Here is a 71,764-nt window from a genome sequence, read left to right as displayed (position 1 = left end):
CTGCCACCCCCTGCTACGCTTGCCTTCTCTTGGAATCCACTCCGTTACCCTTAAGGACTAGCGGTTATCTTGCCTTCGCTAAGGAGGCATACTACAACTATATTGAACTGCGTGCTCTAGTGTCAATTGCGTAAATGCGCGTCGAGCAGTTGAGAACCAAGTTTTGCGAACACTATTCGTTATCTCAATACATGCCATAAATTGGGGCACTGTTAAGCTTCTTTTCACGGCACTCTCTCCTTTTTTTGTACCTAGACCTTAATTTCTCAGGGAGGAAATTAGGCATAAAGGCTTAAAAATTTGCAAAAGATTAGGTAATACTCAGCGTGTAAGATAAAAAGTTTTTGTTTTTCTTATTATTCCCAGTCCTACCTTTTTTACAGCCTAAAGGCATCATAGAAAAAGGCAGTTTTACTAGAGGAAGAAACAGCAGACCTGGATTGCATCTGAAATCCTCTTCAGGCACTTAGAACAGCTTGTAACAACTATATGCGTTTAAGTAGCTATTGTCGCAATGCTTATTGTGATAATGACCCTGATTGCTTGAATCGCACTCAGTTATCACAATGTTTTAGATTACAATATTTTTCTGATCCCCCAAAACAAACAATGCACAGCAGGTGTAAAAAATACGAATAGGAGCGTTATAAACTCATCGTATGCTTAACGTCATGGAATAAATTATGGGTTCTTGGCCGTATTTTATCTCTTATGTGTACTCATGTTTCGTGGAGCTTAAAACACGCTGGACCTTTCTGCTGGAGAAAATTGATATTCAAATGCTGCAGTCTGCAATAAACGCAATGCATCACGCCCATAAGGCCTATATAAAGTTGTTGTTGTTGTTTTTTTTTGCCGAGGGTCAGTCAACGGCATTTGTATCAATTTATAGAAGCAAGTACCACTTGTAGAACGTTCACAAACTTTAAACACGAATGTGCCCATGTGGAAGTAAGAAGGGGGTAAGCTGTTTTCTAGCGCGCTGCCTTTTTTTATAAAAGGCAGCGCGCTAGATTACAGCTTAATTTCTTTTTAGTCTCTTCTGTCTACAATGTAATTTCTTCCTCCCACTAGCTGGCGCAGTCTTGATAAAATTCGCTATTATTCATTTGCCTGAGAGGAAGCCGAAAAGTATGGGAATTTATGCATTCCCTCCCCTCCGAGAAATTTCCTTCTGCTGTGTGACAACGGTGCCATAGACAAGGATAGGGACAGACGGGCAGTCTGCGGCCACGAGAGTGCTAAGCTAGCGTGCACGTGGATAGTCAGGGCATTTGCACGTGTTCCGTGACGTGCGATTACGCCATCTTCGCGAGATACTGTGTCGCCTGGCGATAGCAAGCTACCCACAAGCAGAAGGCGTCCGCGCGGTGGAGTTTGATGGCGATTGAAACGTGGGAAAAGCAAATTCCAACCTGAGCAGGAAGGTTCATTCCGACGACAGTGCTTCGACAACGTGTCGGCTTACGTACTATTTATTTATTTATTTAAAATAAACATCAAAGGCCCCATGTACGGGGTATTACATGAGGGGTAAATTAGTTGCATGAAGAAAACAAACAGAAAAAAAGACATACATCACTTATTACATGAACAAAATAATTTTTCGATTGATGGCTTGAAATATTGTGGCTTGTAGTGGTGCACGGCGTCAACGGGAAGATCATTCCAGTCCTTTGCAGTCTGGACGAAGAATGAAAAAAGATGCGCAGAAGTATGGGCAGATTTTTCTGATGCGTTAAATCGTCTACTTACCTGCTAATATTGATTTTATGTAAGTTTTGTATCCGTGTGCTGCTGATATTGTATAAGTTTATTCTTTTGGTTTTATTGTTTTGGTTTCCGTGTGCTGCTAATATTGAATAACTTTATTCTTTTGGTTATGTAACATTGTATGTTCACTCCTGCTTGGGCAAAGCAGTGGCCTGCAGTATTACGAAATAAATAAATAAAATGACGGGTAAACACTTCTGGTGTGGCTGCCACGTTGCGAGGTCCGATGAGAAGGCTGGATGACGGAGTTGGATGGCTGTGAATGATAAAATTTGTGGAAGAGGCAAAGTCGAGAGATTCTACGTCGAGTAACATGAGCTGGCAGGTTAGCTTGAAACTTTAGATTAGAGACAATAGTGAAATAGCTGTAGATAGAATAGATAAAGCCAGCAGCTCAATTCTGCACTGATTCGAGAGTGTTAATAAGAAATTATTGATGTGGGTCCCAAATAGCGCACGCGTACTCTAATTTTGGTCGGATAAGGGTTAGATAGGCCCTAAGTTTTACAGACGGGGAGGCGAGTCTTAGGTGACAGAGGAATAAAACCAAGACATCGGTTAGCATCGTTAGTGACTGCTGATATGTGATCGGACCAGGATAGATAGTAGGTTATGTTAATACCTAAGTGCTTGTAAGAAGGGACACAGCTGATTGCCGAATCAAAAATCCGAAAGAAACTCAAGAGTACCAGAGAAGGAACTTTAATGACCGGAAATGTGGTGAGGTCGGAAGGTATCAAAACTCGTGGCCTTAGTCTGCTTCTACACACTTGGGAAAAAGGGAAGGGGAGGAAATAAATAGGTAGAGGAGGTTGGTGGTGACGTCATAACAAAAGGAGTTGCATGGAGTATCCCAGACACTGAATCCCAAAAGGGGAGATTAATACAGAAGAAAGCTGGAAACACACGCACAAAAAATATGGCAATACTGGCGAAGCCCGATGTCATGTTGGTATGCAACCACGGTGCGCCGTCACTCTGCCGCGATTCGCGGAGCTGAAACGAAGTACGAAGCCCGAGCTGGAGCTGGAGCTCTAAATGTGAGAAAAGCAAAAAAAAAAGACAACCCGCTGAGAACAAGACGAGCCGCCGAAGCACTTGGCACCTTCAGGTAGCTTTCAACACCAGGGGCGTAGCCAGGGCGGGTGCTTATGGGGCTTCAGCCCAGCCCCCCCCCCCCCCCCCCCCCGATATTTTTCGCACTGTCACCGACTGCAGCATGGCCCACGCACATATCGCGACTTCTGCTATCACAGTTTTTTCCTTGCTTGGATCGTCTGTCTTTCCGCGTGTAAAGTTTACTATCTGTGATTGCGCAAGGTGTTTATTTGCCTTCTTTGACGCAATATATAGATTAACTTTTGCTTAGACACGTAGATTTAATGGACACATATATACGTGTATTTAAATATCTTGTTGCGAGGTTTTCTGTATACATACAGTGAATGTCTTCAGCGACGCTTTTGTGTCCTTTATCAAGTTGTATCTTCGCATTTCTTATACTACGTTTCATGTTCGCACTTCTAATGTATATTTTGCAGAACTCCCCGTTTGTTCATGCGCTCGCTGATGCGACTAAAATTTCGATGAAATTACTCGCAATACAAGACTCGTGGCAGCTGCTGCTGCGCAGGACACAGGAACGAAGGACAACGTCATTGAGAAGTTTTTCCTGGCCATTGCATACGTGCAAAAATGTAACGGTTCTTGAACGACAAAGATTCATTAAAATATCTGTCCTCTATAGTTGCTAATGTCATGGCCTTTACGTTTTTCATACCAGCGGCGTGCTCTACTTTGCTAGTTTCAGACGGATATAGTTCTAGATTTCGTGTGATATTTTCTGTACTTACTAAATACGCAAGAACATGGAAGCATCGGTATCAGTTATGTCTGCCACGATTTTTAAGACATAGGAATGTATTCTTTTATTTAAAAAAATACATATTTCACTTGTCTAGACATGTGTAGCGTTATCTAATACACAATGACATTGTCAATATGGCAATGCAGTTATCATTATTGCGTTTCATCCCTCCACAAATTCTATGAGGAGGCCGCGCTGCAACATGAGCGCCCCCCCCCCCCCCCCCGAGCATTATTTCTGGCTACGCCACTGTTCAACACGTATTTCTTCAGCCAATATTCATATGGCGTTGCTGTACAGCGAATTCATTTCATGTGGACGACAAGCACGGCGTCTCGGGGGTAAGGGGACGCTAGGATTACCACCTGACGCATGACCTCGCCACGATGATGTGACACCTCGGTTCGTTTGCTTGATGCACTGCTCGTTTTAGAGTTATTGTTTACTGGTTTGTCACTTCGCGCGGCACAGCTTTAATGCGCACCCCGGACCTTCTTTTTTATTTTGTTCCGCGCCTGGCGTCGAGCGAGAGGAGTCGTCCCTCTCTGCCCGATAAAAAAGCAATGACCGCGATTAACAAAACGAAGCAAACAGCCGGCTGCTCGGACGACGGAGTTCCGCCGAAAACGCTCCTCAGGTCGCCACTTGTCGCTTGCAACACCGGCAGAGCAGCAACAGCAGCAGCGTCGTCGAGCTTCTGCGAACGACTCGCTATCGCGGTTGTTTGCGCTGCCCCGTGGCACTGCGTGTTACCGAGCACGTATACTTATATAATCGCCGCCGCGGTGGCTAAGCGGTTATGGTGCTCGGCTGCTAACCCGAAAGACGCGGGTTCGATCCCGGCCGCGGCGGCTAGAATTTCTTTGGAGGAGAAATTCTAGAGGCCCGTGTACTGTGCGTTGTCAGTGCACGTTAAAGAACCCCAGGTGGTCGAAATTTCCGGAGCCCTCCACTACGGCGTCTCTCATAGCCTTAGTTGCTTTGGGACGTTAAACCCCATAAACCAAACCTATACTTATATAATCCTGGGGGCGGCCAAGCCCTTACACCCCCCCCCCTACCCTCCCCCTCAAGGAACCTCTCGTCTTGCGGGTTCGGGAGCATTCTGGTAGGGTACAGACTGCGGCATTTCCCTCTTTACGCTTCATCATCATCACCATCATCATCATTTATTTTCCCTTAAAGGCCCTAATGGGGCATTACACAAGGGGGGAGGGTTACAAATGGTAATAACGGGTCACAAAGGTAGAACACAAATATATGTGGCAAGCACAAATAAACACAGTAAACACATTGAAATTAACAAGGCAGTAAATAAGCGAATAAAAAGGATTTCTACAGGAATTGAGTAGAAAAATGAGCGACCAATAAGCGTTTAAATTTTACTGGGTTGATTTCATTGACAATACCGTCTGGAAGTACATTCCACTCGGATATAACAGTTGGCAGAAATGAATTATTGAAAGCGTTAGTGGTACCGCGAATGCGCTGAGCACTACTGCAATTAAACACACGTCGGGAGGATCTCCAGGGAGGGGGGGGGGGGCAGTATAAGGCTTTTATACGTAAATGCGGGAAATTATAATAAAGTTTGTGAAATAGGCAAAGTCTTGCTATCTTACGTCGTGATGACAGGGCAGTTAGACCAATGGAAGATTTGATACTAGTAACGCTCAGCCGAGAATCATATTTGGATGTTATGAAACGAGCAGCTCGGTTTTGGATTCCTTCTAACGCCTGAACTCAATACAGTATTGCTTCTTTTTTCTCCCTGAGTGCGTTTATTGGGCTCGAAAGTCCACATAGGCAGCGAGTTATTGGAAATGGTGAGGGAATATATTTGCGAGCAAGGTTGTAGATCCGGAGAGAGAAATAGCTAGATTAGAAATGCGGAGGAACGCTCTGAAGAGTTGCAGCGATGGCGTAGACGTAGGGCCTCCGCCTCGCGTGCAAGAGGACCGGGATTCAAATCTCGGTGCCGCGGAATTTTCCACCGGGTTAAAGAAAAAAACTAACTCCGCATGTCGATGGAATTGCATAACCAGGCCTGGGGTGCGGCCTGAACTCGGTGACCAGAACCGACAACGCACTCCCCCATCGGAGCAGGACTTTGCCACCTTGGTGTAGTACTTGGCCACAACCTTCTGTGAACATCGATGAAACTTCGGTTGGGCCTAGTTGGTACATGCTGTTGTGACGAAGAGACACAGAGACTTGTGTGCGTCTCTTCGTTGTGGTTCGTCCCGTCTTCGCGCAACCGTCACCTTCACAGCTTCTGTGAACAAACCAATTAACCCTCGGCGGGAATACGGTGACCGCAACTGGCGAAGTACTGGGTTAATTGGAGAGACATGGGAGAGGCCTTTGCCCTGCAGTGAACGTAGTCAGGATGATGATGATGATGCTTAGTCCCCAGAGGCTGCGGAGCAACTGACCAACTAAAGTAGCTGTTTGAACTTGTTGGTCAGTTGTCATGGTTAAAGAATGCTGCGCGAAAAGACAGGGACAAACGAAGAAGTGTACAGGACTGGGGCTCTTTCTTTTTTCAGGACAGCGCCAGTCCTGTCCACTTCTTCGTTTGTCCCTGTGTTTTCGCGCTGCATTCTTTAACCATGACAACTGACCAAAGCGGATGGGCTTGGTCAGGGCATGTAATGCGGAGGCAAGATAACCGCTGGTGCTTAACGGTAACGGAGTGGATTCCAAGAGAAGGCTATAGGCTCCGTGCGCTGCAGTTTGGGGAGAGTGCGTGGCGCCATCTGGTTAACAGAGGGGGCGAAAGGTGGCGGCAAACAACCCCGCCGCGCGCTCGATCCAGGTGGCCGTGGAGCAAAAGGTGGATGCAACTCGTTCAGTTTGCAGACAGCGATATTGAGTGGTAGCGATAGCGTGAAAGGACAGGGGAGCTTTGCACATTATTTACAAAATGCCGTTGGGCATTCATTTAATCAGTGCTTTGAGGAAATAGCTGAAATAAAAGTCATCTAACCTTGGTACGTTCGGCAAGGTTCCCATTCCCTCCCAGAGTCATCTTGCAGTCTACTGGAAACATTCCTGAGTTAACATAAAAGGAGGAACTTGCCTTTTCTCGTTTCTTAGAATAATACGAGAGTGTCTTCGGGGAACGAGACCTTTCGGTTGGGAAAAAAAGACTTGTAAAGAAGCTGACAAGGATTACAACAAGTGGTCAGTTTAAACCGCTGTACAGCACATTTTCAGCGGCCAAATACATTCAGCAGGCCACGAAGCTTACCGTAAGAAGTTGCAGCACTACAGAACATCCTTGGGGACGAAAGGACGTGGCTATATACTGCAAGTCGGCAGTTATTGTTTTTAAGCGGTGTGCTGTCGAACTGCTCACGCGCACTTTTCGTTCTTTGTGCCACCTTCATCAACGATTCATAACTTCTGCTCAGGAACGTAAATAAAAGCAATCCAAACAAAAACAAACCGTTGAACTGCTGCCAGGCCTTTTGTAATGAAGGCAATTTCGATTATCTTAACAAGATCTTTTTCGACGACCTTTTTGTAGAAGAACATCTCTTTTGTCCAATGTATGCTCCATTTCCTGCCTTCTCATTGTCAGCGGGGAAATGTCTGTAATTTCGAACATTACGCAAATCCGCATAAAAGCAGCTCTCCCACCGAGGTGCCATTCTCACAACGATGTCACTGCGCGGCTGCTATGCGGACGGGTTGACTGAAACACATTGGGCATCCAGTTAACGCGGGGAGTGCCGTGCGGGGGCGCTGGCGATGCGATCGCTGGTGGCTCCACCATACCAGCGCACGCAGCCTATACCGTAGCAGGGGGCGGCAGAAAGTTAGGTGGGCGGATGAGATTAAGAAATTTGCGGGGGATACGGTGGCCGCAACTGACAATGGATAGGGTTAATCGGAGAGACATGGGAGAGGCCTTTGCCATGCAGTGGGCGCAGTCAGGCTGATGATTTATTTATTTATTTATTTATTTATTTATTTCAAAATACTGCAGGCCAGCGTTGGCCCAAGCAGGAGGGGCATAAGATAACACAAATTACAACACCACGTGAAAACATTTCATGTGACACACAGCAAAAATGGAACTTAAAAGATGAACATAGCAACGGCAAAGAGAAATACATGCTTAAAATTGAATACGGAAGAGTCACTTCCTTTTTACTGAAGCAAAAATGTTTTTAGTGCCTGTTCTACGTCAGGAGAGTTAAAAATCGATTCAGGGAGTGCGTTCCAATCTGCTATTGTTTGAGGGAAGAATGATGCACTGAGGGATGATGCACTTCCCATATTACACTCCACCCAAGAGGAAAGTATGTAACAGTTGTGCCTGGCCTGTATTCGCCTATTGGTTTTTTTCACGAATTCGACGCCACTTTGCGGCGGCCTTGCGAAGGAGAATCGACGCACGCCGAACTACGATTTGCTTCGTGCCTTCTTTTGTCCCGTCGTCTTCGCGCAGTTCTATTTCGCTCTAACCATGAACCGACTAGCCCTACATCATGTCTTACTTGCATAAGCTGTTGGCCGGCACGTTAAACATTGTTGTCAACGTTTTGTTGTAAAATATATCTTGCGAGAGCTGTAACATGCGGAACGATGCGGTTGACGTCAGGCACCTAGCCTGGAAAACATTATTTCATTGGGCTGGAACTGTCTATATAAACACGAGGCTCTATTTGTTAACAAACATCGCTGAACACTCATGGCTAAGGCGTTATTCCAATGGCGAATAGAATTGTTCGTCAGTCTGTGTGTATTTGCAGCTTTATTGCTATTGTAGCTGTGGCATGGTGCTTCGTTATCCACGGAGCGTGAGGGGTGATATGGCGATTTCATTTCAATTCACCTTCTGTTATTATTATTTTTTCTTTCAATTCGGTTTTGCCCTATGCCCTCGCTAGATCTCACTAGTAACAGACAGTCACACGAAATGGTAACAACCGAACAGTATCGGATGAATGAAATTGCATTATGGTAATGTTAGAATTAATTCGTGCCTTTATTTCACTGAGTGCTCACCAACAAACTGAGAGCGCAAGGCGCAAAAAATAAGCGCAATTAATTAATTAATTTACCACAACGCCATGTCTGGCATTACAGGGAGGGGGGTGGGGAGAGTAAAAAGTACAAGAAGGGAATGCAGCAAAACTCCATGGCTAACATACAATCCAAGAAAGAATGGTATCACAAAATTGCAACAAAAGCCTGATATTAAATCCACTCCGGTCGAAAGCCGTAGTGTCAGTAATTTTGCCTGTCATAGCGAAATACTGAATGGCCTCGCCTCCCTGGGATTATGTCATGACCATAGTAACGACGTGCTTGCTAATGTCACTGTTTCATGCCGTCGTTAGCACATGGCATATTGGGTCCATCCCATCAGTCGAGCAGCCGCCGCGGTGGATCAGTGGTTATGGTGCTCGGCCGCTGACTCGAAAGACGTCGGTTCGATCCCAGCCGCGGCGATTGAATTTCATTGAAGGCGAAATTCTAGAGTACCATGTGCTGTGCGATGTCAGCGCACGTTAAAGAACCCCAGGTGGTCGAAATTTCCGGAGCCCTTCACTACGGCGTCTCTCATAGCCTGAGTCGCTTTGGTACGTTAAACCCCATAAACCAAACCAAATCATTAGTCGAGCTCAAGCAGCCGACACAGTGGTCTGGTGCCATTCGCTATGCTGGTGGCGCTGTGCGGTGAGGCATATTTTCTGGAGTCCGTTTTGTTCTAATTCACGCATCGTTTAAATTGGAATTGTAGATGCTCCTTATGAATGGGTTAATAACAGAACACATTCTGCTCGCTAAATGCAGGAGCATAAGTAGCGACACAAAAACCTTGATAAATACATGGCATTACCTTGCCCGAACCTTTTGTAAAGACTACATGCCTTGAGCCAATCGAGCTCATCGCCTTCAACTTTGTCCGCAGGATTTGTGTTAATGCAAATCGGCGGGACAGGAGAAACTTTATTTGGTCAGGAGGATACAGTATTCGTCGAGAATAGCTCCTTGGTCCAGAACCGGCGATTCAGTTCAGAGGAAGCATATATGGTTTGGTTTGGTTTCATCATCATCAGCCTGACTACACCCACTGCAGGGCAAAGGCCTCTCCCATGTCTCCCCAATTAACCCTGTCCTTTGCAAGCTGCAACCACCGTATCCGCGCAAACTTCTTAATTTCATCCGCCCACCAAACTTTCTGCCGCCCCCTGCTACGCTTGCCATTTCTCTTGGAATCCACTCCGTTACCCTTAAGGACCAGCGGTTATCTTGCCTTCGCATTACATGCCCTGCCCGATCCCGTTTCTTCCTCTGATTTCGACTAGGATGTCATTAAACCGCGTTTGTTCCCTCACCCACTCCGCCCTCTTCCGATCTCTTAACGTTACACCTATCATTTTCCTTTCCATAGCTCGCTGCGTTGTCCTTGACTTTAGGTTTGGTTTTAGGTTTAACGTCCCAAAGCGACTCAGGCTAAGAGGGACGCCGCAGTGATGGGCTTCGGAAATTTCGACCACCTTGTACCCTTTAACGTGCACTGACATCGCACAGTACACGGGCCTCTTCGCTTCCAAAGAAATTCGGCTGCCGCGGCCGGGATGGAACCCGCGTCTTTCGGGTCAGCAGCCGAGCGCCGTAACCACTGAGCCACAGCGGCGGGGCGGAAGCATATGTGTGCAGTGCTGTGAACATTTCTGTCGCACGTCGTTAAGTCGTGGCTTAGTATGCTCTTCCTGTTTTCGCGCCGAAACGAGCGGTGGATCCGAGCCAGCCCACCGTGCCTACGGAGTTCCTCTTTGTACTTCTTCTCCTAGGGGCGTAATAAGACCGCGGTCGTAATAACCAAAACAAGCAAAGTAGGCCCCAACGTCCAGGTTCCGGCTTTGCTTCACCAAGAAAGAAGGCATTCTGCTCGGCCAGCCACGCTTGCATGCTGCTGCTGCTGCTACTACTACTACTGCTAGTACGCTATATGAGATAAGACGGAGATAAGAAAGATGGGGGGTTCAACGTGGCCCACTCATCCGTCGTGAGCCTGGAGAGGCCCGTGTAGAAAGGGCAAACCGAGGATTGCCCGCACCTCGCAGACGTGTCTCGCCCGTCACGTAAACGGGATTGCTCCCCCCTCCCAAGGAGCAAAGAAAAAGGCGATAGAGGTCAGGCGGGCGGTAAACAGCGTGACGGTGCTGTTTCCGTCTGCACGAGCCGTTTGATTAGTTCTAAATGGGGACTCTGTCTAGGGCTCTGCACTTATTGGATGGGAAGCATGTCGTGAATGGTGCAGACGTATAGGACTGCTAATTATTTGGCGACATATTTAGGAAGCTCTTTGAGAACTGCACAGTTTGATTCAGAGCCGATTTAGTGCTGCCGATTTAGTGCCCCCATTGAAGGCATGTTGCCATTATTCGTGGCAATATGCCAGGAATAATGGAGACCCTGTAAATATTTTTCATAGTAGCACATTCCTCTTCACGCCTCCAGTCGTTAATGACTATGGCTGCCACTTCGTAACATTCTGAGCGGCATAGTCATTTTCGCGGTGGTGTCCTGGGTGTCTCTAGTAGCAATGCCTTATTTTGAGGGGCTGAAATCTATGCGTAGTTGACACAGCCAACTTCGACGGCACAGTGAACACTCAGAAGAGCCAGAAAGAAAAGAATTGTCGCAACACGTTTAGGCAGCACCATGGGCACCTATACACCCTTACAAAAAAATTTTAGATAGTCTATACAGTGTCTATAGACTTCTGTCTATAAGGTCTGTAGACTGTCTATAACAAGTCTATGGACAATACAAATGCCATAGACAGTCTATAGACAATCTATAGGTTTATGGCCATACACTTTTAGTAGACATTTGTATATAGACAGTCTGTAGACTATAAATAGACAAAAAGCAATATCTATATGAAGTCAATAGAGTCAATAAGAACTCTATAGACTGTCTATAGACCATTTTTATAAGGGCTGCAGGCCCTACAAGGACTGCGCAGAGCCTTTGGAAGGGCTCCGCCGTTGGAAAATTCCCTGCAAGTTCTGGTGCTCGCCGCTCTGGCAACACTGGGCAGCGTCAGGCTCATACCTTCCATGCCCGGCGGCGCGGGGTGAGCGAACGCAGTGCTCTGAAAACTTTTGCGTGTACTTAGTTCTAGTGCTTCAATACAAACGGGCCTAAGCCTCATTAGGCGCTTGAAACAACATCAAAATGACGTCGCCAAAGGCCACACGAAAGAAAATGCCTTGGCTGAACACTATAAAGCTGCATCACATACCATCGATTGGCAGAACGCCTCAGTCATCACGACGGAGAAGTACGAGTATTTATCTTCCCGCCTACTTTTAGAATCACATCACATCCAAACGATACCATATGTTTTAAACCGAACGCGGCGAAATCTTCCTGAGATTTACGCATGCTCATTATGCCACCTGCACCGCACACAAGTCACCACCTTCGTCCATCCGCTGCATTGTGAACAAGGGACCCGTACGGGCCCCGAAACGTCAATTGTTTTTCCTCTTTTCTTTTTTGGCGAGTGTTCCTCTTTTCTGCTGTTAAGCCTCTAGAGAGGGCTGCGTTTTCGCAACCACTGTGCGTCAGTGCGCGCACGCAGAGTTTAAGCAAATCAAAAGTAATCAGCGGAAGGCAAATTGAGCGCGATGCGAGCGAAAGCAATTTGCCGCCGCGGTTAGCTGAAAATTTCCGCCATCGTGATTTGGCCATCGGGCGCTCGCGGTTCCACGAATAGGGTCACGCGCGATAGGGGTGGAATCCGCAAGCATGACGTCAACCCCATCTGGCCTTGGCCGGCTGCTCGAGACAAGTGGTCGCCATCAAATGATTCTCCCTTTACAGGGCGGGGGGGATTGGAGAGCCCCGACAATGACGTCTGGTGGTTGAAAGATACTAGCAGGACGCGTAAGATGCTGTCTTGCTCAACGCGCTGGTACGCGGGCAGAGAGGCGAGAAATTATAAGCACTAATACCCGTGCCACACGCGCACAATAAATGGCAGTAAATGCTGAAGGCCTTAAGTTTGTTAATATCATTATCTTCGGAGTTGGTGCCACACGTCCACATTTAATGCCATTATCGAAAGTGAGGATGGCGATAACGCTTGCAAGGCAGTCAAAAGTTTCAGCTGAATGTAAACAGTGCTAATGAGCGCAATATACCGGTGCCACGTATCATTGTAGCGTCCGTTCGTTAGCGCAAGGCCGCAGAAAAGGGGTGTTATCATTTTTGTTCGTGACGCGAGAAGCGACCGTACTTATCTCGATTGTTCACAGCCATTAACAGCTGCATCTACGTGTTTCTAGATTACTCTAGATGATATCGACCTATTATCTCGAAGTTTCCTTGCCGGCTTTAAATTGAACGATGCCGCGAGCAGCGGGCATTCGTAGTTCGATGACCGACGAGCACGTTTGTTGCTTACGCCGCCGCCGAGTCATTCAGTTATTTTGCGGGCGCAAGTCAGCCCAAATAAAGAGCTTCGTTTCCAAGACTGGCTGGTGTCTTCCTGATCACTGGACTGCCGTCACTAAAACGTGACACCGGGAATGTTGTTCAAATGTAAAGTAAAAATGATTTTACATAAAATACGGCTGTTCTTGATTTACAAGTCGAAAAAGTAAGCATAACTCGCGTGTCAGCACTCAAGTCGAGAGTACCTCTCAAAAAAGGCTGGTTAAAATGGCACTCTTCGCTGTGAAAATGCGGTACAGATGCCACATCTGACTGAAAGCTAAAAATTAACCATTTCCTACTTGTTAGGAAGTTCTTACTAACAAAGAAGAATGCTTTTCTGTGTGTGGAATAGGAACGAGAGTACTCATTGCACGGGCGAATGAGTTGTGGTGAACTCAGTAGGTCGCGAATGGCAGTAAGGCTAATGCCATTAAATTTTGCGTATGGCACCGCATGATCGAATGCCATTAAAACTTAAGGTAGGGAGCACTTAATGACATTGAATCTGTCCATGTGGCACGGGTATAAAACTAAATGCCTCGTGTGTCTCAGGGCCAACGACTTCGCACAGTTTCCGTACATGGAGACAATGGCTGGAGGTACAGCCTTTGTCAGATATTATCAGTTCTGGTTCGCTTTGGTCCACGTAACGCAGCTCGTTTTGCATCGTCAGTGTTCGAAGTCTAAGATCGCGATCAATCATTTAAAGTTTACTTCCAAGGTAGCTGGAAAGCCAAACTGTACACGGCTTCGAAGATATTTGGGACAAAAGCTACACAACATATAATTCAAGGATTTTATGCCATTAACTGACTGTGAATTGACTGTGTGAGAGAAGTGACTGTGAGCGGCACGGTAGTGCCCTTAGAAAAAGTTTTAGACAGTCAATAGAGTGTCTATAGACTTCTCTCTATAAATTCTATAGACTGCCTATACATTAATCCTAGAGAACAGTCTATAGGCAATAAAAATGCCATATGCAGTCTGTAGACAATGGCCAAAGATTTATGGCCATACACTTTTAGTACACTTTTGTCTATAGACAGTTTTTAGAGTATTAATAGACAAAAAAGCAATGTTTATAGGAAGTCAATGCAGTCAATAAGAAGTCTATAGACTGTATATAGACCATTTTTATAAGAGTGGATGCCTCCGGATTAATTCCGACCGTCGGAGCGCTACTGCATAATGAAATTTTCCCGGACATAATATAATTGGGGACCTTTATTAGGTGCGGCTTTGACATTGGAAGCGGTGACTGACGCGGCTTGCTAACTGCCAACCGTGACGCCACAGACTCCGTCACCAATGAGAAAAGGCAGAAAACAATTAATTGAGGAATTGACACCTACAAACCATCGCTTTTCTTGCTTTTAACGCTCCAAGAGGTCACCACAGGAGGGCTTTTGCATTTTTGCTGCATTCCAGTGGCGTGTCGCCATGGGCGTCGATCCAGCGACTTCCGGCTCTACAGACAAATGCCGCAGGGAATAAGTAATCCTAGCCAGAAGATGGTGGCTGAGAGAGGGTTTCTTATCTTTCTAACGCCGCTATATTGTAAATGTGCTAAGAACAGAACAACAAAACTGTTTCGTCGATTCGAATCAATATTTCAAGCGTTTCGTGAAGCTAATACTTACACTTCATACCCACGATTGTTTGCTTCGGCGTAGTGATAGGTCCCGAAGATTACACGACTCAAAATTTTCGAAGCCAGTAATAGATTCATTTATTTAAGGTGTCACAGAATTGTTATTGAACGTGACGCGTCGACAACACATAGCCGCTATATGGGGCGACGAAGAATATAAATCGACGCGTGCATTCGAATTCAGTGTCGCAGTGAACTTGACGCTTTACTTGGCCTGAACAACAAATTGGTTAAAATTGTAGTAGCTGCATGCCTTTTCCGTTTTTTTAAGGCGAAAGCCTTTTAATGCCTCATCGTCGTCAACAGAAGGTTGCCAGCAGAAGGTTGTCAACACAGGTGTCACGCTTTTCTAGTCAGACCACAAAAAGAAATCATTGTGCACGATGGAATTCGAACCACCACCCTTCCGTTACTCAGCCGAGTGTGCTAATGGCTACGCAACTTCCTGCCAACGCATATGCAGTTCTGGTTGTATAGGACGCTGGAGAGTGTTTGCAGAAAGGCGCCGAATCAGACGGATGCCTCCAAATTAAACGCCCTCCAGTGTCTCCAGCATTTAAGATTCACAAACAACTGTGTACTTAATTAACATCTTAACCACACATAAGTGACAAAAGAAGCAACACCGCGCTTAGGGCTTTCGTCTCACCGCACTTTAGGTCAACAAAGTTTCCCCCTGAATTTTTGCTTGTTTGTTTGTTTGTAAGCTTATTTTTGCGCGCTCGCGATTACCTGCTACGCACGGGTTGCATCCTTCCGTCGCCTCGCAAGGCAATATGCGCATGGAGGATCTGTGCCAACATTTGTGAAAAATTTGAATGCAGGGGAGCCAGAACTTTCAGCGTTCTCGACTCTTCGGACAAGTCGTTTTTCACCAGGAATTTATTTCCATTTTATCTTCACCTGCAATCAACGCATCCGCGTCGAGCGCAGTGTGTGCTTTAAGTATGACATTTTAGCAGCAAGTAAGCAGAGAAAATTGTCACGAGCAGAACGGTGTGAGCACTTTTTTAAGGCGGAAGCCTTTAATGCCTCATCGTTGTCGACAGAAGGTTGTCAGCAGAGGTGTCACGCTTTTCGGTTGGTCGAAACGGTTATGACGTCAGGTTGCGCGGATTCGAAGTAATGAGGTCATGGATGGATGGACGGACGGACGGACGGGTGGGTGGGTGGGTGGATGGATGGGTGGGGGGTGGGTGGGTGGGTGGGTTTGGGTGGATGGATGGATGGATGGATGGATAGGAGCGCCCCCTTTGAAACGGGGTGGTGGCAATTGCCACCATGTTCAGCTTTTCTTTATTTATTATTTTTTGTTTACTGTGTTGGCAATTCTCATTAAGATTCTCCATCACCTTTGCCTACGGTTTCCTACAATTCTAACCTTATGCCACATCTCTGCTTTTCAGCCACTAATCCTCCAATCGCTTTTTGCTGACTTCCACTGCAGATTTATTTACATGACCATTGTTATCTTGAAACCCTAGGGCCTCGGAAAGAGTGACTGTGTCTGCATCAACATCCGGATGGATACCATCACATTTGATTATGAGGTCAGGCATAATCAAGGGGGCGTCAGGCATCCACGGATGCCTGAAGCCCCCTTTTGGAGCAAACGACAATAACAAATAGTTCTCGTCCGCTCCGACAGGGGGCGTAAGGCGGCTGTGGGTAACCCCATTGCAGACCTCATTGCTGCAAACAGAGCCATGGATACAACCGAACTCATCGAAGCAGAGAGAGAGTCGTGCTAAATAAGCAGACAAAGTCAGCAGTCAAAGTCAGCAGTCAAAGTGTGTAGTTGTCATGTGTCGTCAAAGTGTGTAGTCAAATAAAGCACTAGTACAGACCAAACAGTCTCGCAGTCAGTGCCACACAGTGCGCCAGGAAAGGCTTCCGCCTTGCAGCACTTTAGAGAGCCAAAGTGCCCCCTGAATTTTTCTTTGTACTTCATGGATTTGCACAAGACAGTTCTCCTCCATAGGCGGTGGGAGCGAGCGTCCAAAGAGTTGTTCAGCGCCCCGTCGGCTGGTTCGTTCGGCCGCCTACAACGCCCACCCCTTTCCTGCTGTCGCCGCCTCAATGAAGCGCCGCACCACTGCCGCACGTGCCGCACTGTATCTCCTCGTCGTTTCCGCCGCATCGTGGAAGTTGCGAAAGACCGTACGCCAACGGCGGCCGCGTCCGTTCCCTGGCCAGTGAAGATTGCGGGGACCGGTCTTCCGCGTGGCTCATATATGCCGCTCGTGGCGGAGCCTCATTTACGCCGGGAATGGATCATACGTATCGTGCATTGCATGGCTTAGGCCGGATGATCGACATCCTTTCTGGATAAGGCGGCTTGGGTATGCTTGAGATGACATAACAGTAGCGCTAAAAAACAGGGAGGACAGGGTAGAAGAAGACACAGCAAAACAATTGCAATGACTTAGGTCAAAACAAACACCTACCGTTCATCAGTCTTTCCTCGAACCATAGCCGAGTGGAACGCCTTACCCTATGAGGTCGCTGACATGCCCTCTGTTGAATATTTTGTTACGGCCGCGTCACCTTATCTATGATGCAGCAAGTATTTCTTTACAACTGTTCTTGCTTTGCCGTCCGCCTTTCTAAGTGTATTGCTTCTTTCTATTTTTTTTTTGGTTGTGCGCATTCTTTCGTGGCTGATTGTCAATAGCACGTTTTCTTTCTTTGCCGTTGTTAAACTCAACTTAGCAATTGTTCAAGAACAATGTGTCCACTCCTGCTTTGACTGCCAAGAGGCAGTTGGCAGTATTTGATAAGTAAAAAAAAATAAAATACAATAAACACAGGTGCTAGCCCTACTCTGTCGTGCTTGTTTTTTTAGCGCTACTACTATGTCCTCTCAGTCCAAACACCAACTAGCCCAGCTTTCTTCCTTAAACTGGGCACGCTTACTTTGAGAGCACGCAACTAACGATATTCGCACTGGTGCCGTGCAGACGCCACATGAACGCCATGGGTTGAGGCATTCGAAACAGAGCCAAACAAGGCACTCAGTGATGCCCTCTCACGAACTCTGGATTGCCCCGTTTGATTATTGAAGACTGTGTCTGCAAAAACGCTGACTTGACCGGGGAAGAGTAGATGGCCTTAAAACCAAGCCGTGAAGCCTGATCCATCTCCCACCTACCTCCTGTTTGGTTTCTGCTCCGCTCCACTCTTCTCGTTGTTTTCTTTAAGGAAGAGTACACATGCCCTGATTCCCCCATGTACTTTCCCCCTTCCACATAACTTTACGAAACTCGAGGAAGTGTAGCAGGTTTAAGCGTGTAGGTTTACCGGAGTAATCCAGCTAAACAAGGAGTTCCTTTACGCGATGAGAAAATCATGGTGTTGAAAAATAAGGCGACAAAATGTGGACAGAGACAGATATTCGCTTTGTTTCTCCGTACTGTGCCTGTACAAAGGATCTCATTAAACTTGCGAAAAAAAAAGCTCCTTCCATATGTTCAAAGCTTAGTTGAAAATACCAGGATCAACCATAAGTATCGAAAAGCGAATAAGTTCAAAATTTATTCGGCAGTCAATCATCAAATACAGAACAAATGGATACCCAGTAAAGAAAAGAAAGAAACAGCGGCAGAAGAGCGTCAAAAATAGGACAAAACGTTTTGTCGCTTTGTCAAGCTGACAAATGCAACTACACAAATTATTTAATTTTGAATGTTAGAATGTTTATTGTTTCACGGATTCTCTCTATGTAGGGGGCAGAGGTAAAGATGTCTTACAGAGCCTCTGCGCCCCCACAGTTCAAGGCAGTATGACGTATCATTCACACATATTTGCCAAACATATCTTTAACACACAGCAGACAGCAACGAAAAATTCAGTTACTTAGATCGCATGTCTTGAAAGCATTGCTTTTTCTTGAACATGGTAAATTAACAACAAAATTGGCTTACATCAGAAGTCAACAAAGAGAAGAAAAACCACAGAATTCATTGGTCCGAAAAATAAATAGCATATGCAGTAAATAGATCAGTACATCGACATATTTCAGAAAAAAAAAGAAGGTTTAGACTGATGGGCAGTGTTAATGCTGAAACAATGGCAAATATATTTTACGAACGCTGAGAGAAATAACATAACATAATATAACATATAACAAATAATAACATTGAAATAACTTATCATAATGCAACATAGTTGAGGTTACATGTGTCGTCAAGGATGAGCGCAAGTTAACAAAATGAGAATGCAATGTCACTGCCCACTAATAGCTTTTCACACTCTTTTTTGAAGTTGTGGAAGGGCTGTTTGTATTGTACTTTAAAGTAATCACTGTTTAATATATTAATTGAGTGTTTGCCTTCCATAATTATTTCTTGTGGCGGGCTTAAGACTTCCTACTTGAAACTTCCTACTATTACACTTCCTACTAGAAAAATTTCTGTTGGTACTGCAAGTTCTTGTGCAACCAACAATTCAGAAAATCTTTTCTGTCGACAAAAAATGAATTGCTGTGTTTTTCGGCTGGGCATCATTCAATGCCAGGTATATTTCGCTACTGCGCTTCGTACGCTAGCTCGCTCAGTGCCTCCAAATCTGCAGACCTTCTGAACACTGTCCCGCCAGTGCAGGCCAGGGAGAACCTCGTCGCTATCAAAAAGAGGGCAGTGTCACTAGGACATTCTCGCTTGCGGCCCGACCCGCCTGCCCTTCCTGTGGATCGGAGAGGCGATAACCCCGTTAAGCAGTGGTGTGCGTATGCGCCGCTCTCTTTCCCTCTTCCGACATCCTCCCTTTCCTTTGAAACCGATCTGTCCGCCGAAGGGGCCGTTTTGCCACTGCAGTCACTCTACTCCATTCCATACATAGCAGGCAACGCTGCCAAAGCTAGCGCGCCGGTTCGCGCAGGCTAAGTACGCGTGCAAAAAGTAGTTTGCCATACAACCAAAGCGAACACAAGCATATATAGTAGCGGCAAATCTTAAGTGCCGTGACTGGCACCTCCCGGGCTTCGTTTCACCTCCTGTCACATTTTCGTCCTGCGACTCGTCGAGATGTTGAGAAGCAAAGAGTACACGTGGCGGTATGATCCGCGGTTGGTAGGGAGAATCGCTTCTACTAAATCCGCGCCCAAAAAAGTAGCTTACACTCCGCGAAAATTATGGCTAGAGAGCCCGAACACTGAGCGCCTCACAGCTTCGACCGTGATTTTCAATGCTACCACATATTTTTATAGCTATTTCTATTAGTCAAAACAATGACCGGAATTTCGAGAAGAACGAATGATGCGTGGCGGAGTAGTTTCGCTTCAGCAACCTCCGCCTCGTTGCCGGCTATGTATGAAACGGAGTAGGGGCACGTCAAAGCGAACGCAACCTCGCTCCATTCGTTACGTGTCTCGTGCGAGGAGTACTCTGACCTGCTGACGGTGCCGGGACTGGGTTCCCGTGCGCTTAGCAACACCGCAATCTTGCCCTTCACGTCTCTCGAACCCCTGCTTTCAGCTTTTTGTGCGCCGAGGTCTCTTTCTGTGTGCTATTTTTTTTTTTGTCGTTCAGCTTCTCCTGTGGACGGGATGACAGAGGCCGTCTGTCTCTGTCACCGCAGAAAGAGGTCTCTTGGAATTCTCAGACACACCGATGTGTTCTTGTTGTTCCCCTTATTTTTATTCTGTCGCCATAACACGCAGTTCATTGACAGTATATGTGTCTGCAAATTTTTCTTGTCAAAAGCAAGAATTTTTAAGAATTTTTTACACAACAAGAGTGATGGTTATGAATTGTACAATGATGCTTTTTTCTTTTTCAAGTGTATTATGCTAATCTTGATATGATGAAGATATCTTATTGTTGTGCAAAATAAGACTTCAACGTAGAATGCGACCAACTAATTTTTCTTTTCAGCCAGGAAAATCTTGGTTCACTTGCTATGTGTGTATGTTGTCTTAATTATGCTGCAATATATGTAAATGTGCAACTGCTCAATGTCTTGTAAATGGGGGCTCGAATCACGTCAAGTGATATGTTTTCACTTTTGTTCGAGTCACTTTCCGACTCGACGGAATAAAGTTCAATTTCAATTTCGAAGTCCTCACCCAGATTAAACAGCAGCGAGAAAGGATATTCGCGGGCGGAAAAAAAGAAATAAAAGAAGCTGCAGGTCAGGTTAGCATAGTCTCGAAGCAGCCCGTAGTGAGGTGTGATGTGGCCGAGAGAAATGCGCGGAGGAACAAGGATCGTGACGTCTCGTGTAATATACACCACGGCCATTTACCCCGTAGAAGTGACGTCACGGTGAAGCCCGAGTAGCAGGTTTCACAGTTACGTAAAAGAAAGAATCCACAAATAGAGAAAAGCGAACACACTGGCATACCCAAGGGCGAATAAGTACGCCTCTGCTCAAAAGTATTAAGGCCAAAGGGATGGTTTTTGAGCTGCTTTGTACAGCCCTTATGGTCCCACTGAAGGATAAAAGAACCCCCCCCCCCCATTTGGAACTGCACGTTTACCATAAATGTTTAGCTATGCAGCTCAAAACAAAACCTACTACTACTACTACTACTACTACTACTACTACTACTACTACTACTACTACTACTACTACTACTACTACTACTACTACTACTAAATGACTGATTGCTGTGTTCGGCGCAGTTTCTCTTGCTTTAGCCCCCAAAACTGAGGTCCCTCTTGTGGCATTTTCCGTGTTCGCAGATTCGCACGAGTGCGCCTCCCGAGGCCCGCATCCGGGCAGCTGCTTCGTCTTCCACCTGAGCTCCGAGCTGACGAGCCGAAGCGTAGCCCAGGCCGAGCTGTGGGTCTTCAAGGACCTCGGCCCAGCGGCGGCGTCCTCCTCCGCAGTGAACCACACCTTCGTCGTGTCCGAACTGTCCGTGGTGGAGTCGCACCGGAGCAACCGCCACCACCCCCACCAACCGATGCTGCGCAAGCGAGTGGTCGCCTTCGAGAGCAGCTCCTCCAAGCCAGAGTGGCTGCGCTTCGACCTGACCACCTTGGTCGCCCAGTGGGCAGGTCGCCGGAACAGGCCCAGGGGACTCGATATCAGCTGCAAGACCTGCGGCAACCTGAGGAACGCAGCACCTTCGTCGTCTTCATCCGGGACGCCCATAGGGTCTACGGGAGACAAGCAGCCCTTCCTGGTGGTTCGCACGGACCCTAACGCCTCGGGCCCGTCCCGGTCCCGTAGGAGCGTCGACTGCAACGCGTCCATATCTCGGTGCTGCCGCGAGTCCTTCTACGTGCCCTTCAAAGAGATCGGCTGGGACAGTTGGATCATCCAGCCGGCAGGATACTCGGCCAATTTCTGCCGCGGGTCGTGCTTGCACGACATCAGCGTCAATAAGTACCACCACACTACGGTGGTTCAGGGGTTCCTGCACAGCGCGGCGGGCGCCGGTATCAACAGCACGCTCAAGCTGAGCCTGTGCTGTACGCCTTCGCGCCTCTCCTCCATATCGCTCATCTTCATCGACGAAGACCAAGTGCTCAAGCAGAAGAGCCTGCCCAACATGGTGGTCGAGGCGTGCGAGTGTGCGTGACAGCCCCTTCTCACAGAGTGTGGTTTAGGTTAAACAATTCTCCCTTTCCCAACAAGAGACATTGGACTCGTGACTCAGTCGGTGCTCTTCCATAACCTGTGCGTGGGAGGCAAGGGACACACATGCTCTGCGGAAGACCGCTTAAAAACAGTATTCCATGAATGTATGAAAGTGTGTATTCAAAATGTGTTCTCAAATGGCCGGATAGTTTTGCCGAGCTGCATTGTGTTGAGGTTCTTGATAGTGTAGCCTCTTGGAATGAACGCTACCATAGAACCTCGAGAAATCGTCACGTGAAAGTCAGCATGTGCTTTTGGAAGGTAACACACTTGTAGTCTCTGATGGCCACTTTCCGTGTCGATTGGAATTCTCCGGCTTTGGGCAGAAGGTCAGTATTCTCTTCATGAAGTTGGAAATTTACTTTTGTGGATAATTCACTTTCATGTGCCTTTTCTTCAGTCTTTAGAACAGGATTTAGCTTATTTAGGGATTAATTTTTTCTCTGCTGTAGTAATCCTCAGCTTAGGCACGAGTTGGGAGGAAAGAAAAAACTATTTTCTAGGACTATTAAACAACCTACAGCAGGACAGTTAAGTTCATAACATTCCGGGAGGCAAGACCTTCTTTGTTTATCCTGAAAAAACGTGGTTTTATTGAGAGATCACACGAACTTCCACATTTAAAAAATAGCAGTCTTCTGTATTAAGCTCCTATTGCCCGGTCAGTGACAAAGAAGAGGTCTTTCAACTTCTTCTCGCACTTAATATCTGCTTTCCAGGATTGCGCACACGGTTCGTTACCTGAGACACGAGCAGGGCACGTCGCAACTGATGCTAGGGACATAAAAATACTAAACAACAAGGAACACAACACGTAAGCGACGCGGTTATTTGAGACGCAACACTGAGAAAAACACCGACAACGCGATGCTGCATTTTCGCTGCGCCACCACTCCAAAAAATTCTTGTTTTCAATCACGATGACCGGGTCGTCAAGCCTGGCGAGGACACAGTCGCACGTAGACACATTCAAGCACGCGACACATGCTTGTCCACGTGCACACGGCTGGGCACAACTCATATACGCGGGCATGCGATGAGCAGACGACGGAAAGCCTAGAGCCCCGGGATTATCAGGATCTGGAAATGTGTTGTGCTCGCTCGTAACTAGATCCCTGGAATGAGACGGAGAGCAGAGAAAGACTGTATCTCGATCCCTCCTCCTCCCTCGACGACACCCCCCCTACTTCCCTCTCTCGTTCTTTTTGAGCCTCAGGGATCTTGAGCTCGTCTGTCCCTCTCAGCCATTCTGCAAAGACGTTCGTGCTTTTTCCCTTATGGCACGTTTCCTATACAAGACTCGCACGATGGAACCTTTCCGTCTGATTCGTCTGCCCCTTCTGCAGACGCTTTTTCTTGGCGGACGCGAGGACGTACATGGGTCTTTGCAATCGCCGCCATCTTTCCCTCTCGCTCATGGCGAGACGCTGTATCGGAGAAAGGATGACTTCCCGACTGCTCAGCAACAAGATTTCATTCGCCCTTAGAGCATACCCGATGCCGAGACGACGGAAATAGCACGCAGCAGTGAAGGAAGGTGGAGAGAGCGACTTTACGCTCAATACCAAGAGAAGTTCAAGTGATCTTCCGAACCTCTCTCTCAGTCCGTTGGTTCGGTCTTCTTCGAGGGCATTTCACGCAAGCTGACCTTATTTCTCATGCTCTAGTCCTCTTAAACATTGTGATGTCCCAAACTTCATTTGTTTTTTCACATACTATTCATCTTTTACCAACATATTTTTAGGCCATCTTTTAATAATTACTTTGCCTAAGAAGGCAAGTTTCATCGATTGCGCATGTCCTTTGTCTGATAAAACCTTTCAATTGTTTAGTTATCAAACCTCTGCCCAGGTCACACTGAGACCGATATTTGAGAAGGGCTTGAGACTGACTCATACAAAGCAGAAACTACTCGCACCATCACTAAGTTTTTCTTATTTTGGTTTGGAAACTCAACTAACGCTCCAGTTCAGCGTTCCAACCGGCATACCTTTTGTCTGAACTGCGTTTGTAGTCATTAACCACTTTATTCTGCTCTCAAAAATGTTTGTGACACGCAAGTTTCTTCGTTTTCGTAGCCCTAAGGAACATTTCCTTTATAGATGCGCTCCCCATATTTCTTCACTTATAGAATATTATATTTTTCCTCTTAGCATATTTTCGTCTCATTTTCTGTGCGATTGATGAGAAAGCGCGAAATATTATTTATCTGGTGTGCGAAGAATGTATTTATACAGCGAATGACTTTTTCTTCCGTTTGTCTTTCGTAGTTTTTGTATGCCTGACAGAGAACATGCGCAAAAAGAGTGCTTCTGTGTGTGCTCGCGTGTGTGCCTTTCTTTATAGGTTGTTCGTTCATCGCACGTCGAAAAACAAGAAAAATAAAAACAATATTATTACCTTCCACCTTTGGACTTGTTCATTTGTAACCCTTGACCACGGCTGCCGAGCTGGTGGCCTATTACATTTTAAGGCGAAAGCCTTTAATGTCTCATCGTTGTCGACAGAAGGTTGTCAGCAGAAGGCTGTCAGCAGAGGTGTCACGCTTTTCTAGTCAGACCAGAAAAAAACAACAACCTTTTTTTTGCACTATGGTATTCGAACCAGCATCCTTCCGTTCCTCAGTAGTAACACATATGTAGTTCTTCTTGTCTAGGACCCTGGAGAGTGCTTGCAGGAAGGCGTCGAATCAGGCGCATGCCTCCCAAACGCCCTCCAGTGTCTCCAGCATTTAAGATTCACAAACAATTTGGTACTTAACATCTTAACCACACAACCGCAAGCAGCAACAACACTGCGCTTAAGGCTTTCGCCTCACCGAAATTTAGGTCAACAAAGTGCCCCCCTGAATTTTCCAATTTTATTGTATGGAATGGAAGTGCTCACCGATTCCGCCCTGAGCTCATCGAAAAAGAACATGCAACTCAGTTGTGAAATAGCGGCTCATTTTCTAACCGGTTCTGCTGTATTGAGCATACTGCCATGTACTGCGTACTTTTTCTTTGTAAAGATGTAAGGATTTGTGATGGCCCTTACAAGATATAGTGAAGGTTGGCATTAACATGACACCAGTCAAGAACGATATAGAAGATGGTTTATGAGAGTTTAACATCTAAAAGAGACTCAGGCTCTGAGGGACATGTATATGAAGATACATGTATCTTCAGTACTATCTTCCGATACATTCGGTACACCAACACCTTAGATGCAGCACGTATACAACAGCTACATAAGCCTTGCATGTTACACAGGCATGACGATGAAACATGCACGCCGCTTTGGGCTAAACAGAGATCGTGTGTAGTAAGAGGGACATAAATGAGTGTGAAATTCTTGAAGCCTTGCAGCTAACGAGATTTGGCCCTGACAAATCTGCAAGTTAGACTTCCATCCTCTTGTACAGAGAGGTGCTGGATTTTGTTGGCTTGAGAAGGTAATTGTGCGTCTGATGGAATTTTGTGTTCGGTGCGCACGCGTTTTGTCGTTGTAGGAGAAATAAGACGCTGACGCAATAAACAAGTTGTTAGTCTGCGTTCATACCGCGTGCGTCTTTCACCCATAGTGCTGGGGATATAACTTCTCCGCTCTACTTCCTTATTCCCAAGTAACTTGCATCTTTTAACGCAGGGCAAAGGAAACCGGTAAATACTGCATAACAAACGAAGAGCATCGTTTCAAGTTTATTCAGATGTGGTTAAGTGCTTAGAGACCGGTTCGCATGAGGAGCGTCAGCATTAAAAAACAATTTGCTAGGCTGTTTATGGAAGTGGTCGTTTCAACGTCACCACGGCTTCATTCCAGTGCTGAAGTTTTGACGAGACTAGCTGTGACCACTGTAGAGTTTAAAAGAATCCCTGCGGCAGGATTAAGCATTTAAAATATAGTACGCCTTATAAATGCACAAAAATTTCAGAAACTACAAAGAAATTTCTTAGCATAGTGAACAGTAATATCAGCTTTATTAACATTGCCGATTTCAGTGGTGTACCCCAGTAATGGCTATAATGTATCCAGTTTCTGCATCGGAAATCAATTTTGGTTCGGTATCTTTCATTCGTGCTGGAAAATACACTTTTTGAGAGAATCGGGCATCAGTATCGAAGATACTTTTTTCAAGTATCGTGCAGCCGCTGCGGTGGCTCAGTGGTTATCGTAGTGGTTACGGACCCGAAAGAAGCGGGTTCGATTCCGGCCGCGGCGGTCGAATTTCAATGGAGGCGAAATTCTAGAGGCCCGTGTACTGTGCGATGCCAGTGCAGAAGAGGTGGCATGGCGAACTTTGTTTCCATGTCGTGTTCTCTATGACTGACTACCCCAGTCACAGGCTTGTAACTGCCGCGCCGACGGGAAAGCACTGATTGTAATGTCACATAATCGCTCTGCGGCTGGAAGAACGTCGTGTCCAAGTGACAATTTAAGAATGTTAAATGCTCCTTTAAGCAGGGATTTGAACTGCTGCGAAGGTTACACTTCTTCATATGATGGTACATTGCCCGAATTGTATACTGCTTTTTAAATGCGAAAAAAAGTTTTAACTCAGCAGTGAGCAGATCATACCGAATTCTCAACTTTTTTCTCCTGCCCTCGTAACATGGTCTTAGTTCCTGGAATCAGCTTATCCAACCAAACAAAGAGAAATGGAAGAAACTGGCCACCGCTATAAGTTTTGGTGAAGTTCTTTGCCGCCACGATTTCTGAAGGTCGCTCTCAATACCTTACTTTGTCCCGAAAATAGGTGTTACTGTGTCGCCTTCTGACTGAGTCCATTCCAAAAGAAGCACCACCCCCTGATTCCTGCAGAAGGAAGGAAACTACCCATTTCTTTGAGCGGATGCAGTGATTTGATATTGTGAAGTGGTGGTGCCTGCAGTCCGGCGAACAAGAAAACAGCGAGAATAGCTTCTAAACGGAACTCTTTATTGGAACTAATTGCGCCCGCAAAGAACTGAATGACTCGGTAGCGGCGTTTCTAGAAACAGGAGAGCTCGGCGGTCGCCGAACCGATCGAATGCCCGCCGCTCTCGGCCGTGCTCAACTTATAGCTGATAGCGAACTATCGAGATAAAGCGTGAAAAGGTACAAGGACCTTCTCTAACAACGTAGAAGCGGCTCCGCATATATGCGATTAACCGAGATAAATCTGGTCGCGCCTTGCATCACAAACAAAGCGATAAAGCGGCGTGCCGGCAGCTTTGGAGAATGAACAAACAAATATATTACAAAAATTCGCGACATCACTCCCCTCTCAAAGGAGCATCGACCCGATGCTTTAAAACATAAGGTGCATTAATTAGTAAGGCTTTTTGACGAGCTAGTTGGTACATATTCATATTTGAAAGGCTGTGCGCTAAAAAGACGTTCACAGGAAAAAGGATAGAGAAGACAGGAAAGAAGCGCGCTTCTTTCCTGTCTTCTCTGTCTTTTTTCCTGTGAACGTCTTTTTAGCGCACAGCGTCAGGGACGACTTCATAGGCCAGTTGTTCACCTAGCCAACAAAGAACCTTGTACGGGCCGAAATACCGGCGCAAAAGTTTTTCATTCAATCCGCGGCAGCGAATCTGTCTCCAAACCCAGACTCGGTCTCCTGGTTTGTATTCCGCGTTGCGTCTTCGTAGGTTGTAGCGTCTGGTGTCGGTGCACTGCTGGTCTTTGATCCGTAATCAGGCAAGTCTTCGGGCTTCTTCAGCGCGTTGAAGGTAGGCGGCGACGTCGAAGTTGTCTTCTTTGGTAACGTTGGGCAGCATGGCGTCTCGCGTGGTCGTGGCCATGGACGAGCCTAAAAGGCGTCATATGGGTAGTCTTCTGCACTGCGCTGTTGTAGGCGAAGACGATGTAAGGCAGAACGACGCCCCACGTCTTGTATTCGGCATCGACATACGCGGCGAGCATATCGGGGATGGTTTTGTTCAGGCGCACGGTCAGTACGTTGGTCTGCGGATAGCGTGCAGTTGTACTTCGGTGACTGGTTTGGCTGTAACGCAGGACGGCTTGCGTCAGTTCCGCCATGAATGCTGTTCCTCTGTCAGTGATGAGCACATCGGGGGCGCCGTGTCGCAGAATAATGTGCTCCACGAAAAATTTGGCGACTTCTGCGGCTGTTCTGTTCGGTTGGCCTTTGGCCTCGTCGTAGCGGGTCAGGCAGTCGGTCGCTATGAATATCCACTTATTTCCAGACGTTGACTTCGGGAAAGGGCCAAGCAAGTCGATGCCGATCTGCTTAAAGGGCCTTGAGGGGGGTTCAATGGGGTTCAGAAATCCTGCTGGTTGGGTGGGAGAGGTCTTTCGTCGCTGACAATCTCGGCAGGTTTTCACATAACATGCGACATCCAAAGACAATCGGGGCCAGTAATAATTGTCTTGAATGCGGTGGAGTGTATGTCTAGCTTTCGGCTCGTCGTGTGAAGCCTGAAGAACTTCTTCGTGCAGTCTTGCAGGCAGAACAAAGAGGTAACTTGTTTTGTCCGCTGCGAAGTTCTTCTTCACGAGGGCATCAATCTGTAAAAAGAACGCGGACAATCCTCTCTTGAACGAGGCGGGGAGTGAACAGACGTTGCCTTCCGAGTATGCGATGAGGCGTTTTAGGTCGGGGTCCGAGTGTTATTGCTAAGCAGAATAGCTGGAGCTGATGGGTCCCAGGAAGGCGTCCTCATCGTCATCCGACGGCGGTGCATCTACAGGGGCTCTTGACAGGCAGTCGGCGTCAGAGGGCTTGCGTCTGGACTTGTAAACGACGGTGACGTCAAACTCTTGGAGGCGCAGGCTCCACCTAGCGAGGCGATAGGCAGACTACTTCAAACTGGAAAGCCAGCACCGTGCCTGGTGATCGTTGACTACCTTGAATGGTCGTCCGTACAGGTAGGGGCGGAATTGCGACGTAGCCCAGACGATGGCAAGGCATACCTCCTCAGTTGTCGAATAGTTAGCCTCGGCCTTAGACAAGGAATGCGGTTACTTTCTCCAGTCAGTCGGCGTTCTGAACGAGCATGGCGCCTACACCAACGCTGCTTGCGTCGGTATGAATTTCAGACTCTGCGTTATCATCAAAGTGTGCGAGGATCGGTGGGGACTGTAAACGCTGCTGAAGTTTCTGAAGGCTTCAACTTGCGGCGCTTCCCATTTAAATAGAACGTCTGCCTTTGTGAGGTGGGTCAGAGGCTCGGCGACGCGCGAAAGTTCTTGACGAATCGTCGTTAATATGCGCGCAGTCCTAGGAATCTGCGCACATCTTTCTTATCGGTCGGCGGTGGAAATAGTGCGATAGCAGATGTTTTCTGCGGGTTTGGGCGTACTCCCTCCTTGCTAACAGTGTGGCCCAGAAACAGGAGCTCTTCATAGGCAAAGTGATAAACAGCCCATGGAAAAAACTGCATGGCGACAAAACAGCACAGGGAAAAACCAGCGCGCCGGACAAACCGGCGCACAAACCGGCGCAGCGGCAGAACAGCACAGCGACAAAACAGCACATCGGAGTACGGGGCAACGCTGCTGGAGTGAAGAACTATCACAGCCATAACCGCAGACGGTAAACAACACATGCGGCGGCGACCTTTGGAGTTAGCGAACGCTCCTTTCACAGAAAATGAGGAATTGGGTAGGGTAATATTCGCGATCTCAGATATCCACTTTTTTTCTGGGTGGTAATGGAATGTATAACGCTGAGGAAGTTGATCTGTAAGCATCGATTCTGCGGGTTGACCATCAGGGGGCTGAATTCTGGCAAATAGGCCCGACGTATGGCTCTGGGTGTACCACAGGTTCTTATCCTTCAAAACTCTCGCGGTCGGCAACTGAATCTTCAGCAGTTTTGTTTGGAACGAGCTACAGGGTCTTCATACACTGGAAATATCCGGTATATCAGTATATACGATGCTTACTTCTAAATAGGGCAGGACTGCCCGAGCAGACATTTTAAGGCGAGAGCCTTTAATGTCTCATCGTTGTAAGCAGCAGTTGTCGACAGAAATGTCACGGTTTTCAATTGGTCGAAACGGTCGTCACGTCACAGTGCGCGAATTTCAAACGGGGCCAATTGTACTTTGGGTAGTAACCATGCAACCAATTGAAGGCATCGTATAGTGATGCTCCAAGTGGGACTGAGCTTAGTTAATTACTTAATTACCCAATTAGCCTAATTAACTTTTCTAGTCAGGCCATATAAATAAATAAAAACGAGTAAGAAATTCGTCGAGCTCGGGAATCGAACCCCGGTCTTCGGCGTGCGAGACGAGCATGCTATCCACTCCGCCGTGCCAGCACGATGGTTTGGCATGAACAAAGGCGCGTCTAGTGAATACGGTGTCTTCGCTCACTCTGATCCTCCTCCCTTCCCTTCCGACGATGTTTAGGTGTCCACCGAGGTATGAACGACAGATACATTTCCTTTCCTCAAAAACCAATTTACCGACGAGCGAGGCGTAGAACCGAATGGGCGATGCCGTTCTGTGGACTCCCGGGCAGCGTTGCAAGATGCTGTCGCGTTCCACTCAGAGGCGAAGCTTAACATCTTAACCACACATCAGTGACCACACTTTAGGCCAAAAAAGTGCCCCCCTGAATTTTGACGGGTGTCCACCGAGATATGTGAGACAGTTACTGCGTAATTTGCTTTCCTCAAATACAATTTTCATTTTCTTCGTTACGGGCCCTCTTTGTCTTCTTTCTCTCCCACTTCCTCCCTTCCGCTATGGTGCGGTTCAGGTGTCCCCCGAAATGACTGAGAATGACTGCGCCATTTCCTTTCCTCAAAAAGCGTTGCATTCAAAGGCCAAGGCATCGCGCCCGAGCGGGTGGTGGCGTTCCGTGGACTCCCTGGCAGCGCTACAACACGCTGTCGCGTACCACTCCTAAAGGCGAAGCTTAAGCGTCATTAATAGCAGTAAAATTAGTATTCAGGAAGTAATCAGTAATTAACCACTAATCAGTTATTTGTAATCACTTGGTAATTAGTACTCAATTATATGTGACATCACCAGTGCCACAGAACCAGCGAAAGTGGTGCGGAAAACGCTTTCGCCTCTACGCACTTTAGAAAGTCAAAGTGCCCCCTGATTTTTTCGGGTTGTTTTTTGTTTAACCAGCACGCTGCACAGTGATTTTCTCAGGGTTACTGGCAGTTGCTTTGCTTTGCGAAATGGGCTACACAGCTTACCTGAAAATTGATGCGCCAGAGTGGAGACGAGGAAGAGGTGATTAGTGTCCTGTCTCTGGGCGGAGCCACTGATTTCAGTTTCTTTGTGTTTTTTGCTCTACACGAGTAAATCTGTGTCGTCCATCCATCGTGCGACGATCTGGGGGAACTGGCCCACCACGAGAAGCGCGTCGGGCGGCCTCCGGACCGCTCTGCTCCGTACCCGCCCACGCTCGTCCCTTCAACGGCCGCATCCCATTCTGCCCTCATGGTGTGACGTTCCCGCTTGTCGGGGGTCAGTCACAATGCAACAAAATATTTGTTGCTATCTACGGGTTCTCCTGAAGCGAGGAGAACTGAGCCAACACACAACGCCTCCGAGTCAACCTTATTTATTCACACTCTGCCTGAAGGTAAAACTGGGAGTTCCGCTCACCGCTGTCTTGTATGAAGAGTCGGTCCAGTCCGGCCAACAGGTGCCTCGCCCTCGGCTGCTCAAGCGGGGTGGCGCTCAGCCTGGTGACGGTCCCACGGTTCGGCAAATTCGCTCGGCGACCGCTAACTGGGGCTTCCATCTTGACTCTGTCGGATCTTCCCAAGCGTCTCGGCTAGCGGTACTATGACGGGTTCAGGCGTCAGGCTTCTTCGGCGTCTCGGCTGGCGGTACTATGACGGGTTGAGGCGTCAGGCTTCTTGGGCGTCTCGGCTGGTGGTCAGTTTGCTGCGGATCCCCTCAGGTCCGGCCTCGCCGACTACAGACCAGCGCGATCTGCTTCCGTTCACCTCGCCCGACTCTGCTGGTTCTGTCCTTTGTCTCTTCTGTCTCCAACGCGTCTCTCTGAGGACTCTCTTTCTTTCCTTCTGTGTCCTCCTCGCCCAACGGTTTTTCGCCGTCGCTGCTCATGCAGCCGACCCAGGGCGCCCGCCGATTTTTCCACGAAGCCGCGGCCGTTACGACGCGAAGGCCGGCGGCCCCGTTGGGGATGTGTCGAAGGGGATCAGGTTTCCCTCGGGGGGCAACGGTTCCTCTAAACCAGCGTCGCGCCTCCTCTGCTGGGAGCCCTCCTGGTGCTAGCCACCGGCCTCCCCCGCCCCCTCAAGCCGTTAGTAAGGCTGTCGCGTTGCAAGACACTGCTGGCCTGTGGGTCCGCGAACTCCGGGAAACTGTTTGTGCCTCGAGCGTTCCGGCCTACCCTCGGCGTCGCAGGGTGCCGGCCTCGTCGCGGACGCGGGGCTCATGTTCAGCCGAAGACGCACCCCTCCCGAACTTGACATGTTTATGAGGGTCACGGCTGTCCTCTCTCCTCTAGCATCGGAACTCGGGGCGGTCTGGACTCGACCCCCAAAGACGCTTTCCTCCAAGAACCACGGCGGCTTTGTCACGTGACCACGGCATTCGAAAACTCGGCCGTCAACGGACAAAGGGAGTCTTCCTACAGCAGCGGAAGAGAGCAGCCGCTCGGGGAGCCAGTCTGTATTTTCCAAGGGCCTGGGGCCCTCTTTTCTTTTGGGTTAAATTCCCTTAATAAAGACCCAACTCCTAGCCTTCACCGAGTCCACAGCCCGTACCTCGCAACAAGGCCGTCTGCAGGCGCGCATGCGCGCACACACAAACACACAAACGTGCCTGTCTCCGCGCCAAAGGGGGCGAAGTTGGGGGCGCACCGCAAAACGGGCCGCAGGGATGTGTGTGGTTGCACTGGGCTCCCCGCGCGGCCTCTCCTCTTTAGCCCTGTGGCTACTTTGCACGTCTTTCTGTTGCGCCCGCCGCATTCCGCACAACCGCCTTCGCTGACGGGGCAGGGCGATAATTTTGAAGCCAGTCACAGTGGTTCTGGTGCTGGTCGGTGGAGTGAGTTCTTTTGGGCCATGCCTAGGCTTCCCGTACACAGTCCTTCACAATGGCACCTCTGGCAAATAACACAGCGTCTACAGCAGCAGTGGCAGCAGCAGCAGAGGCCACTGCAGCCCGGTGTTAGGTTCTCCTGTCTCCGGCGGTCGGAACCCGCTGCGTATGGTGAGTGGTCGGGCATTCCGTGAGCGGGGCCGCACCATTGGGCAATCTCGATGCTCGCCCTGCCCTGGCCAGGCAGGCCAGCAACGGAGTCGAGATAATCGAAGGATCAGAGCAAACACCTCGCTGTCCCCGTTCCCATCCACAATTCCTAACCCATTCCTGACAACCATTCAACAAGTTTATTCTTTTGGTTTTATTCTTTTGGTATCCGTGCGCTGCTAACATTGTATAAGTTTATTCATTTGGTTTTATTCTTTTGGTTTCCGTGTGCTGCTAATACTGAATAACTTTATTCTTTTGGTTATGTAACATTGTATGTTCACTCCTGCTTGGGCCAAGCAGTGGCCTGCAGTACTATGAAATAAATAAATAAATAAATAAATAAATAAATAAATAAACCCATCCCATTTTACCCATCCTTCCCACTACTTCCCAGAGGAGATCAGGGGAGTCTCCCCGGGCCCTCTACCCCGGCTGTGGGTCGCTACAGTAGCCTTTCGCTTTTCTTTTTACTTTTCACCTACGGGTGCTAAAATTACCATTTGCCCTCGGGCCTATTCTTTTATTTTAGAATTGGGTTAAGCCTGCTGTAAGTATGTGGTGCAGGCAGGGGTTTATTATTTTTATTTCCCTTTAGGTCACCCCAACCCATTCATTGTAGCCGCGGCGCTGGGGGGGGGGGGGGGGGGATGAACCCGACTGTGCGGCCTGCTCGTGCCCTCCCCCCCCCCCCCCGCTACCGGATACTGGCAGGCGTAGTTTCGGCTACTAGGCTTTGTTCTGATGCAACGCCAGCGGTGGGGATGGGATGGGCGGGACTAATCCTCTGAGGAAGCGAACCCCATGAGAGTGGCAGCGACTCCCAGGCAACTGTGAAAGCCAGTCGCGCGCGTGAGGTCCGATGCCTGAGTGGAGGCAGGCCTGGGTTTATACTCAGGTTAGACCCACGAAATCCGCCATGGAAGACATGTCCAAAACGAAAAGGTTTTCATATACATGCTACTTCCCTCCGCACGCAGGGCGTGCAAGTCTGGCTACCGACGCGCCGGTTTCTGGTTCCGGAGAAACCAGGTCCGCGCGGGGATTCCCAGTGGCCAGGCTCTAAAAGGACACCTCGGGGTAGCGGCCTCACGGCCGGTCGCAGCTGTAATGGTCATTGCGGGATGCCGATGTAGAGAGCGCGGACTACGACCTTGAAACGTCCAGTGAAAACCATCGATGTTGTGGAGTACGAGTGGAGTAGGCCCGGGCCATCTCACCCTAAGCCACGTTCTTGGTTTGTGGCCCGGTCGCTCGGCCTTGAACATTCCCTCCTCAGTAGGAGAATAGCAAGCTAGGGGAGGAAATAAGTACATGGTTGCTTGGTTGGAAGTATAGGTGGGTCCCCCCGGAGGTGTTAGGTCATGATGCCGAGGGCCGGTGGGCCGATAGGTTGACGACCTAACCCTCTACTGTCCGGATTACATCATACACACTTCCAGTGTCCGAAAAACCGCGCAAAGCACTCGATGGCTATTAGTTGGCTGGTCGGAAACAAACCCCGTTGTGGAGAGGCCCCAGGTAGCTGACCCCGTGTTAGGTTTTCCTTTCTCCGGCGGTCGGAGCCCGTTGCGTTTGGTGGGTAGTCGGGCACCCCGTGAGCGGGGCCGCACCATTGGGCAATCTCGATGCTCTCCCTGTCTTGGCCAGGCAGGCCAGATATGGAGTCGATATAAATGAAGGACCAGATCAAACAACTCGGTGTCCCCATTTCCGTCCTAATTCCCATAACCCATTTCCTGACGACCATTCACCCCATCCATTTTTCACATCCTTTCCGCTACTTCCCAGGGGAAATCAGGGGAGTGTCCCCAGGCCCGCTCCGCGGCTGTGGGTCACTACAGTAGCTTTCCCTCCTCCATTTTTTTTCCTTTTTTCCCACCTACGGGTGGTAAAATTATCATTGCCCAAGTGCCTTTTCTTTTTTCTTCAAGTTCGCTCGAAAGTGGAATGCGCCTCTTTGATATGGAATCCAAATCAGACATACTTGGCGGTGAACCTGGAGTCCTTACAAAATAAAGCCGCCCGGTTTATATCCCAGGACTATTGGCGAACATCGAGTGCAACAGAAATAAAGAAGGACCTGCACTTGCCTTTGCTCGAAAGATGGAGAATGTTTTCACTTCTATCCTTTTTTCACAAATTATGTGATAGTCATTCTTCCTTTGCTATGTGCCATATCACACCGGCCCGTCACATTTTTCCACGAATCGATCACGAAATAAAAGTCGAAACTATCTTTGCTCGACCCAGTCTCTTTTTTCACTCGCCTCCCCTCCTCGCCATCCGTCAGTGGAATCAGCCCCCTCGCACTGTTGCATCTCTCAATGATCACGACAAATTTGAAGTATTTCTGACACGCTACCTCGAGTAGTAGTGTTTACCCTTCCATTATTTTGTATGTATTGTGAAAAACCGCACTCAGATGAACATGTATGTTTGCAGTGGTTTATGTGTATTTCGTTATGTTGTACGCAGCTGCGACCTTTGTAGTCATTGCAGTTTTATACTGTTTCATTTTTTTCACTGTTATTATCCCTTCCCCCCCCCCCTACGTAATGCCCACACGGGCCCTTAGGGTATTTGAATAAATAAAATAAATAAATAGATTAAGCCTGTTGCCCAAATGTGGTGCAGGCAGGGGCTTATTATTTTTGTTTCTTTTTAGGTTGCCCCAACCTAATATATGTAGCCGTGGCTACGGATCACGAAAATGCAAACATGAGACCACGAGAAGATCACGCAACTAGCGAGCCTTCGTGCAAAAATGCAGATGAAATGGACCAGACCGCACTTAGCGTCACGCCTTACAAGAAAAAAACGTTTTGCCGGAGTTCCTGTCGTCTTCAGGCCTAAATAAAAAGGAGGAAATTTATGAAACGCCAACCGTGACGTCATAGCAAAGGCGGTTATAATGTCGGCCCAAGAAAAGGTGCTTAGACATCCTCTCAACAATGATGGAAGCTTGATGGTTTCGGTATCTACGCTGTCCACCGCGAACCGTCGGCTTGCAAGGACAGAACTGGCTAAAGTTGCTGAAGCGCCCGCGTACCATACTCGTACACGCTAAACTATGGAAAAATTGAGGACGTACCTCTGAATTATTCAAATGAAAACCTGTATGAGTACCTCTGTGAGCAAGGCGTTGTCGCAGCTAGGATACTCGCCGCTTACATTCGTGAAGACGGTGGTAGCATCAAAGAGATACGTCGCCGCACCGTAATATCTGAATTCGCCAAAGATTCCCCGCTGCCTGAACGGATTACACTGGGCTGTTGCACTTACCCTGTAACAAGATAGTCTGTTCCAGCAACGCAGTCTTTCAAATGCCAGAGACATGGACACATCTGAAGACATTCCACCGTCTTCCTTCGCTACAAAGTATGAGCTGGCCCTCACACAAGGAATGTACGTCGAGAGCGTAACCAAAATGCGCAAACTGCAACGGCCCACACCCCACATCATCCGGAGCGTGTTCCAAAAAATAAAGCCGCTAAATTTGCACGCATAGTGGAACAAGTATAAGGAAAACCGTCCAAACGACATGACCCGTCACCTAATCCTGAATTTGTCTTTGCATCTATCCAAGACCACAATCAACAAACTCAACAAGACAAGACAGCTGGAAACCCCTACACAGCTGCTGCTAAGAAAAAGCGTGGCAAGCCCTCGATCTCTTTCCGCTATTTTGAAGTCAATCCCCATCTTTCACACAAGACGCGATAAATGCCAACCAAAACAGAACACGACAAACTCGGCACAAACACGATAGATCAATTGTAGTTCCCAAATGCAGAACCACTGCATACAAGCTGTGGTTCTCTCCAAGTACGATAGCTGATTGGAATGCATTACCTCGTGAACTGGTCACCTTATCGTCAGCCGAAACATTTTTATCTGCAATCAACACCAGCCGGTCAAGTTAGGGTATTTGGTTCGATTCTGGAGTGTTGCCCTTGTCGCGTGTTGTTTTGTATTTTAATGTAAAGTATTTGTTACTCGACTATTATTTGTGTTGTTGGGCAGAAATTTTGTTGCCTACCTGCAGGCCTTCTTTTTTTTCGTTGTTTGCTGTTGACAAAGCACTGTGCAATTGTATCCCCACTCCTGCCTTGGCCACCAAAGGCGGCTGCCACTATTGAATAAAATAAAAATAACTCCCGCCCTCAACCTAGGACACCGCAACGCGACAGGATGACCCACCAAAGGCAACAAATGGCACAGAACAAGATATTTCGGTATTACTGATACCTACGCTGTTTGCAGCCATCAAGGCTATTGTCGGCGCAAGCCCTTTGTCCAGAAGTCTCCCTGAAGTAGAAGCTGTGCTGGCGATCGAGCCGATGGACTGTTATCACGCAGATTCATTGCGGCAGCTTGTGCATGGTTGTTAAATGACATTGCATGCTTAATGCACATGCAAGTGCAAGAACAGTGCGACAAGTGGGGCTAGTTGGTGTTTCATTTTTAAATCTGCAGTAGAAATGTGCTGCGTATAAATGGAACAAGACGATACAGGACTGGACGAATCGCAACTATCAACTGAATTTTAATATGCAAAATGGTACATATAAAGGAAAAGGAAGACCATCAAGGAGCATGCGTAAGAACCATATCTTAAGTAAACGGCATGAGCTCTCTTCGAAGAAAAGCCATCTCCCTGGCCGATAGCAGTACTGAATGCGTGCTGACGCAACCTTCGCTACAATTAGCTATAAGGAAAGCCTCAATTATCTCTCTGCTCGTTCTGTCTGAACGCGTGGCTAGCAGACGTGTTTTTTCCAGACGTAATTTTCTTTGCGCTTCCTCCAGCCCTGTGTCGCCTTGTTCTTTTTATACTCAGCGCATTTCTACTACAGATCTGAAAACAGAACCCATTCAATGTTGATGGCTTATTTTGTAGAAGTTTATAGGAAATCATGGTAGTGACAATACATTCATAGCGTGTTTAAGGAGCTCATTTCTATGTGACTGTTCTGAGCTAATATATCTATTTGTTGGTTCACAAGCCTAGTTTCTGAAGCTTGTGAACATTTTGTATACTGCCTGAGGTCTCCTGCTATTGCCCACAGGAAAAATAATGTAGCTGAAAGAATTATGTGCAATACAGCTGCATACAGCTGTATTGCGCACAGCATACAGCTGCATGGTTCATTGGCCTAACTTTTGCTTCATTACTATCGAAAGTTCTAGCAACAAAATGATCTGACTGAAAGTCAGCTTTTGATATTTTATTATGTTGATTATTCTCCTGGCCTAAGTAGTGTTGCAATGGTGCTGCAAAGTGGTGGATGAACAAATGAATGGCGGCGCAACAAGGACACTAACAAGAAAGCGACACTACATGCGTGTCCCTTTCTTGTTAGTGCCCTTGTTGCGCACGCGTTCGTTTATCATGCACCAACTGGCCCCTTAGGCCGTTATTCTGATGTCCTGTGTATATTGTGTTTATTCACATGCATGCAATGAGACCTAAGTATTGAGTACTGAACATTGACATTAGTTTTTATGTTTGCCCAGTAACCATGACCTTTCTTCATGCCCTCTTTGGAGTGCAACTACAAGCAACATTTGTGTGGGAGTCTTCGTGGGAAACATTCACCTGGTGCCTACCATGAGTAGCAGACGGACACGAAATGTTCCTTCCAAGTGACACTTTTTATTGTCTTGAGGCAATTTGTCACGTATTTTGTTCAGCGATTCACGTTTGCGGCAATAGAAAGCACAAGATATGTTTTATTGAGGCAACAAATGTTTAATTCTTAAGCGAAGCCCTTTCTTGCTTCTATTTTGCATTGAGAACAGTGCCTGCATTGAGAACTAACCACATAGGTTCTTTTTATTTCTTTAGTTTGATTATTACTTGAGGTTCTACTATGATTACATTTAACTGACGCAATGTGCCCTCCAAAAGCTTTCATCCCACACAGTTGGCATTGCAGGAATATGTGACAGGCGCACGATTCAATTACAGATACGTCGCGGGAAAAGTGAAGAGCACTTTACGAAGAGCCCATCTTGATATCTCACGAGCAATAAGAACTCAATTTGGAGGAAATACAGATTTCTTGCATGCTTGCGAAAAAAAAATGTGTGTATTTATTGTGTGTGAGAAAACTTACTGCCGTGCTGTGTTGCCCCTCTTGCCAGTTGTTTGGCCTGTTGTCTACAGATTAACGACGGGTTTGCGCTAAGCAGAGGCCTAGGTATCAAGCAATTGTTGAATGAGATGCCACAGCATTTTTCTTTTGCACTCTTGATATGCAAACTTTCTTGCAGAACAAACTGCTATGTGATGCACCAATTACCTGGCACCTGACCTCTTCTCAGACCGAATACACCTTTAATCTGCAGACAAAAGCCCAAATATTACATAAGAAGGGCAAGAGAGATCACAACAATAAGTTCTCTCACACTTCCTTATTACATATTTTGTTTCAAACCATGCAAGACATTTTATTTTCCTCGCCGTTCTTATTGCTTGTGAGACACCAAGCTTGGGCTCTTCGTAAAGTGCCTTTCATTTAACAGCTTTCCATTGCCACAGATACAAAACGGCTAAAATACATTTCCACAGCTAGATAAGATCACCCTTAGCCAACTGTTAGCATTATATTCTACAGCTACAAAACAGCTAGAACACTTCATTATATCTAATAAAGGTATCACCTAGAAGTTTACAAGACGTCAGGGTAACGACAGATAGCGTTGCATTAGACTAGGCTACAGAATGTTTTCAGGACATCGGACGGCTATATAAAATTTTATCTATATACTTTAATACGTCAAAACGCGTTGCTGTAGATGTATTTTATATTTATACTAGCACTTTTTGTGCTTCGCGGGTGGGGTTTAGCGTCCCAAAGTGACTCAGGCCTTGAGGGACACTGCATTGGAGGGCTCCGGAAATTTCGACCACCTGGGGTTCTTTAACGTGCACTGACATCGCACAGTATACGGGCCTCTAAGATTTCGCCTCCATAGAAATGCGCCAGAAGCGGCTGGGACTGAATCCACGTCCATCGGATCAGCAGCCGATCACTATAACCACTGAGCCACCACGGCGGGGCTATTCAACTTATTTCATTTCGCTTACCTCTGTCAGATCGAAAATCGCGTAAAAAATCATGTCAGATCGCGTCCTAGGTAATCTCTCTCTCTACCTCTTTCTCTCTCATCGTCTTCCCAGTCACTCCAGTCGACCGTGGCGTCATTATCGCTTTGTGTGGCGGACATATTGTTTTGTAGCGTGGTGCTTCTTTCGTTCTTTGTTTCCTGTGTTATAATGCGGGGTTTTGCGTTACGGCTGTGCAGATATGCAACCGAAGTGATGTGGGACTTTTTCAGTTCGACGCGCCTAAGGTTCGTCTTGAGAGCTCGTTCATCGTACTGCACCGAACCCTAAGTCGCTGGCTTGCATAGGATGGGTGTACAGCCGTTATGTGATTGCTTTGTTTGATCTAGAGAGCTCTAACATGCCGTGAGTGTACCGAGCGAGGATGTCCGGGGCTCCCGCTCTCGTCGTGCTTCTGCAAGTGAGCCGTCCTTTTTCCCTTCTAAGGTGGCAGCACCTCCCAGCCTCCCTGTCTTACTTGCCCATCTCTCCGAAAGATGGGAGCTGCTGCCTGACGTGGCGAACATACAGGAACAACGATAACAGAAAAATTGAAAAGAACAAAGAAATATGACACGCACTTTATCGCAGGAGGATTTACCGGTTAGTGCCACGGTTTCTCCTGAACAGAGAGAGTGGGAAAGGCAGGAGAAGAGGGTCCCTAGTTGCTCATCGACAGGAACAGATAGTATTTCATTTATGTTATTAAAGAAATTGGGCGCAAAATCTAAGCAAACATTAGCAGAGGTAGTGAGGAAAATGATAACAGATGGTAATGACCATGATACGTGGAGATTAAGTGGTATGAGCAGCATATTCAAGGGAAAAGGTGACGGAGTAAACATAAAGAACTACGGTCCGATAACAGTGACGTCAGTGGTTTACTGGCTTGCGATGCAGATGATAAAGGAGAAGCTGCGGGCATGGGTGGAAAACGATGGGTTACCAGGGACGATACACAATATGTTCCGGAAAACGAGGGAGCTTAGAGTACAATCTGTCTGCAGTGACGTAGTTTATAAAATGCCAGAAAAGGAACATAGGCGCAAATGTAAAGCATCTCTGCTTATCAAGGGAGCTATGGCAGTGTAATTCAAGAGGATTTAAAGGTTTATAAAAAGGTTAAAGAAACAGAAATCGGGCTGCGGAAAACAGGGTTGCGGACAAAATCGGCACTGGAAAGCCCAGAACCTTCAAGCAGGACCTTTTTTTTTAAAATTACTTCCGATATTTATAGCGGAACCTCTTTGTTGCTCGTAGCGAGGACGGGAGTATTGCCGACTAAAACGCATGGAGTCAAGTACCAAGAGATGAACACATTATGCGGTGCATGGGGATAGGAGGTGGATATAGCTGAGCACGCGATACTTTTCCATAAGAGGTTCCACCCTACAGTTCAAAACAGTGAGGCTCATTAGCTAGATTATCGTCTATGGCCGTGTGGGCACTCGTGTTGCCAAGAGGGGAAAGAGAGCTGGCTTTATTTTAACATTTTGTATACAGGTTCCTCGTTGCCAAATGCACATGGTTGGTTACACAAACGCGGACTCCGCTACAGCCCCCCTTCCTTTGGAAAGAATTCGTTTCTGTGCTAGTTGGTGGAACATGACCAGAAATGCAGCCGACACGTGGCCGACTGACAACTATATATGTCCTTTCTTCCAGTGTGGTGTTTATTTGTCGGCTGCATTTATGCTGCTTTGGGAAGCCTACCACTCTCATATCAAACCATTTGTCTCAAGGAGCCATCGTACTTCAACTTATTGCATGGACGACGTGTCCTTGAAGAACGTCGTGGGCCTAGCGGTGCTGACAGTGGCCAGAATGGCATAGTGCCCCACTGTCTGGTGAATTTGTTTCAGAGATTGTGACAGAATTCAGAGGTTCATTCTTGTGAAGGCATATGTCGGTTTCTGCGCAGTTCCCTTCCGTTGTGGTGCCACGGTATGAGCGTGGCCCAACCATGCTTTGAACCTGTGCCTTTCTGTTCCATGAGCTGTTGCCCCTGATACGGATGCAGTCGCCAGGACATAGGGAGGTCAGAGGAGATCTAGAGTGGGTTCGTTCACGCTTTCAAACTTTCTTTGATCGCATGGAGGGAAGTCTGGAAGATAAGTGCGCAGTCGTCGGCCCATAAGTAGCTCAGTGGTTGATTTCCCTCAACTGTAGAAGTTTGTATTTCAGAGACCAAAAACTAAGTTTTCTTTTGAGAGCTTCGCCTTCTTTGTGATACCTTTTACAATTTTGGTGCAGTTTTTTGGGAGATCAATACAGCCGGGAAGGTTCAAGCTAGATGTGTTGTAGTTGAAATGATGTCTCTTCAAAATGCTAGGAACTCGCTGGAAGTCAACTGGGGCTCATTTCAACAGGGATCCCGTGGCGCGCAAAAACGGAAGAGTTCTAAAAGTACTGCTCCAGAACTGTTAGCTCCAGGTATTTCTTTACTGATTATTTGGAGAATGCATCAAAAACGACTACATATTATTTGCTGGTGTACTGAAGCTGATCTACACCGAACCGAAACAAGGGGTGTCCTGACGGCGGTCTCATCTTGAATGGTTCAATAGGTTGGCGGTAGGCATACTTTTTACAGTGGGAGCACCTTTTAATCATTCCTTCAATGGTCGCTGCCGCCCCAGGCCAAAACAGTAATAGGCGTGCTTTCTGCTTGCATTTGTTCATTCCTGTATGGCCAGCATGCAACTTAGCCTTCCTGTCCGAAGGGTTTGAGGCATAACGACTTTTGAGCCTTAGAAGAGCACCCCGGCCGTTCACTACACTCAGTTCCGATTCATACTATACGGCTTAAACTCTCCTTGCACAGCCTCATTGTATCAAAGACATTTCACCGAGGAGAGGATTGACCATTTTGCCGTTTCTACCGAAAATCTGATATGCCGCCTCTGTGATCATATCAAACAGGACTGAGACAGCGTGAACCTCGGCGTCTTCATGTGATAATGGCAGTTATGAAGCACTCATTGGTGGTCGAGACAATGCATCCGCAAGCCCACTATGCTTACCAGGAACGTACTTAAAGGCATGGCTACAGGTCATGTGGCAAAGAACCTTTGGAGGCGTGGAGGCATGTCATCGATGTAATTTTTTATATGGATCTTATTAGTGGTGATGATTAGTTTCAATTGAATGTGCTTTCCATAGATAAACTCGTGGAAACGTTCACACCCGAATACACAGCTTAACGCCTCTTTTACTGTCTGACACCGCTCGCAGTCAGTCAAAGCTCGAGAAGCATAAACAGCAGGTCTCAAATCCTGCTGGTGACACTCAGGGAGGGCGGCACCGAGGTAAAACCAAGATGAATCAAGAGATACCGTTGTCTCCAGCTTTGGGTAGTATTAGGCGAGAAGGGGCCGTCGCCAATGCTCTAGTCAGGTCCATCCAGACTCTGGAGAGGCCGCTGTTCTAACCGAACTTAGTGTTGGTTTTCGGCAGTTCCCGAAGCGGGGCTGTGCGTTCCGCCAGCCTGGGAAGGTACGTTCTCAAGTAGCACGTAAGCACACTCACCATTCGTTGAACATCTCGCTTATCATGTGATTCAGGCACCGCCAAAATAGTTTTTACTAAGTTCTGATCTGGCTGAATACCCTGTTCAGTAATCTTGTCACCCCCCCCCCCCCCCACCTCTAAAAGATAGGAGTTCTTGCATGCCAAAGCTGCAGTTGTTTAAATTAAGAGACAGACCATGAGTCGGAGCTCTTTCCAGCGCTTTCCTCAAACGGTTGCTACGCTCCTTTCTAGTGGCGTCTCCCACACCAGGTTATCATCGATGCACACAAGTACGCATCGGAGGCCGTCAAAAAAAGGAACATGGTCTTTTGGAAGAGCTCTGGTGCACTGGCCATTCCAAAAGTCAGGCGAAAAAACCGAAAGCGGCCAAAGGGCGTACTGAAAGTGCATATTCTGGACATTTATTCAGTCAGAGAGATAACGTGACAATCAGCATGAGCGTTTAAGCGTGAGAATGATTACCGAGCAGCACGCTTAAGTGTTCGCGCTTAAGTGATTCCTTCACTTGCCGTGGAACCATGCATACAGTGATATTACCTAATGAAACATAAAACTGCACGAAGGACAGGACACCGGAGTGAAGTAGGAGAGCGCAGGACTGCGCTCGTCTTGTCTTCTCCTGTCCGGCGCCCTGTTCTTCGCACATTTTTACGTTTCACTGCGTCATAACTACACCCATATCGTACACTTCTGATGTGACCGTCTTTCTTCTGTACTATGACTAGTGGACTCACCCAGTCCTGTCTGTTCCTCTCTTTTCCGGATGGTGCCGCAGGACTCCATGCGGCCGGGTTCTCGTGTGTGGCTCTCGTAGCATGTGCCGCTTTGGTGAATACCTGGGAACCTTCCTTGAGCATCATTTTGCTCCAATTCTTTATGCATCTTAAGCCGCGGAATAATTCCAGAAATTCCGCCATTACTTCACCTTCGAGATCCTTTGGGTTACTGCAGTCATTGAACGCATTGGGCCGAAAAATGTTTTAAAGGCCTCCGATTTAAAATGTTCGTGAGCCTTTTCCATCCTTCCGTCCGTCCGTCCATCCATCCGTCCGTCAGTCCGTCCGTCCGTCCGTCCGTCCATCCATCCATCCATCCATATATCCATCTACCATCCATCCATCCATATATCCATCTACCATCCATCCATCCATCCATCCGTCCGTCCGTCCGTCCGTCCGTCCGTCCGTCAGTCAGTCCGTCCGTTGGTCTGCGGATGGTATGCAGTTGTCCTCCGATGGCTGGTTTGGCTGTGCAGGATGGCTTGAGGCAGCTCCGCCGTGAATGCTGTTCCTCTGTCCGTGATGAGCACATCGGGGGCGCCGTGTCGCAGAAGAATGTTCTCCACCAAAAATTTGGCGACTTCTGCTGCTGTTAGGTTCGGTAGGGATTTTGCCTCGGCGTAGCGGGTCAGGTAGCCAGTCGCTATAAGGATCCACTTATTTCCAGATGTTGACTTCGGTCAACGGCCCAAGCAAGTCCATGCGGATCTGCTGAAAGGGTCTTGAGGGGGGTTCAATGGGATTCAGTAATCCTGCTGGTCGGGTTGGAGGGGTCTTTCGTCGCTGATAATCTCGGCAGGATTTCACATAATGTGCGACATCAGCAGACACTCGGGGCCAATAATACTTGTCTTGAACTAGGCGGAGGGTGCGAGAAACCCCGAGATGTCCAGCTGTCGGCTCATCGTGTGAACCCTGGAGAACTTCTCCGCACAGACTTGCAGGTACAACAAGAAGGTAGGCTGTTTTGTTCGCTGCAAAGTTCTTCTTTACGAGGACATCATTCTGTAAACAGAACGAAGACAATCCTCACTTTAACGAGGCGGGGTGTGAAGAAACCTTGGTTTTCAAGTACTCGATGTGGCATTTTAGGTTGGGGTCCGAGCGTTGCTGTTGCGAAAAAGAGCTGGAGGTGATGGGTCCCAGGAAGGCGTCCTGTTTGTCGTCCGGCGGCGGTGCATCTACAGGGGCTCGTGACAGGCAGTGGGTGTGAGAGTCCTTGCGTCCGGACTTGTAGACGACGGTGATGTCAAACTCCTGCAGGCGCAGGCTCCACCGAGCGCGGCGGCGAGATCCTTCAAACTGTCGAGCCAGCACAGTGCGTGGTGATCGCTGACCACCTTGAACGGTCGTCCGTACTGGTAGGGGCGGAATTTCGACGTAGCCCAGATGATGGCAAGGCACTCCTTCTTAGTTGTCTAATAATTGGCTTCGACTTTGGACAGGGAACGGCTAGCGTGCGCGATGAGCTTCTCCACTCCGTCAGTTTTCTGAACGAGGACAGCACCTAAGCCCCCCCTACTTACGTCGGTATGAATTTCAGTCTCGGCGTTTTCATAAAAGTGCGCGAGGATCAGTGGGGACAGTAAACGACTGGAGGACTGTAAACGGCTCTGAAGTCCCTCGAAGGATTCCCCTTACGGTGCTTGCCATTTGAATCACACATATGCCTTTGGTAGTGGGTCAGAGGCTGGGCGATGCGCGAGAACTTCTTGACAAATCGTCGGTAATACACGCGCAGTACGATGAATCGGCGCGCAGCTTTCTTATCGACGGGCGGTCGAAACAGTGCGATAGCATTTGTTTTGTGCGGGTCTGGGCGTAATCCCTACTTGCTAACGATGCGGCCTAGAAGCAGCAGCTGTTCATAGGCGAAATGGTACTTCTCTGCTTTCAAAGTTAGACCGGGTGACATGGCCTCTTGTACTGTTCGAGGCCTTTTTAGGGGTTTTTCACAGGTCGAGGCGAAGACAATGGAGTCATTAAAAAGGCCTGACAAATTTACCACTGCAGTCCTGGCAGCACTGTGTCCATCACTCGCTGATACGTCGCTGGCGCAGAACAGAGACCATATGGCATCACCTTGAACTCGAAGAGGCCATCTGGAGGGACGAATGCGGTCTTCTCGCTATCTCTTTCATTACCTCGATTTGCCAGTAGCTGCTCTTGAATTCCATCGATGGGAAATATTTGGCGTTGCAGAGCCGGTCCAATATGCGGGGGAGAGGGTAGACGTCCTTCTTCGTTATGTTGTTCAAGCGGCGGTAATCAAGGCAGAATCGAAGAGCGTCTTCTTTCTTCGTCACTAGAACAACCGGTGCCGCTCAGGGGCTCTTCGATGGCTTGATAACGTGGTCGCGAAGCATTCCTTCCACTTGGTCCCGGATGGCTTGTCGTTCTGGCTGCGACGAACAGTAGGGGCTGTGGCGGAGAGGTCGGGCGTGCTAGTTGGTTAAAATGAGGTGCCTGGTAATCAGCGTTTGTTGGACCTTCGGCGATGACGAGAAGCACTCCCTGTAACTTCGATGCGGATTGCGGATCTGAGAGGGTGGAGCGTCGAGAATGCCGGATAGTTCGTCGGAGAAAGGAATCGTCGTTCCACCGCAGAAATATGCAATGCCTCTTGTGATGCCGATTCCTCGCTCTAAAAGCAACTCCCTGCTCCCCTTGATGATGGCTTCCATGTTCTTGGCACCCGTGGCACCTACGGTGACCATGACGCTTGATAAGGTTTTATCCAGGACACTCAGGGCAACATACTGCTTCATGGTAGTCATCGAGGGGTTGGCTTCATCCGTCGAAAGCGTTATGAGCCTGGATCGAAGGTAGATGATCGCCTGATGTTCAATTAGAAAATCCATGCCCAATATGACGTCACGCGAACATCTGCAACACTACAAAGGTCGCGGATATCTATGTCCTTCGACAGTCCTTTGACAGATGACTTAAACAGTCATTTATGTCCTTGACAGTCACTGACAGTCAATCGTCCCAATGGCGTAATGAGGTGGGCTGCTGCGGTGCGAATTTGTGGGTCCTCCCAAGTAGTCGTGACTTTCCTCAGCTGCGCAGCGAATGTTCAATTCATCACCGAGTAATCGGCTCCTGTGTCGACTAGAGCGGTAACTTTCCGGCCGTCGATAGCGACTTCCAAGTCAGATGTCCTGGTTCTTGAGTTGCATGTCGTCCTCGGTGTAGGATCACAGCTTCGTTAAGCATGTGTACGGCGTGTGTTCGGATGTTTTTTTTTTTTTTTGAGGCGGCGTAATTTTGCCGTTGGATTGGGTCGTGGTCGAGCTGCCGTTTGGGTGCGGCGTCGGCTTTTAGGGTGCGGTATCTTCATACGACGTGGCCGGTGGAGTATCTTCGTCGTTTCGCTCGCCATTAACCTCACCTCCAAAGGTTGCTTTCATTAGTATCCCCTGCGGAGGCTCGGAGACATACCGCGAAGAGCCGTTACGTGGCTGCGGTATGGCGACGCGAAGCGCGTGGCTGGCAGCGAAGGTGAGCGACAAAGTTGGTTAGGCACATACTCCTCTCGACGCAGGTGGTCGTCGATTTCTTGAAGGTGTTGGCCGAAGCTTGGTCGGGGTGCGTCAATGGGAAAACCACGAATAACGATACGGCTGTACGGGCAGTGACGAAGAATACGGCCGGCTTCACCGCAATGGAAGCACAGCGGGCGGTTGTCGGATCTCCTCGGTGTGTCGCATTCCCTGGGACTTAAGCGCCGTTTCTAGGCTGGGCGGGCGGGGACAGGGGGGCAGCGTTAGGGATCAGCTGGTTCAAGTCGAAGAGCGTAGATCATACCTGGAGCTTCAGTTGGAGGCGACGTTGAAGGGGAGCCAAGCGCATGCTGCACTTCTATGCGGACGATTTCCCCAAGGGTCGCTACTTGAGACTGGCTGGGAGATGGTAACAGGCGACACAGCTCTTCTCGTACAATTTTACGGATGACATCCCGCAAGTTGCCTCCGAATGCCGTGCCATCCGAGAAAGTTGTCGAGGTCACTTGGAGCTGTCAAGGGAAATGGCGGGCTCGGGCTTCCAAGATTTTCTCAGCGTGCCGCTTTACTGAAGAATTCAGCGATGGCCTTCGGTGGATTGCGGATCAGACCACCGAAAAGTGCCTCTCCAGCAGCCCACATCAAAAGCTCCATCTTCTTCTTTTCCGTCATGTCAGGATCGACACGTCGAAAAAGCCGCTTCATGTCTTCTACGTGGCCGGACCGATGATTGGACGAGGATGATAGGAGTCTGGGTTAGGAGGAAGGCAACGAAAACTTTATACAACTATTTACATTATGCACACGTACAGCAACTGAGAATGCTCCTCAGTCGAAGAGTCTCGATGAGAGCAAGCTACTAATGTGAGGGCCTCCTTGACCGTCCTCGGCGCCAGGTTTTATAAGGGATCTCTCACCAAAAATCCCTAGATGGAGACGGTGTCTGCAGAGGAAGGCGTGTCCAAATTCATTGTGGAAGGTAATCACGCACTCTCCCCAGGGAACACGCCCCCACCACGTGTTGAGTTTGAGAGGAAGGTGCCATCGTCGTCGTGCAGACAGGAATCTCCACGAGTGACATTCCCAAGGTGTTGTTGGGACTTGGGCATCCCACCGCTGTCACCACTGTTGGGACTGGGAGTCCGAGCCAGGAAACGGTCGAGGCGACGGTGAGTCAAATGAACTTTATGTACAGTATGTACAAGGGCTTTTACATGATACAAGAGTCAAGAGCACCACGGGCAGGCACACAGAAGAAGGGCGGCCCCGGCGGCGAGCGTAGCTCCGGCGTGATGGCTCTTCTGCTGCCCGTCTGCTGCTCGGGTTCAGCGCGGCTCCGCTTTTAAAGCCGCTGGTAACGGTTACGGCAGCCAGCCGTTCAAATCCTCCAATCACTGGCCACCGTTCAACTTAGACCAATGGTCGAGAGCCGGTGAGCGTCGGAGGAATTCGCACCGACGGAGAGGAGGAGAGGAAGAAGGGTCCGTGTCGGCGCCGGCCTGGCTGGATGAGTCACGCTGCACGTCGCGACATGCCCGAGAGAGTCTGGGCCTGCTTTGAGCGTCGGCGAGCGCGCAGCGCTTGTTTCCAGGGGGGCCAGCCAGCGAAATGGGAGCTCCGGCACTACAGTGTGCAGCTGGTCGCGCGTGTTTCTCATCAATGCACAGGCAAGCTACGCGGAAGGGTACGCGAGGTCAGCCTTCTCTTTGGAGACAAATTCCGATGTCAACATTTCACGGCTGAAACCCGCATCACTTCGCGGTACTCCTTGGTAGCCCGCTTTGCAGTCGCGCCGGGCTGTCTTCCAGCGCCCCGTCTAAGTGGCCAGCAGGTGCGATAGTGGGAGCCCTTTTTTCTTTTCCCCGAGACAAAGGGTATCCGGTCTTGAGGAACTCTCGCTTGAATGGTTCCCATGTCGTCAGAGAAGCTTCGTGGTTTTCGGACCAAATTCTCGCTTGTCCTTCCAGGGCGAAGAAAATGTGACTTACTTTAGTCTGGTCATCCCAACTGTTGAATACGGCGACACGGACAAACTGTTCCAGCAATTTTTTAGGATCCTCCCCGGTGAACCGTTGAACGTAAGTGCCAGTCGGGGCTGGTGCAAAACAATGGGGGATGGAGTAGCCATGGTTGAAGTCGGAATTGAGTAGTCCTTTTCTCGCGTGCGGTCCGGTAGTAGTCCCTATTCAGGTGAACGCCCCTGGAGACAGCGGCTGCTTCGCACTTCGTCTTAGGTTGGGACTGCATCTGTGGCTTTCTCGTGGTCTTCGAGACGGTTCGGGCTGCTTTGGCGGCTCCCAGAGGGTGAGGGCGACAAGGACATCCGTTAGCACCTCCACCAGATCTCACTTATAGTGGTGACGGCAGACCAGGCAGTAATGAAGACAGCAAGAACTTCTAAAAGAAAACTGTTTATTGGGCTGCTCTGCTTCCACAGTGGAATTAATGACTCGGCGGCGGCGAAAGCAACAAGCGTGCTCGGCGGTCGTCGAACAGAATGCCCACCGCTCTAGGCCGTGCACATTTTAAAGTTTTGAGATGCGGCGTGTAAAGTCACCACAACAGTCCGGAACGACGTTAAAAGGGCTTTGCCTCGATGTAGTTAATCGAGATAAATCTAGTCGTGTCTTGCATCACAAACAAAGCGATAAAGCCGCATGCGGCAGCTTTTAAGAATGAACAAACAAACAGTACAAAGATTCGCGGCAGATCTTTGTACGGATAGGATAGGATAGGAAAACTTTTAATGTCCAACAGACCGAGGGTAGCCAGAGGGCTACCCGCCTAGACGATGGCCGAAAGGTCTTGACTCCCGGCGACGGCTTCGGCCAGTCAGATGAGCCGAGATAACAGAACAACCGCCAAAGTTGACATGCTCGGAGAAATTCGGGACAATATAGTTGTACCTCCATTACCCAGGAATATGCATCCTATTCATCACTCAGTGCACCGGGTTAAACGGGCAGAGGCGCTAGAGAAACGCTTCCGCTCCTACAAAGACGAGGACGTGGTCTACGTGGATGCCGCTGAGTATCGTAAGAAAACGATGACCGCCGCGGTCGTCAATAAGAAACAACTCCTCAAAATTAGTGCCTCCATCCTCTCGGGTAACCCAGAGACTGCCGAGGAAGCTGCCATAGCACTGGCTTGTGTGGGCACAAAAGCGATGTACATCATCAGTGACTCCAAAGTTGCCATACTAAATTTCAGCAGGGGCCAGGTCTCCCCTCTAACGAATACAATTCTAAGCCGTCATGTAATAGACCGGAAAATTACACTAGTCTGGACACCAGCACATGCATCCCTGCCTGGTAATGAGACGGCCCACGAGTTCGCCCGAGGCTTTTCCTTCCGGGCGGACCCGAGCGAGGTGGTCTTTACAGACAGGGATCGCATGGTGACCTACACAGAAATTACGCAGCACTATCGTTTACAACGAGCTAGACTTCCTCCAGCGGATAGCTCCTTGTCCAGATCCCAAGCCATCAACTGGCGCCGGTTACAAAATTGCACCTTTCCAAACCCGGCCCTCTGGAGTCTTATGTACCCAGGGCAATTTTCAGACAAATGCGAAAACTGCGAACTTAGGGCCACCTTGGACCACATACTATGGGAATGTCCTCATGCCTCCCGGGAGGCACGAGGTATAAACACGAATGACCAATGGGAGACCTTACTACTGAGCTCCGACCCGGCGATTCATCTACAACTTTTTACGGAAGACCACAGCTTTTGTTTTCGCAGTATTTATTATTAAGAGATATATGCGCAGACGAGACGCTGAGTTCATGCAGTGCTTCATTATCTTTGCTAAAAGTGCCAAGTGGCGAAGTTGGCAACAGAAATATGCTAGTTTTACCATTTCACACTGAACATACTAGCCTGTATAGTACTCGACGAGTTAACATCGAGGGGGCACTTTGGTGATCTAAAGTGCGATGAGGCGAAAGCCTTCCCCGCAACGCTCTCCAGAGTCCTTACGCTAGACAATGAATAGGTTCATTGTCTAGCTTAAGGACTCCGGAGAGCGTTGCGGGGCAAGGAGAACTGCATATACGTTGGCAGGAAGTCTGCGTTGCATAGTGGCTAGCACGCTTCGATGGGTGGTGTCATCTGTTGTAAACGCCCCAAATGACAAATGTTTTATGTAATGGACGGACGGATGGACAGAGTCATGGCCGCGAGTATGAACCATTACAGGCTTTCGCCTTAATAATACGTGTAGGCCCAACCGAGGCAACTAGCTTCGCCGCCTGAATATAACCTCGACGAGGATACGGGGATTGAGGGTGTGCATAGGCGCCGGAGTTTCGCTGCATTTACGGAGGCGGCGAGACAGGTGCTGGCGGCTGCGCCCACACGCGTCAGTGGTAACCTTTCGAAGTACTGTACAAAACAACAAATAAGCGTACCGCACGCGAGCGGATAAAGGGCGACGTGACTCAGCACACGAGTTTCGAAAAGCGTGCGAAAGAACGAGCTCGCTTCCCGGGTCTACCCCATGGGTTGCCGGCGGCAACGCTGGATTGCGTGGGTGTCCACGTGAAACGCCACCGCCGTGGCACGGGACGCGGAATGATTGAAGAGGCCGCCGCCTCGGCCGACCCGCTACAACAGCCGTGTAAACGTCTCCGTCAGCCGCCGGTTCTCAAAAGCAGCCGCATCAGGTTTCACGGAGCCGGCCGAATGCATGGCTCCTCGTCGTCAAGCACGTCCGAGGATACGGAAAGAAGATGGCAGGCTGATAGAGACGCAAGAAACGGGGAGGGGGGGGGGGGGGGGGCTTCCACACGCCCGTTTCTTCTCTTCCTCCAACTATCCCTCCCTTTCACTGTCTTTCAAGCAGAGAGAAGTGTCCCTTCGCGGTTCCATTGGCCGACTCGCTGTTGTCAACGCAAGTCCACCAATCGGCATCTGCCTGGCGGCTTTCGTCAGACGGATCCTTGAGAGGGGGAGCGCCAGACTGTGTGCAGAACGCTGTTCGTTCACTGCCACTGTGTACGCCTGATGACGTCAAACGACGATGTGTCGGCGTGCACGTGGGTTTGTACATCTCAGCCGTGCCAGCAAGCCGAGCGGATTGCGACATTCTGATGTCATCCTCACAACCACATGCCCCCATATTTTGTTATTGTTTAGGTTTCATTGGCTTCTTAATTTTTATTGCTTGTAGAAACGCTGCCGTATGGCGCAAGGTGGTCAGAGAAGCTGTAAAAATAAATTTCTTAGCTTAGCATAGACGGGCTAAAGGCGCCACACAAGCGCTATCTAGCGACTGAAGTTTTTCTAAGCAGAAGCTGCTACAGAAAAAAAAGACAGCGTACCTGAAAGCACATGACGCAGATTATTTAAACAAGGTCGAGAAGTGCTCTCAGGTAAAGACGGTACCACTGCGAATGGTCTATTTTTCATTATTTGGAAAATTAAAATTGAAAGGAATATTGTTTGATGCCTGACAGTACTGCCCTCTGCTATTTGTCGCAGATGCAACAAAAGTATTAAGGATGGGCAAGATAATGGCAAGAAGTCACCAGTATTCAGTACACAATATGCAATGCACAGTGCAACATATAAATAGCGCGAATAAAGAAGCGTTGACAAAAATTCCTGAACTGCGCAATGAATCCCAAGAGCCAGTGAAAGAACATACGAAACAAACAATGAAATGCCTATTCTACGTAGCAATCGCGCAACCGAGATCATGGTAAGAGCGTATGCAGTGAAAATCCAATGGTAATATGTGAGCGGGATAACATCAGGAGCTGGGGTGGGAACGGAAGCAAATCGAACGTCGTTCTACGGTAGTATATAAATCAACCGATTTAAAAATGGAACGAGGAGGAAAGACTTCAGAACAAAATGCACCAAACGTTTTCGGCAGGAGGAAGAAATGGGCTGGGCTGTAGGGCATGTAACGCGAAGGCAAAATAACCGCTGGTCCTTAAGGGTAACGAAATGGATCCGAAGAGAAGGGAAGCGTAGCAGGGTGCGGCAGAAAGTTAGGTGGGCGGATGAGATTAAGAAGTTTGGGGGGATCCGATTGCTGCAGCTGGCAAAAGACAGGGTTAATTGGAGAGACATGGGAGAGGCCTTTGCCCTGCAGTGAGCGCAGTCAGGGTGATGATGATGATGATGAACGGGGCCTGAAACGAGAGCAACGTGGCAGGGCTGATTGTTGAATGCGGTGGAGCTGCGGAAAGGCGTTTGAAACTAAGGTGATTATGCAATCGGTGTGATGTGGGACTCGGTTGTTTAAGAGGTAGGGTGAGAAAATGGTGGCTGTAAGCAATTTCATGGAAGAGGCAATTAGGCGCTAAGGTAATGTCAGTTATGCTGGAATGTCGGCAGCAGTTCGGAGAAATACAACTAACTGCACGATTTTGTATGCACTCAAGGGAATGATTTCAGTATTCTTGATGAGACGACCAGATGCAAGATGCGTGTTCAAGTTGAGGGCGAACAAATGGTTTGATAAGCGAGTTGGTGAGTGGAAGTGGGTGCGCCTCTCAGGATGTGTTTTGGATGTTCTAATGTACGGTTAGCTTTCACAGTCACTTTTTTTATTTGGGTTGGCTACGAGAGATTAGGTAAGAAATGAACACCGATGTACTTACGCGATAACGTGAGGGTGCGTTGATTGTTAACAAGCGAATGAGTAAATCGGTAATCGCATGGTTTGCGATTAAATGTAATTAATCGGCAGTTATCAGTGTTAAAGTACATTTGCCATGATGAACACCTGTTACTAATGCTTTCGAGATCTTACTAAAGAGCGATATAGTTGTTAACAGAGCGGATATTGCGATAAACAATGCAGTCGTATACGACAATCTGATGGTCTCGGTCATGTTTAATGATAGATCATTGATGTAATTAGAAACAACAATGGGCGTATTGCACTGCCTTGTGGTACGTGAGATGTTGCGGCATTTAAAGAGGATTAACAATTATCAACAGAAGTGAACTGTTTACGAAATGATAATGTCGTGTCCGGTCGCTGTGTTGAATGCAGCGAAAGACGCACACGGTACTTTAAGACTTCGTTTATTTAAAGCCGATGAGGGTGCGACCAGCGTCGACCGAGGCAGGAGCCGAACTGGCCGCCCGAAGAAAGGAGGGAGTGGAGAAGCGTCCACGGCAGGGAGTGGCTTCCCAGAACAGGAGGAGGGTGCGGGGGCGCACCGTGGGGGGGCATCCGGCGACAGCGTGCGACGAGGGGCAAGCGGTCGTTAGGAGGAGGATGCGAGTGGTCGTTAGGAGGAGGATTGAGTGGTCGTTAGGAGGAGGATGCGAACTGTCGTTAGGAGGAGGACGCGGGGGCGCACACACACAAAAGCAATAAGGGGACACAACAGATAAAAAGTTTCTTGTCCAAGGAATTGTTAACGAGCCAAACGCAAAGATCATAATTTTGCTGTTAGACTACAGTCTGCAACACAATCAAAGGATCTATCAGGTTTGAGGAACATGCAGTCAGTTTGAAGATTTCTATCCATTCCGTGAAGCAGCTAGTTAGTAAACTCCAGTAGTAGTGCATCACATGATAGCCCCATCGTGAACCTCTGTTGTTTAAAAAAACACATTTTCTTTCTAAATGCAGTACCGTGTCAGATGCAACATGTTTTTGAGAAATTTGCGTGTTATACATGTCAGCGATATTGGGTGATAGTTAACAACGTTCCTGAAGAAGCGTAGCTGGTTAGGCGAGTTGGGGCATGGTTGCAGAAAAAAAGAACAGCAGAGAGCATTCACAAGAAGGAGCATTCACAAGAAGGAGCATTCACAAGAACGAAGCGGGAACGTTATGTTGTTGTCCGGATTGAAAAATTGGAATAAGTAGTCCAACTTTCAACTCGTATGGTATCTCACCTGTGGATATGTGGAAATTTTCAAAATTTTTGAGATAATGCCATTGACACCAAATGAATTTGCTATTCTTACGTTATCAATTAACGCTGCAATGCCATCGATAGTAATATCTATGAGGCTCCTGAAGACAAACTCATAATCTGGAGCCAATGAAATACTGGAATAGCCTTCCTTCGCGAACATATTTGTGAAAGAGCTATTGAAAGTATGAGGGCGTTCGTCGTGCGCGATGGTATCGCCAGCCTCATCAGTCAACGAAAAGCGCACAGAGGATTAACAAAGTAAAATCGCTTTCCATTTTTTTTATTTTGTTTGAGGAGTAATTAAACATCATGTGACATGACCATATACAATGCATTTCAGAGGGCTGTACAATACTCCTTATTAGCGTATTGGTGCTCTGCCCGTGATGATGGTATTGCTACGGACGCTGGGAGGACGACGAAGTGGTTTGTAACGAAGACGACGCTGAGGTGCGCGATTGCCCTTGGGGTTGCGGCTAAGTACCAGACGGTGCTGCGTTATTTCTCGAATTTCTGCTTGATTTCTTGTGTTTTTTCCTATTTTCCAGGGTGACTGAACGAGGGAGCGTGGGCTGATGTCCACAAACTCTCCAGGCCAGGGGAACTGCCCCTGGTCAGCTTGTCTCTCCCCAGATGAGCTGCCTCTTGATTGTTTCTTCCGTGGCGGAGTAAGCAGCATTCCGGTTGCTTTCGTCCCCGCGGATGGGGGCTCCATCAAGCTGAATAACCCCGAGGCTGTACAGGCAGCTCTTAAATCGACCACCCCTCATTACATGAGGATCACTGACGTCCGGCAGTTCGGCCGTGGCGGGATAGTTTGCAGATCGCCAGACCAGGCATGCGTGGCTGACCTCCTCAAGTGTTCTTCGTTTGCCAATCACCCGGTGAGCGCGTTCATACCTCCTCATCTGGCGTGTTCGAAAGGGTTAGTCCGTGGTGTAGACCCACGGCTAAGCGCGTCTGAGACACTAGATAAGCTCACTTCGGCTGGCGTGATCGCCATTCACCGATGTAGTCGTGTGGTGGACGGAACGAAGATACCGACGGAGACAGTTATTGCTACATTTGCGGGGCTGACCTGTCCTTCTGAAGTTAAGGTGTGGCCTTTGGTTTTCCGTGTGGACCAATTTTCGTCTCGGCCCCTTCAGTGCCGTAATTGTTGGAGGTTTGGCCATAGTGCCAAGGCCTGCAAATCGAGTTTTCGTTGCTGTGGGTGTGGGGAAAGCCACGACCCCGCTGGGTGTTCTTCTCAACACGAGAAATGCTGTTTGTGTTGTGGTGGTCACTCAGCAAGCCATTCCGACTGCCCAGCGCGGGCTGACGAAGTCCAAGTGCTAGAGTTGATTGACAAGCGCAGGTTCTCAAGACGTGAGGCAGTGGCAGTCATCAAAGATAGGACATCTGGCTATGCAAGTGTGGCAGCGCGGCATGCAACCGTTGTGGATTCTTCCTTGTGGCAGGCGACTGCTGCGGCGGTGGAGAAAGCAATGGCGAGTGCCATGGATCGAATAGTCGAAAATCTGTCCGCGTGTATTTCGCAGGTTATGGCATCCCAGATGTCCGCTTTGTTGCAAGCTTCCACTGCTCCTCTTTTTGGATCAATCCCTTCTCCGTTGGTTGCACCTCCCCAACCTTCTATGCCCGTGGCTTCCAATCCACCGAGTCAGACTCAATCACAGCCTTCGTCTCTTCCTCCCGCCAGTTATCCGCATCACAGTGCGACAGAAATCTCATCTGAAGAGTGTGTTGACATGGAGACTGAGATGCGTGCTCAAAAGCGTAGTGCGTCTCCGTTAGGTGTTGCTGGTCCGTCTTGCTCTCAGTCTAAGACAAAAAAGAATCACCCTAGATCTACACCCAAAGGTAGTATTTTGGATCAGGAGGTCTCCGCTGCGGCACTTTCGGCGACATAGGGTCGTTGAAGGTGTTGCAGTGGAACTGCCGGTCAATTCTTTCCGCTTCAACAGATTTAGTTTGTTTAATCAGTAAATTAAGCCCAGATTTAATTGCTCTTCAGGAAACGTGGCTCACTAAAGACTTTAAGTAGAATTTACAAAATTATCGTTCTTTCAGGCTAGATGGGCCCTCAAGAGGTGGTGGCTTGCTATTGTTCGTATCCACAAAATTTTGCCACAGGGCAACTGTGTCATTTCAATATATGGACAGGCAGTGCGAAATTCAGGCACTTGATCTGGCTATTCCTGGATATCAGCCACTTACTCTGGAAATGTATATTTTCCAACAGGTGTACATGACATTCGGCCTCTTGACTCGTTTTTATCTAGTTGCAGGAAACAAGTTTTAATTGTTGGAGACTTCAACTCGCATCATGTTTCGTGGGGGTTTCGAACAGATCGCTGCGGTACGCTCTTATGGGACTGGGCTTGTGTAAATAACCTCACCTGTTTAAATTCGGGCCTCCCCACATTTGTCCGTGGTCAGTCTCGCTCAGCGTTAGACCTGTCATTTTCTTCGCCCGGAATAACTGTGTCCTCTTCGGCGCCCGTTGACTGTGCCTCTAATAGTGATCACCTTCCGATCAGTTTTCAAGTTATGTGCCAGTTGACCTCTCCTAACAGCACACGGCGCACATTCATAAATTACGACAGTTTTAAAAATGTCCTCAAATCAGACCTTCAGGAATTATCTCATTCCAGCAGTGGAGATAAGGTCATCCGCCTTTGTTCAATTTTGGATGGAGCTCGTAAAAAGTCGGAGTTCTTGGTCCAGGCGCATAAGGGAACATCGCCATGCCTTTGGTGGAACGCCGAGTGCACTCGAGATTATAGGCGCCGAAAGGCAGCTTGGAAGAAACTTCTCCATAATCAGTGTCCCAAAAACTGGATCGATTACAAGTTCATTGCAGCTACGTTTAAGCGCACCGTATCTCGTGCAAAGGAGTTGTACGATACTGAACGCTACGAATTCCTTTCGAAATCAGGTAATAGGCGTGCTTTATTTAATTACTTAAAATCAAGGAAACTAATCTCGACCACCATGAATGCTGTCTCCCTAGTTCAGTCTCCGACTGAACTTGCTCAGTCTCTAGAAATAGGCAGAGGCCTTGAGCGTCGGTTTACGGCTCTTCTTCCTTCTCCTCCGAGATTTCTGGCCACTTTGGACGATTTCGAGGAGGTCACCCTCGCTGAGCTCTCGAGCACTGTCTCCCGCCTTCCACCCGCGGACCCTGGCCCTGATGGTGTGACTTCTTCTATGATTAAAATTTTGTTCGAGGAATCTCCCACCGACTTACTGGCACTTATAAATTACTCTCTTAAGGGGTCATGGATTCCAAATGAGTGGCGTCTAGCAAAGATTACCCCGTTGCTTAAAAAGCAGGGAGATGCATGTGTTAGACAATATAAGGCCAATTTCTTTAACTTCGTATCTCGTAAAGTTAATTGAGAGGGTGTTGCAGGGTAGAATAATGTCCGTTATTTCAGAGACTGGGTTTTTGAACCCTTGGCAGATAGGTTTCAGGCCAGGATGCTCTATATGGTGTGCCCATACTGATCTGGAGAGCCGCATACAGTTAGCTCGTCGCCGAAACCAATACGCAGCGCTTGTTACTTTAGATGTTTCTAAGGCTTATGACAGCGTTGAGCACAGGACGCTTTTGCAAAGACTACAGGCAGTAGGACATCCGAGATACTTTGTGGCTTGGGTTCTTGAATTTCTTGCTCTCAGGGAATTTTACTGCTTCCAGAACGGTGTTTCATCAAGCAGGTTTCGACAAGCGAGAGGAGTGCCCCAAGGGGCGGTCCTCTCCCCTGTACTTTTCAACATCTTACTCAGCAGTATTCCGTGCAATACCAAGGTGTCCACCTATGTGTATGCTGATGACATCGCCTTTTTTGCTTCAGAGAACGACATTTCCTCTTTGTACCAGTCCTTACAGTCTTACTTGAATGTACTGGACCAATGGGTAGGGGTCATTAATCTGTCCCTTAATGTCAATAAATGTGCTTTATTGGTTTTCCCGCTCTCTCATCCACTTAATATCTCTATTGTTTATCAGGACCATGTAATTCCTCAAGTGCAGAGTATCAAATAACTCGGAGTAATTTATGATCCTTCTCTTTCCTGGCGGGCCCATATCGAGCAGATCACTGCGAAAGGAGTCCGAGCAGTCGGTATGCTGCGCAGGCTGAGCAATGTTCGTTCTGGCATGAGAAGGCACTCGCTTCTTATGATTTATAGAATGCACATCCGTCCAGTCTTATAGTTCGGCTGTGCTTTATTCTCTGGTGCGCCAGCGTATAAACTTCGCCCCTTGATTCTCTTGGAGCGGGAGGCGTTGCGCCTCTGTTTGGGCCTTCCAAAATTTGTGGCGAATTCCGTTTTGTACCTGGAAGCGCGTATTCCATCATTGCCTTCAAGATTTCGGCTCTTAATGGTGAAAACGTTTGTAAAAATGTGTGATTCGTCTCTTCATGCCGCCAATTTGATCTTCCTTCGTCAGCCTCGGCCATTTTTCAACGAAACTGGTCTCGTTTCCGCACCCCTCAGATTTGCTTTGTGCAATCCCTCCTTGACCCCTTAAACGCCCACATTTCGGACATCCTTCCGCTATGCGCCAATTCTTCATCTATTAACATTGTCTTCGATGACATCTTTCCTAAACATGCAAAGTTAATGTCTTTTCATTTACTGAGCGGTTTGTTACAGGATTACTTGCTGCGTTTCAAATCTCATATGCTCATAGCGAAAGATGCCTCACAGTGTGAAGAAAAGGCCGGTGTTGGCATTTTCTCCATCTCTCTTGACTGGTCATTCTCACTCCGCCTTCCCGATTACACCCCTATTTATTTGGCCGAATTTTTAGCAGTAGTCTTGGCTTTGCGCAAATTAAACAGCTCTTTGTCTTCTGTCATAATTATGACGGATTCATTATCGTTGTGTTCCTCTCTAATCGCGCCTACAACATCTCAGGCTCTACACTTATTCAAATGCTTGATTCCTCCCCACGTGTGTTCGTTACGGTTGGTCTGGGTGCCTGGGCACAGGGGAATCCATATGAATGAGGTTGCTGATACCCTGGCGAAGGCATCTCTTCAAGGCCCAGTCGTATCGGTGCTTCCACCCAGCGCATATATTACTGCGGCCAGATTTCGCAGGTATCTGCTCTTGAAAGAATTCGCAGAATCAGCTCTGACCTCCTCTCCCGAATTCCGGCATCTCCTTTACCCATGGAGCTGTAAAGGATGGCGATCACGCAAGCTTGAGGTTTTCTTCACGCGTCTACGTTGTCGCGTGCCTCACTTAAACTTCTACCTTTACATATCTGGTCTGGCGGTCTCCCCATTGTGCCCGTTCGGCAGAGAACATGGAACGATAGATCATTTTTTGCTGACCTGCCGCCGTTTCTCCTGTTTACGGAGCCGCCTGCTGGAGCATCCGTTACGACAGCTAGGTCTAAGTCTGTCAGCTGGGCTTGCTCTGTCTCTTGGGGCTTGCTCCCTTGGGCACAGTAACTGGAATGTGCTCTCCGCCATGCAAAACTTCCTTACAGACACTAAACGGCTGCCGTCTTAAGCTCTGTTCTTTCTCATGATCAATATTTCTCTGCGCCGCAAGCTTTCCGAAACATGGAACTTTTAGCCCCGCTCTCAATTTCAGTCACCGATCTCACAGTAATTGTTTAGCTTATTTCAATTACACATCTGAATTTCTTTCATTTATTTCCTAAATTCAATTATTATTATTATTTTTAATCCATCATTATTTTCTTGTTTAACATTCTGAGCACCTATCAGTCGCCGCCTGTGTCTTGGCCAATCCCCCGCAGTGGGTACGTGCCATTATTTAGAGGACAACAACAACAACAGCTGAGATACTACTCCAAGCCGTCGGTTCCTTGCGTACCAAGTTACCTCTGCCCCTTTCTACTGCTGCTTCTAGCCGCCACGTATCATTTGGTGGAGGTTGCTAAATTCGATCCCCGACCTCAAGCTGGCTCTCCGCCGTGGCCGCCGTCTCGCCAACATGTCTACCGAGTCCGAGCCATCTCCCTCTCCGTCAACACCGCCAGCGGTCGTCGTCGCCCACCACCGCGAACCGGGCACGTTCTGTGGTACAGACGACGTTGATGTGGACGACTGGCTGGCCCTTTACGAACGCGTCAGCACGCACAACAGGTGGGACCCAACGCTGATGCTCGCTAATGTGATATTTTACCTGACCGGCACCGCGAGAGTGTGGTTCGAAACCCACGAAGATGACTTGACCTCATGGGACATCTGTAAGCAGAAGCTCCGCGACCTCTTCGGAAAAGCCATCGGCCGCCAACTCGCCGCCAAGAAGGCACTCGCGTCACGCGTCCAAACTTCCTCCGAGACATACATAGCCTACATACAAGACGTCCTCGCCTTGTGCCGTAAGGTTGATAAAGACATGTCCGAGGTAGATCGAGTTGGCCACATACTGAAAGGCATTGCCGACGATGCCTTTAATCTGCTTCTACGCAAAGACTGTTCCACGGTCGCTTCTGTTCTTGAGGTGTGCCGGCGTTTCGAGCAAGCCGAACACCGGCGCATTTCTCACCGTTTTGACCGGCTGCCGAACACTGCTGCTAGCTCCTCCTGTGATGATCTGCCAACATTGCGGCAGCCTTCCGACCCGGCTATCTTAACCCGTATCGTGCGCCGCGAACTGGAGGCAATGACGCCCGCTGTTTCTTCCTTGCCACTGTCGGACAACACCTTGGCCCTCATCCAAGCCGTCGTTCGCCAGGAGGTTGCGAACATGGCCGTCCCTTCTCCTCGCGCCGTGGACAACGCTCATGCCAGCCCGGACCCTCCAGTGATCGCAGCTGCCACTTACAGTCGCAGCTACTCGCCTCGGTACCGATATCGCCATCCTGCCGAATGGCGTACCTCTGATGGCAGGCCGATCTCTTTTACCTGCTCTCGCGTCGGACACATCTCCCGTCACTGCCGCAGCCGTTGGTCCCCGCCACCTCGCCCCTACTCCTTCGTCGACCGCCGCAACGACTACGGCCCGCGCCACTTCACACCACGTCCCGATCCGCTCCGTGACGAGCCCGCTCCGCACGCTCGTGGGTCCAGCCGCTCACCTTCCCCATTAGGCCGCCGCTCCCGTTCTCCTACCACACGCCGCAGCCCTTCTCCTTCGACCTCCCGCCACTTCTCGGAAAACTAGCCGATGCAGCCCCCGGAGGTGACGCTGCATCATTGACCCGGCCTGAAAATCCTCTCTTGACCCCCGCTGCCCAACGTAATCTCTTGAATGTTCTCGTGAGTGGTGTCCCGGTCCTTGCCCTCATTGATACTGGCGCCGAAGTGTCTGTTCTGAGCTCTTCTTTGCGCCGCCGTCTGAAGAAAGTTTTAACGCCTGCCGCCATGTCCACGGTTCGCGTCACCGATGGCAGCTCCGCTGCCTTGATTGGAATGTGCACTGCGAGAGTCAGCATTGCCGGACGTCATATCCCCGTTCTGTTCACCGTCCTGACCAGGTGCCCTCAGGATATAATCCTTGACCTTGACTTTTTAACCGCCCATTCAGCTATTATTGACTGTTCCTCAGGCCTTCTCCGATTGGATCTGCCCCTGTGCAATGACGACTCCACCAGCTCACCTCGCCTTCAATCCACCGAGTTTGCTCGTCTCCCGCCACAAGCTGCTGTCTACATCCCTATGTCGCCTTCTCCTCCCGTCCCTGATAGAGACTACGTCGCCTGCCCTATCACCGCTGTGATTCTGAATCGTAACGTCCTCTTTCCCCACACCATTGTCCACATCACCAACAACTGCACCTGCCTCCCTGTCCTCAACTTCAGCCTGTCCCCTCAGGTACTTCCGACCGGCATTTCACTTGCTGATCTGTCCCCATTGACCGATTGCACAGTTTCTGCCCTGGCTCCTGACCCAACGACTGCCGTCTCCAATGTCCCTACATCGCAGCCCTCCTGTGAGGATTCTATTTCCAGGATGATCGCGGCCGATCTGCCCTCTGCTAATTCTACAGCTCTTCACACCCTCTTGTCCTCCTACAGTGATATTTTTGACTTTGGGGACCGTCCCTTGGGTCAAACCTCTGTTGTCGCCCACTACATTGACACCGGCGAGGCCCGCCCTATTCACAGACGGCCCTATAGGGTCTCCCTCGCAGAGCGCCGTGTTATTCAGGCAGAGGTGGACAAGATGCTGGCCCGCAACATCATCGAGCCTTCAGTAGTCCTTGGGCGTCCCCTGTCGTGCTTGTTGAAAAGAAAGATCAAACCTGGCGATTCTGCGTCGATTACCGCCATCTGAATGCCGTCACAAAGAAAGACGTCTACCCTTTGCCCCGAATTGACGACGCTCTCGACTGCTTGCACGGCGCCAGCTACTATTCCTCCATCGATCTTCGCTCAGGGTACTGGCAGATCGCTGTCGATGAACGGGATCGGGAAAAAAACCGCCTTTGTCACCCCGGACGGCCTGTGCAATGCCCCTGCGACCTTCGAGCGCATGATGGACTCCCTCCTGCGCGGCTTTAAGTGGACGACATGCCTCTGCTACTTAAATGACGTGATTGTTTTTTCGTCCACATTCCAAAGCCACCTGCATCGCCTTTCAGCCATCCTTGCCGTCTTCCGCCGCGCTGGTCTTCAGCTGAACTCGAAGAAATGTACCTTCGGCCGCCGTCAGCTCAAGGTCCTTGGCCTCTGGGTCGATTCTGCTGGGATCCAACCCGACTCCGACAAAGTCCGCGCCGTGCGTTCATTTCCTACTCCGCGCTCCTCCGGTGATGTGCGCAGCCTTCTCGGCCTATGTTCCTATTTCCGCCGGTTCATCCAGAACTTTGCGGAAATAGCCCGACCTCTTACCACGCTCCTCAAGAAGGACATCCCGTTCTCTTGGGGACCCCCCCCCCCCCCCCCCAAGCTGACGCCTTCAGAGCCCTTATCAGTGCCATCACTGCTCCACCTGTGTTGGCGCACTTTGATCCTTCAGCCCCTACGGAACTTCGGACCGATGCGAGCGGCCATGGCATTGGTGCCCTACTTGCTCAGCGGCAACGCAACAAGCTTCGCGTTATTACGTACGCCAGCTGTCTCCTTTCTGTGTCAGAACGCAACTATTCTATCAACGAGCGGGAATGCCTCGCCCTGGTTTGGGCTATCGCAAAATTCCGCCCTTACTTGTTTGGGCACCCTTTCTCTGTTATCACGGATCACCACGCCTTATGCTGGCTTTCTTCGCTCAAAGACCCTATTGGCCGGCTGGGGCGCTGGGCTCTTCGCCTTCAAGAGTACACATTTTGTGTCGTCCACAAGTCCGGCCTCTTGCACCAGGACGCGGATTGCTTGTCCCGTTACCCTGTCGATGCGTCTTCCTCCAACGAATGCGAGGCTGACGCCTGCGTCTTATCCATCTCGGCCTTCCGCAACATTGCGCAAGAACAGCGCTTGGATTCTTCGCTACGTTCCCTCATCGACCGCCTCACTGCCAACCGCTGTGATGCTCCCTCGTCCCGTTTGTGCTCCATGAGAACGTCCTCTACCGGCGCAATATGCGGCCTGACGGCGCTGACCTCTTGCTCGTGGTCCCTCAACACCTGCGCAGCAGCGTCCTTGGGCAGCTTCATGACGTTCCCACGGCCGGTCATCTCAGAGTCTCCCGCACCTGCGACAGCGTGCGCCGCCGCTTCTTTTGGACCGGTCTATACCGTTCTGTCCGCCGTTATGTGGCCGCTTGCGAGCTGTGCCAACGACGAAAGACGCCCTCGGTTCTCCCTCCCGGACACCTTCAGCCGATTCCCATCCCCGTAGACCCGTTTTCCCGTGTCGGCCTCGACCTGCTCGGCCCTTTTCCGGTGTCTGCTATCGGAAACAGATGGATCGCGGTCACGACGGACTACTCCACGCGCTACGCTATTACTCGAGCGATCCCAACCAGCTGCGCAACTGATGTCGCTGACTTTCTCCTTCACGACGTCATACTCCACCACAGTGCTCCCCGTCACCTGCTCACCGATCGCGGCCGCTGCTTTCTTTCCAAAGTGGTCGCCGAACTGCTCCGCTCCTGCTCCGTCCGTCATCAATTCGCCACGGCCTACCATCCGCAGACGAACGGCCTCACTGAACGTCTGAACCGTACCCTCACCAACATGATTTCCATGTACGTCTCCGACCATCACCGCGACTGGGATATTAGCCTCCCATTTGTTACATTCGCCTACAATTCTACGCGTCACGATACAGCCGGTTTCTCCCCTTTTTACCTTCTCTTCGGCCGCGATCCTTTGCTGCCCTTCGACAGTGTACTGCCCGCCACCGCCTCCACGAGTCCTTACGCTCGGGACGCCATCGCTCGCGCCGACGCTGCCCATCTTGTCGCCCGCGAGCGGCTGTCGGCCTCCCAAGTCAATCAGAAACGACGTCATGACTGTCGCCGTCGTGAAGTCATCTACTCTCCTGGCTCCCTTGTGTTACTCTGGGTCCCTTCCCGCCGTGTGGGCCTTTGTGAAAAACTGCTCCCCCGATATACAGGCCCTTATCGGGTCGTACGTCCGGTGACCGTGGTGACGTACGAGATCACCCCGCTACATCCCCCATCCCCGGCCGCTGCACCCCGCACCGACATCGTCCATGTGTCCCGCCTCAAACCTTACAACTCGCCGTCTACCTGGCCTGTGTAGTGCGCACCGGGACGGTGCTTTTGCCGCGAGGGGGGGTCATGCTACGGACGCTGGGAGGGCGACGAAGTGGTTTGTCTGAGGTGCGCGCTTGTGTGCTGAGAGACTACTCCAAGCCGTGGGTTCCTTGCGTAGCAGGTTACCTCTGCTGTTTCTACTGCTGCTTCTAGCCGCCACGTATCAGTATTCCCAGCCGTTTAGCTGTTTTGTTGAGTTACTTTATCTCATTCACCAGGTTACGAAGATTTCTATATTACCACAGCTTGGGTTAGTTCTCACGTGAAGATATGGGAGATATAGGTGTTCATTAAGTGAGGCCATTTTTCTGTAAGCTGACGACAGTTTTCATGCACAGATTGGTTGGAAAATGAATGCAGATAACAATGGCAGACGTTTTTTAATCTAAAGTTAATGGCATCGTAGTTTTCACTGTTATAGTCGAATATGAGTTCGGGCGTTAGGCTGCTTTGGTGTGAGAGCAATACGATATTGAAATGGAATCGTTTATGACCACTGAAACCGTCCGCGATGGTGATCGGGCTTACACTGTCTTGTTACGGTTCTGAAATCGATAAGGCAAACTTTCACGCCGGTTCTCTATCTCGATGGCTCTTTGCCAGCTTTAAACTGATAGCTGCCAAAAGCGGCAGACATTGCGTTAGGCGACCGCCGAGAACACTTGTTGCTATCGCCGAAACCGAGTTCTTTAGTTCTGTGCGGACGCGAGTCAGCCCAATAAAGAGTTTCCTTTAGAAGCCCTTTTCGTTGCCTTCCTGCCTGTCGGACGGCCGTCATACACTACGTGACATCATGCGGACGTCGAACAGAATGCCTGCTGTTGTGGGCCGCGGTTAATTGAAAGCTGGCAAGGAATCATCCGCATACGGCGCCAAAGCAACAACAATCTGGAACAACGTGGAAACAGTCGCGCGAGCTGGGATCATTTAAGATAAGTCCAATAGTATGTCACGTCAAGAAAAGATAAGAGCCAAGTGCCAGCGGCTATGAGCGTGCGCAAACAAACAGTATACAAAGATTCGTGGTATTACGGAAAGTCGAGGATGCGCAGTGTCACCGCAAGAAGGCTGGGGATAATTTTACGCTTCGTGAGCAACCGCTCTTCGATTTTCAATCGGGTAGATTGTGTGACTGTATCGGAAGCAGCGCCATATATACTGTTGTAGTCGCGACGAGCGAAGCAGAGGCAGAGCGACTAAGCAACATGTTTATTCGGCATGCTGGGCCGTACAGATTAAGATACACGCACGAGCGATCTACTCGCTGACTTCTTAACAAGTGCAACGCTCCCACTCTCGGCGTTGCCATTCACACACGTCACAGCATCACGTGACATTAAATACCAATCGCACACAATGAGATCACATGACACTTCCTTCCCTTTCCCCCTAACTGTTTTATACCAGCTGTATGGGGTATAACGATCAGGAGGCTTCCGAGAACGAGCACTGCGCCGAAGAGGTGGGGTTTCCGGAGGTGGCGCATGCTCCCGGAGCGGTGGTGCAGGCAGCGTGGACCTTGCAGGCGAACTGGCGTTCTGTCCCCGCAACGTAGATGCTTGGGCAGGCTGTGGTGCTGAGGAATCCTGTGGTTCAGACGTATCTAAGGAAGGGATCTTAGTAGACGACTCTTCCGGTACAGAATCAGGCACTGAACTAGGCACAGAAGGATACACAGTTGGCCCGGATTGAACACTTTGAAACGAACACGGACGTAGGTTGTCAGCATGCACAAACCTCTGTTCCTGCCCTATTCTAACATTGTATGTGGATGCACTGCACCGCTGTTCTACAACGCCTCGCAACCACTTCGATTCCCCAGGACGTAGTCCTTGCACGAGCACATGGTCGCCTTCCTCAAATGATCTCCATGACCGCCCTCTCTCGTTAGCCTTCTCTTTCGCCTGGTAGAACCTGTCATCCATACGCTTTTCCAAGTTCGGTTGAAGAAACGTCAGGCGTGTGCGCGGCTTCCATGACAGAAACAATTCCGCGGGTGTCAGCCCCGTGGTTGTGGTTGGTGTGTTTCGGTACGTGAACAGAAATTGTTCAACCCGATGTTGCAAGGTTTTCTTGATCCCTGTTCTTCTCTCGTCGAGAACCTGTCGCAAAAGGTCCCGCTTAATGGTCTGTACGTACCGCTCTGCGCTTCCATTTGATCCCAGCAAACCACAAACCTCCCATAGATGTCCAGATTAAGTCTGAACGTCTATGTACCAAACCAAAATCTCTCAGACATCTTATCTACCAACCTTTTTTCGTGGAAAAGCTGCAGACGTACCCACGACATCATATCTGCCTTAACCTAGACTTCTCGTAGATATTACTTGTCACGTCCTGGGTATGTAAGCGAGATATATAATTTAAGAATTCCATATTTTTCAATCGTTCGATATTTCGTGTTGCCTTAATGCATTTAAAGTGTGAAATCGCTGTTGACTACAAATTGGAGGCATGACCAGCGCTGCCTGTGTTTTTGTGTTTTTTCGTGCTCGCTTCACGGCAACATCCTGCCTAGAAAGAAGAAAAATACGGGAAGTAGTAAAGACAAATCTGAATGCACACGCATCAGGTTTCTGACTCAACTGTACGCAGTTGGTTTGAAATGCCAGTCACTTTGGTCAGGATTCGCATTGTTATTTCATTACTATTCTTACATTCAATTTATACCTTGTGCTACAGCCTGCAAGCTATCTCAACCACACTGAAAAGTGAGGACACACTAAAAAACTTGTTTGTTATTTAGCAGCCAGGACTATATAATAACCATTTTTTCTGATTAAGCATGTTTTATTCAACTTATCCAACTATTTAAAATACAAGAATTGGTTCAGTTCAATTTTTGGGAGTTATTTTTTTTTTTCAAAAATGTCTTAAATCTGCTAATCGCGCTAGCAATGATAACTATTGGAATGTTGAGCTGAGGGAAGCTTAGGCATTTGTGTTGCTGAATGTGTGACCTCATATTTCTTGAGAATAAACTTCTTGAGTCCCGCTTTTTATCATCATGTCAACACTGTAATCATGTCCAGTGCAGGCCAAAAATTTCTCCAGTTAACCCTGTGTCAGCGGCGGCCCAGCAAACTTCCGAACCTCATCTGCCCACCTGCCCTGATCCTCTCTGCTGTGCTTGCATTCTCTCTGAATCCAGCCCGTTACCCTAATGATAATAGACCCTTTCGAAAATTCAGCGCCATCTGGTGTGTGGTGCGCAAACCGCGGTACCTCCGCCATTACTTGGGCATACGCCTGCCGGTATGCGCTCGGGCCAGATTGAAAAGTACGGCGCCCGGCGAAGCCACAACAAGCTCAATTTTCTTGTTTCTGTGTCCTAGCCATGTTCCTTGACATTGGCTCTCTGCACCAAGCTATAGTCGCGATGCCGGCATGCTGCTGTGTGCCTTTCTGCAGCCAGCGCGGCGAAGAGACGCGCACGGTAACAAGCTGTGTTTCCAGAGCACGGAGCGCACGGAGTAGCTGCATGCTTCTTTCTTCTCGTCCGTGACCTGTTCGTTTTCACATTAAAATAAATGATATAAGTATTAAAAGAGCAGCGAAAAGTTCCTTCTACCGTGCAGCCGCTCCGCTGTATAGTGAGCACAAAAATAAAGGTGCCACCTTCGGCGCACTCGAGGACATGCATTCCGATGCTGGCGACTGTTTCGGCGCGTCACAAAATCAAAACGTAGCTCAAACGCGCTTGTTTTGGATTTTCATGTATCCACGTCCATTCAGAGAGAGTTCCGTGTGCGCGAAAAAGAGCACGACGATGCGGCGCGGCGAGGAGCGCCGTCGTTCTCTCCGTTGCGAGCATGCAGCAAACGACGGCGACATAGGCGGAGTGCAGCAGCAGCAGCTTTGTGTTTTCGTTCGGTCAGGGCCTATGCACTCTGGCTAAGGCAGGAGACACATGTCCGGCAACACGCTTCGGTCGCCGCTTCCGAACTGCCACACCACAGCAAGCAGGGACACACGCAGCGGCAAGCACTGCTGCGCCGCTCTGCCCAAGCTCCGCCCACAACCGGTGTCGCACTTCGCCGCAGCGCAGCAGTGCCTGAGTGCTGCTTGGCTTGGTGTACAAATATTGCAAGAAAAAACGGCATCGCCTTGTTATCAGAAGGACTGCCAGCTATACTCGAGCGGCGACAAAGCATGCCAGCAGATGTTGCGAGCTTTCGGCAACGGCACCGCTCGCGGGCGCTCCGGGCGAAGAGCTCTGCGGCTGCCTGTCTGCCGTGGTCGTCGCTAGGCCTATAGGCTGCTTCGCATCGAAGCGGCAGAGGCCGGCGCTTCGGAATTCGCCTGCGCTATGATTGAAGGCCTATTCTTCACTCCGCTTTGCTGTCAACAGCATCATTTCACAATAAAATAATAGTATGGTCAATTTCTACGGCGCCTTCAGCAGCGGAGCTAGCGGGAGCCAGTCGAGCCGGACCCCGGCGTCGGGCCAGCGGCAGCTTCGAGGCGGTTCTCGCAACAAATTCGCTCGTACCACAGTTGCCACTTTTACCAGCAACTCGGTATTGACCAATGACCCAGAAAAATGGTATATTTTCTCATTTCCCTATCCTAGGGTTTATTATTTACATCGAGAACATTCATTAGCTCGTTTTTATGACGCCGGCAGACGGGATCCAGGCTGGCCGGCCGGCAGGCTCGGCTTACTTCACGTTCGCACAAGAAAATACAAAACAGCCATGCTACCAGAAAGGATGCTTCCTAGATTCTAGCAACGACAGCATGCCTCTG

General features: G+C 48.9%; 3 protein-coding genes across 3 annotated transcripts; all 3 read left to right on the top strand.

Moving 5' to 3' along the window:
- Positions 1 to 13,703: 13,703 nt before the first annotated feature.
- On the top strand, positions 13,704 to 22,418 carry LOC149356540 (protein dawdle-like). Its single transcript, XM_089576370.1, has 2 exons — positions 13,704 to 13,713; positions 21,449 to 22,418. The coding sequence occupies exons 1-2, from the start codon at positions 13,704 to 13,706 to the stop codon at positions 22,291 to 22,293; spliced, it is 855 nt and encodes a 284-aa protein (XP_089432496.1). The 3' UTR covers positions 22,294 to 22,418.
- A 34,514-nt stretch (positions 22,419 to 56,932) lies between these two features.
- LOC149356539 (uncharacterized) lies at positions 56,933 to 59,830 on the top strand. The gene is made up of 2 exons (XM_089576369.1): positions 56,933 to 57,927; positions 59,827 to 59,830. Exons 1-2 carry the CDS (start codon positions 56,933 to 56,935, stop codon positions 59,828 to 59,830), a joined length of 999 nt encoding a protein of 332 aa, XP_089432495.1.
- Positions 59,831 to 62,202: 2,372 nt separating this feature from the next.
- Positions 62,203 to 63,592, top strand: LOC149356538 (uncharacterized). The gene has a single exon (XM_089577791.1). The coding sequence runs from the start codon at positions 62,343 to 62,345 to the stop codon at positions 63,516 to 63,518; it is 1,176 nt and encodes a 391-aa protein (XP_089433917.1). The 5' UTR covers positions 62,203 to 62,342; the 3' UTR covers positions 63,519 to 63,592.
- The last annotated feature ends 8,172 nt before the right edge of the window (positions 63,593 to 71,764 follow it).

This window comes from Amblyomma mixtum, chromosome 3 (genome assembly GCF_055824585.1).
Source record: "Amblyomma mixtum isolate Tamu chromosome 3, ASM5582458v1, whole genome shotgun sequence".
In the NCBI taxonomy this organism is placed as follows: domain Eukaryota; kingdom Metazoa; phylum Arthropoda; class Arachnida; order Ixodida; family Ixodidae; genus Amblyomma; species Amblyomma mixtum.
The sequence above is the reverse complement of the archived record's forward strand: the minus strand, read 5'-3'. Positions and strand labels throughout refer to the sequence as shown.

What these genes read in the sequence shown, in the direction of transcription:
- LOC149356539 (XM_089576369.1), top strand. Translation starts at nt 56,933, where the DNA reads ATGTCCACAAACTCTCCAGGCCAGGGGAACTGCCCCTGGTCAGCTTGT.
- LOC149356538 (XM_089577791.1), top strand. Translation starts at nt 62,343, where the DNA reads ATGTCTACCGAGTCCGAGCCATCTCCCTCTCCGTCAACACCGCCAGCG.